The sequence below is a fragment of the Lactuca saligna genome, chromosome 2 (genome assembly GCF_052625555.1).
Source record: "Lactuca saligna cultivar CGN05327 chromosome 2, ASM5262555v1, whole genome shotgun sequence".
Classification (NCBI taxonomy): Eukaryota; Viridiplantae; Streptophyta; class Magnoliopsida; order Asterales; family Asteraceae; genus Lactuca; species Lactuca saligna.
The window spans coordinates 56015852-56087940 of NC_136418.1; the positions used below are offsets into that span (position 1 = coordinate 56015852).

The following is a 72089-nucleotide window of genomic DNA, read 5'->3' on the forward strand; positions in this document are numbered from 1 at the left end:
GGAGTGTGGGTAGGGCCCGAGTCTCCTAGACAGCGGAGTGTGGGCGGGGACCAAATCTGTGACAACCCGAAATTTTCATTCGGTCAAACCCTAAAAGTCAATCACTTCATATTATAAGTCAATTTCATTTCTATTTGATTTTAACAAATTTAAAGTTCGTATGACTATTATAATAAATATTCTTTAAACAAACGGGTGAAAGGATGTGCCGTCTCGAGTCTTGAAATTTCAAAACCGCGAATACCACGTGGCTTAGAAGTTCACGGCCAAACTTTTATGTTTGGGCATCAAATTACTCCCAAAAACCTTAAACTCATGCTTATGCATGAGTTTACTCCCCAAAATACTTCATTTCTAACTTTCAACCTAAAGAGTAAACTCCAAAACACTCTCAACTATCATCCCGGTTTTCGCCCGATTTCCCAAAAACGTAAGTGTTTCTCGACTTGATTAGTTGATATAACATAACATCTAGTGATTATACATCCTTTAATCCATCCATTTATGTGTTTTGACTAGTTTTCCAAAACACCAAGAACACACACTAGTGTTCTTGGACTTTTAGTTCATTTCAAGCTCCCGCAAAGTAAGTACTTCTATCCTAGAGTCATTTAAAGCTTGATATACATATTAATATCAAATAAAAGTCCCAAGAACACCAACAACAAGGTGTTCACAGTTTTGGGAGGCTCCCAAAACCGTAAACACCAAGAATAGGGCCAAAGTGGTGCCTTAGGGTGCCTAGATGCTTCATAATGCCTTAGGGACTTGTCTAGATCCATCATTGATGTGTTTATCACCTAAAAGAACAAGAAAACAATCATTTATATGTGTTTACGGTTTGGGGATCTCCCAAAACCATAAACACCTCAAAAAGGTGTATAAATGTCCCATATTTGTTCCTTATGCCTAGAATCTAACCTAGACTATTACCATGCTGAGCTAAGGACTTGAAAACACCCCAAATACCATAAAACTTATGAGTTTACGGTAAACTCAAAGGAAACTGGTAAAGGGACCATAAACTCCATTTAGGAGTGAAATGGTGCCCTAGTTCCTTCCATGGTCACATACATCAAGTAGAAAGGCTTCTAGGGACTCTTAAAGCTTCAAACAACAAATGGTCACAAAAGGGGTGAGCTTACGACTGTAAACCCAAGGGTTTATGACGTAAACCCTTTTCTAGTGACCATAAGACCGTAAACTCCCTAAAGGAGTGTTCCTTGAACCCCAAGCACACTAGCCTTTCCCTACAACACTTGGTTGCAACCCTTGTGATCTTTAACACTTGAAACAAAGTGTTACCATGTTCTAGAGTGTCTTAACTTATATTATTAGAGATAAAGTGACTAATTAGTTATATATATATATATATATATATATATATATATATATATATATATATATATATTGATTATATGATAACTAGGCTCGTTGCGTGTGTACAAGTCTCCACTTGTCACCTAGCATCGTATCCGACACTTCAACCCAATCCACTCACTACAGGTGAGTTCATACCCCTAAATTAACCTTTTAAATATTTTCAAATGTTTATAAATACTTTAATGGGGGGGGGGGGGAATACAAGTAGAAAACAACATGATATAGAATCAATCACATGTGATTTATAACTGTGTTTTCATCCAACTGATTTCACATGCTTCAAAATGTGATGTATGAAATGGTTTTTATCTTAAAAATACCTTGTTATCAAATGTATTATTTTTGAAATGTTTATTAAAATGGCATCAAGTCATTGTTAATTATTGTTCAAAACTCCTAAATGTCTTACAAAACCATTTTCATCTTCTTGAACAAAACTATATCTATACACTTATGTTCTTATATATGTATTGATATGATAGCTTTCATCTTTCATTCAGTTTCCCACACTCTTGTGTAGCAAGGGTGTATAAACCTGCTTGGACAATCAATTACCTTCCAGGTAACTATTATAGGGATAGTTAGGAGATACAAAACATTATTCCTATTACAATGAATTACACCAGAGTTAGTTCATTCATGAGTCTATACTATACATTACATGTTACATGAATACGTCTACATCGATACACTTACATGAATACATTTACATATATACATTTATTTGTATACACTTACATGGGTACTTGTACCTGGATTCACTATGATGAGTTACTAGTACATTATGTGTAAATTGTTCTGCCTATCCTAGTTCAAAAGGATAACTTGATGGGACTAACCATTCTGGAACCCACCTGTTAGCAATAGAGGTAATGAACATCTACATATGCCTACGGTTAATACTTATATTAGGAGTACCTTTACGGGACTAACCATTCCTTAAACCTACTGCTAGCTACAGAGGAAAATGAACAATCTATGGATGTTCAAGGTTATACATTTCGGCAGTCGCGATGTCGCGTTTATCCTAATGCAAAAGGATAATACTTTTATGGTTATATTTTCCCTATTACTTTTATTTTGTTTTACATTCACATAAACGAGGAGGTAGACTATATATTGTTAATAGTAGTCATAAAAGGGAAAACCATCTTTGTTACAGCAAAACGTACAGGTCTTGGTAGAAGACTACTTTCAAAACATTTGGGTCTTCGTGGAAGACTTTTCTTATACTGATAGGAAATATGGGATTTTCTAGGGTTTTTCATACTTATATCAATTGTTTCATTCAAAGATTTACATGGCATTCATAACAGCTTTCCAAAATAAGACAATGACACTTAAATACTTATGAATTCACCAGCTTTATGTTGATACTCGCTTTCAAAATAACTTGTATTCTCAGGTCACACGTAAACAGGTACGATGGCCAGGTTTTGAGAAGACGGAGCACAGACAAGACTCGTCTTTTATTTTGATTTCATATTTTGGTGTCTTATTACTTTTAAAGAACACGCATGTATTAAATATTTACTTTTAATGCAATGGATGATGTTGTTGCTTCTTTACTACTTTGCATTGTTGTGATACTGTACATGACGTCCTCCACCCCTGAACGTTTTCACCATTTTTGGTTTTGGGGTGTGACAAAATCTCCTAGACAACGGAGTGTGGGCGGGGCCTGAATCTCCTAGACAGTGGAGTGTGGGCAGGGCCCAAATATCCATGAGAGTGTACGGGGACCGCATCTCATAATTGCATGTTATTTGTATAGTATGTGGTAGTTTGGGGTAGCTCACTAAGCTTCGTGCTTACAATTTTCAGTTTTGGTTTCAGGTACTTTTGCTAGCAAAGGGAATGGCTCAGGATGATCGCATGACACACACCATCGCTTCTAGCCTGGGATATTTTACTCTGATATTTGACAAGATATTTTGATACTTGATAGTTGTTATGACATTTTTGGAGATACATGGTTTATGATGTTTACTTGATGATGATATTTATGTTTTAAATAATGAATTAAAAACGAAATTTTTAGACTGTATTTTTGGAATGTTTCAGCAATATTACAAAACATATATTTTCAAGATACCAGAGACCCCTATATATACTAAAAAATTGAGTGCTCTACATGACTATTGCATGCATGAGTATTAGGGTGCTCAAAAATAACCGAATCCGAACATCTGAATCTGAATATCCAATTATTCGATTCGAAATTATCTGAAAATTTGGATATCTGTAATTTCGGATTCGGATTCAGATTCAGATAGATATTTCGTATATCCGATATCTGGAATTTTTTGTTTTTTATTATTTAATAATTTTTATATTTAATATTTAATTGCCGTTACATGAATTATTACAGTTATATATGAATATTTTGCTTGCGTTAGTTACAATTGTTATTCGTTTTTTGTTGTCTACATCACTAACACTACGACTAACCTCCTAGAGAGAGTCAAAGAAGGAGCTAACTGCTCGGATTCTTTTTTCAATTCTTAATATTTAATATACTTAATGATCCATACTATAAATCCACTAACATTATATAAGGTTCCTATGTCTTTAATTGTATTGTAACATAACCTAACGAAAGAAGGCGCTAAATATTACATCAATTTGTTTCGTATTTTTTAAAAATTATTTTTGTTGTTTGAATGTTTTTATATAATGAATAAAATGTTTTATGGTAATACCATGTGTTTTAAAAGATTATAATAAAGTAAAACTACAGTTACAATGTCAAGTCCTGCAGTGTCTTAAAAAAAATACAATTACAATGTCAAGTCTTGTAGGGTCTTCATTAACCGTTGGGTATATCCAAAACATCTTTAAAGTTATTATCGAAACACTTAACCAAATCACATTATCTTCACAAGTTGTGATTTCAAATATATTGAACTGCATGGATCAACAAAATATGCATGAGCATGATTAAATTCTTCATAGATGTGGATGATAAGATGAAGAAAATACGGAAGCGAGTAGTGCAAAACTTTGCCCTAAGGCCTTGGAAGATGAATGATGAACACAAAGAACATATACTTGAGTCTTCAACAAGAATTGGTTAAGCTTATTCCCTAAGGCTTTTTAAGTGTTTGAAGGTTGCCAAAATCCAGAGAAATCGTAGGGGAAAAGTATGGAATCGCTGAGGGAGTGTCTTTATCTATAAGGGAGTTAAAAACTGATTTTCGTGTTCAGAACATCGTCGTCATCCTAGGACCTCTCAAACATGTCTTGAGCGTTTTTTCATGGAACACAACGTCCCATAAATTAATGAATACTCCCCAAAAATGTTGCGTTCCATTCCTTCATCCGAAGATGACCTAGAAACCCATGCTTATCTGATGCTGATTTACATCATGAAAATGTCCAAACTCGAAACATTTTTTTTTTCCGCTTGATTTGTTTGATTAGACCCATGATCAGTGATCGATGCAAAAAGTTTAAGTAGTGGTGGCACCAAAAAAAAAAAAATTCGAACAAATATAAAATAGTAGTGGCACTTATATTTTAACACGTTATACCTATTGAAAAAAAATGTTACACTAACGACCATAATCAGAGTGGTGGCCCGGGCACTACATAGATCTGCCAATACATGTGATATTACCTTGGGTTGATATGTACGTCCTCATACAACCCTTGTGGATATGTTTTAAACAATTCATCAAAGTAAAACATTCACAGACAAACATATTTTAATTCAACCAACTAAAAGTAATTTATTAACCAAAAATGGACCGACCAATGAATATCTTCTATGTATATTATACAAAATACAATAAAAGCTTTTAAGGTTAATATCACAGTAAAGAGTGGTTCTTGATGCTAAATAAACGATAGCAAGTTATTTTCCAGGGGCCAACAGGTAATACCTGTATAAATTAGGGACCGCTAAGCAATTGGCTTTAACTTTTAATCGTTCTGTAGGTTAAAGAACTGCAGGTGGGTTTTTCAATCAGCGCGCCGGAGAAACAGAGGCCAAAGCAAAGTCGCAAATGGAATCAACCAAAGACGCAGCAACGATACTGGACGTGAGGTCGGTGGTTGAAGCAATTTCTACTGATGACGATAATGCCCCTGTGTACCAGGTCGAAAGCCTCTGTATGCGCTGCCATGAAAATGTATACTCTTTCTCTCCTTCTACCCCTTCTCCTCCACACACACACACACACACTTATACATACATATGTGATTATCTCAACTCGGACAATAAGAAGCTACAGGCTAATTAGGGCTTGAAATATGATGTTTTTTCTAATTTAAGAATTGTATGAAATTTACACTTCCTGAATAAACGTATGGCATAGGTGTGATGTTCCTGTTAGGTTTTCATTTGGAGGCGCTAGGTTTTAGTGCAAATTATTCAGAGGTTGATGTCGTTTGTTTTTATGAAAGAGAAGTGTTGCAAGTGCACGACTTTTAGTTGTTTCAGTTTGACACAATTTTTCAGTTATTTATGGCTGTTACAATTTATAAAGTTAATACTTTCTTGTACTCCTGTCCCAAAAAAATTCAATTTGACACATATCTTAGTTATCAGTACCTAAAATACCACATCATAACACAAAATCCATAAAACTTGTGTAATGCAATTAATCTAGTAAATGTATCTTAGCTGTCGGTTATTAGCAACAATTCAATTTGCAAAAGAAAAAATCTTTTCACAAAAGGAAAAGTTGCATACAGTTTGATCATTAGTATAACAATACCCAAGTTGAATTCATTTGTGAAAAATGTCTATTAGTGCTGGTATGTTTTATTTGGCAACTGGATGAAAGAATTTATAGCAATGTTGACACTAAGTTAACTCACTAGCATTTGATATTACAAGCTGTATTGTCTCTCAGTTTATGGCGAATTCATGCATGTATGTATCTGGTTTTGCATAAAGATTGAGACTCTGACATTGTTTATATCAACAGGGGACAACAAGATTTTTGTTGACATTGATTCCACACTTTAGAAAGGTAAAGTTAACTTTGAGTACTCCTAAGTAGTTACTCTTCAGTTATATTAATTTGTTTGCTGCAAATTTGGCATGAAAAAGTAGGAAATCGATCTATTTGTGGATAATTTTAAAAATGAACTTTAGTTCCTTGTTTCTTTTTTCCCATTAAGTGATGTTTGAATAAATGATGTTTTTCAAAACACCTGAGAAAATGACAACACACTTGGGAAAACGAAAGGATAAACTGAAGGAGGGCAAATTAGTAAAAAGTTAAAGCTAAGTTTTTGTTTTCAATGCAGATCTTGTTGTCAGCCTTTGAGTGTTCTCATTGTGGTGAGAGGTAAGTTGTTTCAACTTTTTCTCTTAAAGCATGTGATACTTGTAACAATAATAAATTTAAAATGTTTATTTATTTTTTTCATTAGGAATAATGAAGTGCAGTTTGCTGGTGAAATACAGCCTCGAGGGTCTCGTTACTGTGTAGAATTTAAATCGGGTGATCAAAAGGTTGAGGAAATAGAATTGAATGCATAAGGAATCAAATCCATTTTACTTTGCACTCAAATTTTGTTTTTTTATTAAAATAGACCTTAAGAAAGTGAACTACATTACCTGTTTTTGGTAAAAAGAATATATGTTCCCTGCAATTTTCCTTTTTTTTTTCACAAACATATATGGGAATTTCATTTATTATAAAATTATACTTATGTTTTTCTTTGGCCAAATACAGATGCTTAATCGACAAGTAGTGAAGTCTGAAACTGCTACAATTAAGGTACTTCACTGTGTTCAGTTTTACTTGAAAGATTCAAATTTTGTATATACTTTGTAATCATTTTTCTTATTGATATTATTATTAGGTATGCCATAGTGTGTTATTATATTACCACACAAAAAAACAACTTTTATCTTATTGTAAGGAACTCTTATGCTTCAAATTCTGTTAAATTAACTTCTATTTTGGAGACTAACTTGTATTTTATTTGTTAAAACTGCAAATGCTTATAGCAAATGAAAATAACTTTTTTCTAATTTACTATTTGTGTTTCTGATTTCTCCATTAATAATGAAGCTTTATGCAGGTGCATCTTGGTTAATGGTTTACACATTATTGTTAATGTTTTTAGCAAGTAAAAAAACAGCTTTGATTTTATATTCTTCTGGTTGAATATATATATATATATAAAGGAAACTGCATTCTTTTACCCCTTAAGTTTGATTTAGATTAATGATGAAAGAATGTTGCACTTATGCTTTTCCCAAAGTATGTTGACTTCCTTTTTTTTATGTTTGTAGATTCCTCAGCTGGAGTTTGAGATTCCTCCAGAAGCACAACGTGGATCTTTATCAACCGTATGTTATATATCTAGTGTTCATGACTACATTTATTTGGAACATAAAAAAAATTAGTTATTCATATTTACATGGTCTTTTGTTAGTGTTATTAATATATGATTAATGATACTTAACAATTGGATGTTACACATCATGTCAATGGGACAAAATTTGCAATTTTTCTCCTGCTCAAAGAGGTGAGTCAGAGAGAATCACCCTCGATCTCTTCTCTGTGGAAAAGACGTTAATGCCCTTCTCACCCTCACCATTAAAATAGCCCTAGAAAGCTTTCTAGAGGTATCTGTGATAATGAGCATGAGAGGGAATTCATGTCTTTTTCACTGACAAGAGATTGAGAACGAGTCCACGCCTCACCTTTTTGGAGGGCATTTACGTCTTTTGCACATATGAGAGAGAGATGAAGAACGAGTCCCTGTTCCACCATCTTTCAAAAGGGTATTTATGTCTTTTGGGTCTTGGAGTTGGAGGCTACTGACACATTTAGGCTTATATCTGTTTCAGGTGGAAGGGATATTACTAAGAGCTTCTGAAGAATTGCAAGCCCTTCAAGAAGAGAGAAAGGTAAGTAGTCTTCTTATGATATCACATGTTGTAATTTCATGTGGTCTGACTTTCTTATGTTATTTTATTTATTTATTTATTTTTCTTCAGAAAGTGGATCCTGAAACTGCTGAGGCAATAGACAAGTTTACACTGAGATTAAAAGAGTGTGCAACAGGAAATTTGTCTTTTACCTTCATTCTTGATGATCCAGCTGGCAACAGTTTTGTAGAAAATCCGTAAGTTTCTCTTTTTAATCTACAGAAATATTTGTATAAACTCATGGAATTCAGTTTCATTCCTTTCTGATTTCTTTACATGACTGAAATACCCTTTTTAGATCATATTGTTAACATTGTCATATGCTGGTTTGTTCTTTTATATTTTTCTAAGAATTTGTTCTTGTGTGTGGATAAAATAAATGCATGTTACTGATGTGTAGACTTTATATCTTTACCTAGAAACAGTTTCTGTGAACAAGAAATTAATAAAAGGGTAATTTTACGTATTTTTACAAGTGTTCCTTTAAGTTTTATAAAGAATATAAGAAAGGGTAGTTCTGTAGTTTGTAACTATTTACATTCCAAATCCTTTTAAGTTTTAATAGATTTACAAACCATACAAAATTGTACCTCTATTTATTTGTTTATAATAGAATCCTACTTTCAATTGTTCCTATTACAACATTATACTTACATTCTTTTTTTTTTCTTCTTATTAACATATTTGCCCTTTAACAAATGAACCCAATCATAATTATTTTGATTTTATTTTTTCTAATTACATCACTGTACTTTAAAAATAGGGATTATGAGACAAACTCCCTTAACTTTGCAATTTTTTTTACCCTTTTGCTGATTTTAGGTTCATTAAAACCGGATGTTTGCAACTTTTTGTTTCAATTTTACCCTCTGGTTTATTAAAGCCCTTACATTTGGAATAAATGTTTGGTTTTACCCTTACATTTTCAGTTTTACTGGATAAATTTGCAAAAAGGGCAAAATTGAAGAAAAAAGTTGGAAATTTGAGGCATTAATGGACCTAATAAGTAAAACAAACAAAAACTTGCAAATGTAAGGGTTTTTATGGCATTTGCCCTTAAAAATACCCCCAATTGTAGCAGTAAAAGTTTCTTTATATTAGGATAACATGCTATAATTTAGAATATATATATATATATATATATATATATATATATATATATATATATATATATATATATATATATATATTGCTATTTAGGGTTAATCTCATAAAAGACCTTATATTTTATGTTTTTTGGGATTAAACTTCAACTTTATTTTATTTTTTTTCTGAAAAAGACCTTGCATTTAGAAGGTCGAGGGTTTATTTGGAAGCATTTAGAATGTGAGGGTTTTTTCGAGAAAAACTAAAAAAGTTGAGGGTTTATATGGAAGCATTTAGAAGGTTGAGGGTTTTTTTGGAAAAAAAATACAAAGTTGTGGGCTTTTTTAGAAAAAATGAAAAAAATACAAGGTCTTTTTCGATTTTCAGGGAAAAAATAAAGTTGAGGTTTAATCCGGAAAAAAACACAAAATATAAGGTCTTTCTTGAGATTAACCCTAAGTTTTATAAAGGGCAGTTCTGTCATATTTGTTATTATTTACGTTCCAAATCCTTTTAATAGAGATTCACAAACCAAAATTGTACTTCTATTTATATAAAATCATACTTTCATTTGTTTCTATTACAGCATTGCACTTACATATTTTTTTCTTCTTATTAAAACATTACCCTAGAAAAATCTACCCAATTAATCAACCATTATTATTATTTCAATTTTTGTTTTTTCTAACTAGAGCACTGTCCTTTAAAAAAAGTATCCCAATTATAACATTAAAAGTTTCTTTATAGTGGGATAATTGCTATAACTCTTTTAGAAGTGAAAGTACATTGGTATTTATTTCATTTAACTTATTTTTTTCTTTTTTATTTAATTTTGGCAACAGGTTTGCTCCATCTCCAGATCCATCATTAAGAATTGAGTTTTATGATAGAAGTCACGAGCAACAAGCAACATTAGGATACCTGTTTGATCCTTCACTATCTGCAGAAGTTAACAATCAAACATCATTAAATAATATTCCTTCTGAAGGAGGTGTTGAGCCGCCACATGGGTCAGTTGGGGCAGTGGCCGGGCGGCGGGCAATTGCCCAGGGCAGTACTGTGGAATTTGCTGAAGCTCTCTTTCGATATACTGCTCCAGAAGAGGTACTTCTTTTAACCTTTAATTTGTATAAATTAGGGCTAATCTCATAAACGACCTTTTTTTTTTTTTTTTTTTTTTTTCCGGATTAAACCTTAACTTTATATTTTGTTGACAGGTGATGACTTTTCCATCAACATGTGGTGCTTGTGCTGTAAGCTGCGAGACTCGGATGTATCTCACCAGTATCCTTTGTTTTTTTTTTTTACTTCCATTTATTTGTTTTTTACAGCATCTTACTTTCTTTTCTTTCTATTACATTACAACACTGTACTTTCAATTTTTTTTTTCTTTTCTTATCAAGGCATTGTACTTTCAGTCAATACAAAATTTCATATAACAGTGGGGAACAAAAGGTATAAATTTTCACAACAATGGACCATAAATTGAAAGTTGAAATACTCTTTTTCAAGCATATTTCTTTCAAAATTTTGTTCCACTTGACTTTTATTTAGAAATCCCTTATTTTCAAGAAGTTATTGTCATGGCATCTACTTGTGATGGTTGTGGCTATCGGAATTCTGAGGTTTGTTTTGTAGACATTTCATTTCAATTCATTTCATTTCATTTTTTATACTTCTTTCTCTCACCCCTCCCTTTTTTTGATTTATAGTAAAAGAATTTGTGCATTAAATTTCAACGTTATATATATATATATATATATATATATATATATATATATATATATATATATATAGGTTCAGGTTCATTTGAGACCATTATAATTTTGTGAGACCGTGAGACCAAATCTAAAAATAATTTTAAAATGCAAAATAAATGGAAAAATCCAAAAATTCTTTTTTTAAATATTATTTTTGGAACTTGAATTAACTAAAAAAAGTAAATAAAAAATTAAAAAAAATCCCGTTTTTTTTTGAAAAATACGTGAAATTTTCAAAATAGAATATTACACTGACATATTCTAAAAAATAATTTTAAAATGCAAAATAAATGGAAAAATCTAAAAATTCTTTTTTTAAATACTATTTTCGGAACTTGAATTAACTAAGAAAATAAAAAAAATTCTATTTTTTTTGAAAAATACGTGAAATATTCTAAATAGAATATTACACTGTACATATTCTAAAAATAATTTTAAAATGCAAAATAAATGGAAAAATCAAAAAATTCTTTTTTTAAATATTATTTTCGGAACTTGAATTAACTAAAAAAAAAATAAAAAAATGCGTCTCACGGTCTCACAAAATTAGGCCGTCTCACATGAACCTAACCCTATATATATATATATATATATATATATATATATATATATATATATATATATATATATATATATATATATATATATATATATTCTCACATCACATAGTTTTTCCATTTTCTAATAGTTGAAACCTGGTGGTGCTATTCCTCCTAAAGGAAAGAAAATTTCTGTTACTGTGAAAAACATAGTCGACTTGAGCCGTGATGTCATAAAGGTATGTCCACTTGTAAATTTCAACATACGGATAAATGCAAGAAATAGCAACCTACTTTAATTAATTTGTGTATTATATTTATAGCATCTTACTTTCATTTCTTTCTATTCCATCAATCTACTTTTTATATTTTTCTTATTAACACAAATTACGTTCATAAATTTACTAATTATAAAACGTTATAATTTTAATTTTGGTGTGTCAGTCGGATACTGCAAGTGTAGAAATTCCAGAAATTGATTTGGAGTTGACAAGTGGCACATTGGGAGGTATTGTGACAACTATTGAAGGTTTAATTACAAAAATAAGTGAAGGTAATTTATAATTAATTTCTCTCTCTCTCTCTCTCTCTCTCTCTCTCTCTCACCATTTTACTTTTTATATAAGCCACTGAACTATTATTATCATAATAATCATAAAATAATAATAGTTCAATGGCTAAACCCTAAACCCTAAATTGATCAAAATGTGTTTGTGTATTGCAGCTTTAGAGAGAGTGCATGGGTTTACATTTGGAGATAGTTTGGAGGAGGGTAGAAAAGACAAATGGCAGGATTTCAGAGCAAGGCTTATTAAGGTATCCATTCACACTATTCCAAGCTTCTTTAAATCGTCTACTTAAATAAATGTGGGCATCTCTTGTTTGTGCAAAAAGACGTAAATACCCTTCTCATGAGACAAAAATAGACATCTATCTTTGTTCCAATCAAATGCATCTACAACATGTTCTGTAATATCATGCATAACAAGTGGGGCCCAAAAGAACTGTAGATGCTTTATCAAGTATAGATTTTCCATATTGTTTAAAATTTGAATTTTTATTTATATATTTATTTATTTTGTAATTTGTATGTTGTGTTGTCTAGCTTTTAAGTTTGGAAGAGCCGTGGACCTTAATCATGGATGATGCCTTGTCAAATTCTTTCATTGCTCCGGCTTCTGATGATATTAAAGATGACCATCAATTAACAAGTAAGTTTTTATTTATTTATTTATTTATTATTATAGGATAAGAAAACATCATACAATAAGAAAAAAGGGCTATTTTCGTAAAAGACAAAATGTTAAAGTCTTGTATGATAAGATTTGTTGGTGTTTTATGTTATGCAGTTGAGGAATATGAGAGGAGTTGGGAGCAAAATGAGGAGTTGGGTTTGAACGATATGGACACATCTTCAGCTGATGCGGCTTATAATGCCACGTCATAAGATACCATTTCTAATTAAGGAGAAAACATTTTTGTTATTTTTTTATTTTTAGTGTTTAATTTGTACCATTTTGTATCAATTATGATTTGTGGTTCCCTAGTGAGTGAGCACCCATCACTTTGTATTTATGCTTCTTTTCTGTGGTAGTTTCAAATATGCTTAATATTGTTTTCTCAAAAAGATTTTGATATAGTTTTAGGCCTCTCTTATGCTAGAAATATTAGAACTTGATTTTTTTTGTATTGTGTTTGACATGTACTCAATAGTACAATGAAACGAAAATTATTATCATTAGGTGACCATATTATCTTTCAATCCTTTGTGCAAAAGCTACAAAATTATGAAGCCATGTTTTGCCCTTTTGCCCATGAGAGTCTTAATTTAAACGTTAATATTCTATAAAAAAGGATTTTGTTGGATAGAGTGGTATTACTTTTCTTTATCAATTTGTTATGTAAAATCTACATTTGTCATATAGACGTTCTATATGTTTAGCATTTTATATAATTTATTATTACTAGTTGTAGATAGAAAATACAACACATCATTATTTTCAAGTTGAGCGCACTTCAATTTTAAGTATTCAATCTCCTCTGTTACCTTATCAAGCATAAGAAACATCATATCAGTCATTCTATTTTCCAAAAGATGAACACGTCTCCAGAAAATGAAAATAGACTAAACGAAAAAGTTGTATTTGTTAAATATTTAATTATTCACTTCAATTAAATAAGAAAAAAACTTTATTTTTGGTTCTTGACTTCATCTTTTTTTCAGGTCCTGTGCTCAAATGTAGTAATGTTGGTTCTTATTTGATGTTTCGTTACAATTTTAGTACTTGGAGTGAGAGACATAACTCTGAGATGTTAACTTTTATGAAATTGATCATTTTAACCATTGAACCCAAATTATAGTTTTCTCAAAGATATATATATATATATATATATATATATATATATATATATATATATATATATATATATATATATATATATATATATATAATTGCATTATTATTATTATTATTATTATTTTATTTTTTAAATGTTAAACACTAATATGATACATGAATCAATCAAAATGTGATGAATGTGGGGAAAGAGTTCATTAATCAAAACGAAACACTTGGAATTTTGGTATAAAAAGTAATCCATTAACAAATTTAGTGTAATTTGACAAGTTACTATTAATTATACTAAATTTAGTGTGATAACATGATCTTAATTTTCAAATTTAAATTTGAGAGCTATTTGATGCTGATTGAATTAGATCTGATTGAATAACAACTGACTATTAAATAACCTTTAAATTAAAATAACAGTAAAATACATATCAAATAAGTCGTTAGTGTTTTAAAGTGCACATAATACACTGGAATCTCATAGATTATAAACCATAGCCACGTTTGTAACAATACTCGTTACACACATGCTAATAAAAAATAAATATTTAGTTTGTACACAAAATTTAAACCTCAAAAAGGCTATAACAAGGTTCGACTTATTTACTATTCACATTGACCAATGCTTTTAAATGTGGTGACTCAATATCTTCCAAAACACTTGTACTTTTTTTGTCTCTAATAAACAAATTAATTTTTGACTATTAAATAATTTCAAGAAGGATATATTTAAATTAAACGTTTTTAATTACAAAATTAACATTACCTTTGTAGGCCCTTGAGCAGCCATGAGATTAGGGGTGTGCAAAAAACCGAAACCAAACCAAAAACCAAAAAAACCGAAAAACAAAACCATGTGAAAAACCAATGGTTTGGTTTTTGTTTTAGAAAAACCTATTTTTTAGGTTCGGTTTGGTTTTTCTATATCTAAAAACCAAACAAACAGAATTGAACCGAAATATACAAAATGACATCATTCTATATATACATATCACACCATTAGTAAAGTAATCTATAAAATAATAATAATAATAAATTAATATTCTATAGTGTAGGTGAATAACGTATATGATAGGACAGGTTAGAGGGTTAAATGTCTAAAAAAAGTTTCAAATCATATACATCTTATATTGATTGTGAGAGTCAAAAGTAAAGATATTTTTGATACAAAGAAAATAGTTAACTTTACAATCCCACGATGATTATTTTACAAATGAAAAGATAATTTGCACGCATATAAAAAATAGGCACTAATTTTTTTATTTATTTAACAGTAAGTTCCATTTGTTTAAGTGGACGGGAAATATTGCATATTTGTATTGGAATATATATTAAACAAGAATGAACTTTTAAAATCCATTGAGCTAAGTTTAATAATTTGTTAATGAAAAAACCTAAAAACAAGAATTAACGCAAACAAAAAAAAAAAAAAAAACCAAAAAACCAAGATATAAACCCAAAAAATTGAAAAAATCAAAACCGAAAAAACCGACGATTTGGTTTTTCCAAAATAAAAAATTCAATTTTTTGGTTCGGTTTTGATTTTGGCAAACAATCGAACCATACTCTCCCCTACATAAGATCATAAAACACACGCATGAAGATTTCTTCTTCAACCTACAAAAATATTAAGATGATTCATATTCTTTTAATCTATTTAAAAAGTAAATTACAAAATACAAAATGGTCCAGGTGGTATAATGGAAATTAAATGTGTATTGATATGTTCCTAAGTTTTTTTTTTTTTTTTTTTTTTTTTTTTTTTTTTTTTTTTTTTTTTGTTTCCTCTAAAGTTTGGTCCATTACAATTGGATTCTTATATTTTTTTAAAATGCTGATTTCATCCTTTTAGTAGTTTATGTTAAAAATTAAGAATTGGAATCTAAAGGGATTTTAGAAGGAATAATAATTCCAAAAAATTAAGAATTGGAATATAAATTACTTAAATAAATTATTAGTTTAAATAACGTATTTATTGTATAAATTTTATAGTTATTAATAAAAAAATATAATAAAAATATTTTAATTACTTTTAGAAAAGGTAAAATAAAATGAGAAACATGGCACATAGGAAGACTTTATTATCTTTTCAAAAAACATTGATCATTTTTTGTAAGAGTGGGTAGAGAGGTAGTCATGTAGACTATCTTATCTTAGTGTAACGATTGACTTATTTAGATATATTCTCTACTTATTTTAGTTGTCTTTAGACTAATCTTTTCTAGATATATTTTAGAAACCCTTTAGAAACATCATAGAAGCCAATGAAGAGTATTTTTTGAAACATTTTAGAAAATGTCTCTTACTTCCTAATAGCTATTGTTGGTTATGTTTAAATGGTTTTTTAAATGGTTCATCTATGAGAATCTTGCAATTGAATTAAATATGGAAGATAGGACATAAAATAAATAGAAAAAACATGCTCTAGTTTGTCGACTATAATTCCCCTTTCCCAAGATTTGTTGATTTCTACTTCATCTTAAGTTTTCAGTAGAAAGAATCTACTTGACATGATGCAATTCTTTACATAAATGTAATCAGATTAACAGAAAATAAAAATAAAGAATATATAACAGGAATCAAGAAACTAACAAGAAAATTAGTACACAAACTAGTAAAATTTTGTCATCGAGTTCTTGGCTTCTGCCATATAACATCTTCAAATCTGCAACAATAGAAGTGGGTAAGCCTCAATTCAAACCTGCAAAGGCAGAATATTTTCATGAGAGATGAAAAATGAAGAATTTGAACCTGAAAAAAAAAAAAAACGTTCATATTTTTAATTTTTGTCACCGTTTACGAAATCAAAAACCAAAATAGATGGGGAAAAAAAATGGGAAGATGCTAACAGGTTTACCCTTTAAACAATGCATGAAATTTTATCAAACAACTTTGGGGAAATTCAGAATAAACAAGTCTCTCAATCTTTCAGCAAATGGTAGGTAAAATACATCAAACCATTAATCCTTTCATAGAAGTCATCTTTTTTCCCTTTTGGAGGTTTTGAAAAAGAAAGAAACAAATTTGAGGTGTATGTAAATGTTAGTATGTATATTAGAATGTACCATAATTGAAGGGTTATTTCTACAACTTGTTTGGTTAAGTTCTTATAAATGATGTCTTCAACAGCTACAAGAAAATTCCACAATAATACAAAATTCTCTGCTTATTGTCATAGAAACATAAATACAGGGGAAAAGCCGCCATAAATAAAATAGAATTTACCATTGTAGAGAAGAGATGTATGAGGTGTGTGATGGTCTCCATCTGCATGTGTAGAGAAACTAACAGGAAGAGGATATCGTGTGGTATGGGTGACAGAAAAGGAGAGCTTTAAATAGTAATGTATTTGGAAAGCTACTGGTGTAGTGGGAAAGACAAACCTGGACGTGTGTATAATTAAGGAGAGAATGAGAAGGATGCAGTTGTCCCGATGACTCATCAAGGAAACAGTAGTGTGAGTGATTGACAGATTGTCCTTCACGCAATCCATGGACCATCCACTTTAAACCCGACCCAACGAGCAAAATTCAGCAAAAATCCAGAGAAATTCCCACAAAAAGACTTGCTAAATTGTTAATGCCTCAGCTCATCCACTTTTCCTTAGAATCTAGAGCAACGAGGGTATATTGGGGTGAACCAGAAAAGTTTGGGTAGAGCTGGATGTAAAAGTTGGCTAGGTAAGCGCCTTGTACTAAGAAGAGTAGTTATGAACCTTATAGACCATCCACATGGGGTGGTGAAAGGAGGGCTCCAATTGGTAGAAAACAACCCACAACCCCTTGAGGTTATCCTGCACTTGAAAAAAAAATAGAAAAAGGAATAAATATAGTGATAATTTGATTCTTCGTCACCGTAGTAAATAGGAGAGAAAATAGAATTTCTTTCTTCGTATTTACAAAACAAAAAAAAATAGGAGGAAGCTGTGATACGTTCACTAAAAAAAATCCGTTTGTATCGAATAATTTGTTAAAAAAATTAAATTAAATTTGAGCGAACGATAGGAATTGAACCCGCGCATGGTGGATTCACAATTCACTGCCTTGATCCACTTGGCTACATCCACCCCTCTACTATTATCTAGTATTTCTAGATTTTTCCATTAACAGAAAAAAAAAAGCATATTATTTCTTTCTTATTTTCTTTCTTATTTCTGTAATCAAAGAAATAATCATTTTTATCTATTTTAGATTGAAATTCAATTGTAAATCAAACTTCATAAATTCTCTTGTATAGATGAGAATTTGTCTTTTTCTTTGTCCATTTTCAGCGCTTTGACGAACTCTTCAAAAATTGGTGACAAGAATTTCTATAGCCGTGTATTAGGAGCGATGGTAGTAGGAAAGAAGCTAGACTCGTGTTCTTGAAATCGTCTTGTAGAGAGAAAAAAGAGGAAGACTGAAGTCGATGTAAAATATAGTATATGTAAAATCGAAGCTATGGAGAGAAGGGAGATAGAAGCGGTGGTGGACTACTACAGGTGTTAGAGTTAAAGCACTGGTTCTGATGATTAATTCAAGCTATGTTAAGACACATTGGTCTACAATAATAAATAAATAAAAGTAAAAAACACGTTGGTCTACAATAATAAATAAATAAAAGTACCTGTTTTTTTAGTTGATGAAGTTTTCATCAAAAGAGAGGATAGATAAGTGGAATTCCTTGTTGAAGAAGCTTTGGAACAATTGAGTCTAAATGAGGGATGACATAATACCACCTTTAAAGAAAAAACAAAAAAATACCTTTAAAAACACGCGCTGAGTGCACTCTAAAATCCCACAAAATTTGTTGAAAAATCCTTAGAATTCCTAAAAGAATCAAACATAATTCCTAAACCTCCCCATCAACCCCACTTTCGTTAGATTCTAGAGCCATGCTCTTATATATATATATATATATATATATATATATATATATATATATATATATATATATATATATATATATATATATATATATATATATATATATGGTAAAGTGAATTTATCTAACAACCTTATATAAGTTTAGGTACCTAACCACATCATATTACGTAATTTTGTATCATATTTGCATTGTAATCACCCAAAGTTCTTAAAATTCAACCTTATAATATGATTGCTTCCAAAATCTTTGGATTTTCACCATTATCTTCCTTCAAATGACGTTTTTCTATCGAAGACCCCCTGGTGGGCTTCATATACTACCGTTACAAATCAAATGATGTAGGAAGAATATAATGGTGAATGTCTGAAAATCTTGGAAGTAAATCAAGTTAAGGGTTGAAGTTTAAGAACCTTAGACGATTGTAATGAAAATATAATGCAAAACAATGTAATATAATGTGGTTAGGTACCTAAGCTTATATAAGCCTGTTAGATATAAGGGTGCAAACGAGCCAAACTACTCACGAGCTACTCGGGATCGGATCGTTAAAAGCTCGACTCGAAATCGATTTTAAACGAGGCCGAGCCAAGCTCGAGCTTAATATTAAGCTCGTTTATTAAACGAGCTCGAGCTCGAGCCTATGTCATTAAGCTCAATTAGGCTCGCGAGCCTAAACGAGCCTTTATATAATATAATTTATTATTATTTATATATATATTAAAATAAAAATATATTAGAGGAATTACGGATTTAGGGTATTAGTAAACGAGCTTCTTAACGAGCTTGAGCCGAGCTTAAGCTTATTTAGGCACGTCAGATAAAAAACGAGTCGATCCCGAGCCTGAGCCGAGCTTGGATAATTCTTTACGAGCTCGAGCTGAGCTCAGTACAAGAAAGCTCGAATCGAGCCGAGCTCGAGCCTCATATAACTTAAACGAGCCCGAGCCGAGCCGAGCCTGACCAGGCTTGGGCTCGGCTCAGCTCGTTTGCACCCCTAGTTAGATATATTCACTTTACCTATATATATATATATATATATATATATATATATATATATATATATATATATATATATATATATATATATATATATATATATATATATATATATATATATATATCATTTCGTTATCATTTCATTATTATATATAAAAACCTTATTTTTATCATCCCGCCAACACCACATTTTAAGAGTTGCTAAGGCGCCACGTCAACTACCCTCTAAACGACGCCATGGCTCATGGAAGTATCGATTCCCACCGCCTCATGTTCTCTTACGGCGGTTATTGTGTTTAATTTCACCCAAAACACCACACAACCACTCCCTTTTCTGCGTTTCCCTTTAGCTTCTCCATCGTCAAGACCTCCACTTTTCTCACCCCATAAGTTGGAACCGTCTTATGCCGATAACTTCAATGGGTGTGGCTTTTAGTTTGGAACCTATATATAGAGATCAAGATATCTCAAATGGTAGTTTGATATCGTGGTGCTTAAATGATTATCAAGAACCTTAAGATCTGAAAAGGAACCCTATAATCAATGAATTTCATATTTGATTTTTGATCTTCATCTTCCACATTTCCAACCACAAAACTCGCTAGGCCTCACAAAGGTCAGTAAGCAAACTTCATTTCTTTTCGACAATGATCGGTGGTTGTACTTCTGTCTTCTTTTTTATACTATTAAAATCATATTAGTTAATTTTTACATTTTTCTTTTTGATTTTTGGTTGCAGGTTATGAAAACACTAGGTTTTGTTGCTTAATGTTCTCTGATATCGGTCAAGGTGGGTTCAAAATGAATCCCTTTTTCTTTCACTATCAACAGAGCATGTATTTTTTCCCTCCACTTGTTCTTCCCTCCTTTTTTTTTTTTTTTGCCCATACCACAACACGCATCTCTTATTTTCCTCTTTCTCCACAATCGCTTTTCTTCGAATTATCTCCCTTACGAATTGTTCCATCTTCCCTCCCGTTAGTGGTAGACCAAGAACAATAGGCTTTCAGTGCTCTCATTTCATGTCTTTCCCCATGTTTCATAGCACCCCTGTTTTTTTGAAGATCTTGAGATAGATGCACAGGTACCATAATCCTATTATATTAACTAGCATGCATTTTGATATATTATATTTTGATTAATGGTGATCCATCACACCCTTTCAGAATGAGTTTGGTGTACATGTTTTTAATTTTGGATATAGGTTGGGAGTTGGGACCATCTACTGAAAGTGTGATGATTTTTGGGTGTACCCTAAAGGTAGTCGATGAAATGTGGTTACACGATAGTAGTTGTATAAGTAAATTTATGTCAATTAATGTTGTCATATCTACCTGAAAACATGAGTCATTTGCACCCTTCAGTTCCAGTTACGCACCAAGTTCATGATTATTTTGTATACATGTGTTTGCATATGGTTTGGAAATTATCCTGTCTTGCATTCAAGATGTTACAACTTCACGTTTTATTGGTGATTTTTGCCAACATAGTAACATGCAGTTATGTATTGGAATCAAATATGATCGCGTTTGGTTTGGGGAAGATGTATATAATTTGTGTTTATAAGATTAGAGAAAATCAATCTGTTAAAATCTTTGCTGGGTATGAGAAGGGAAGAAATACACAAGAAGATTTAAGAAAATACATGGTTTAGAAATGGAACTAATTGATGGTTTTTGTTTGGAATATGTCTTATATTGTTATTTTAGAAATATCATAATATAATTATTTGTCAGAATGTGTAATTTCGGTGGATTATGGGTAAGTTTTTATATTAATCCATCACATTCATAAGTTTTTGCAAAAAGAGATGATATATAAAACTTGACTGTTCATTTTTATTGTGATGTTTACAATCATAGCATAAAATATGTGGATACTAGTAATTAAAAAAAGAATAAACTCATGTGCATAAATTGAGATTTGAATTGTAAAAGTTAATTTCATTTATGGTAATAAGTGAAAACTCATAACCACATACACATGATTATATTTTTGAGTTTATAAAGAGTTTTTCAAAAAATATACAAGATTTATAAATGAGTAAATGTGTTTTTCAATAAAAATAAACTTAAAATCTGTTTAGATTACTTTATCTTTTATGGATTTACCGTTTGTGGTAATTATTTCATTTTGTTTTATATGAAATTTTAAGATATTAAATAAGTTTATACTTTATGTAATATGTTAACAGGAAGCGTGCTCAATAACAATGCAACGGAAATGGTGACATAAATTGTGAGATACGCCGTTAGGTATGCTTTTGTTATCAAGTATATATAAAATCCTCGTCGTTTTATAAGTTTTTATAATGACTAAATATGCATTATTTCAAGTAGCAATAACTTTAAAAAGTTCAGTTTTTTTTTTACTTCATGATACATTACAAACTTGGCTATGCTGCCCCTCCTCAACAACCTTACTTGGAAGAGACAACTGTAGATGTTGAGTAATCTATTTTTCCTTATTTTTCTGTATTTTTTTAATTTTTTTCATTAATATAGAGTATAAATATTTTGTGAAATGTTTTCTTTCTTCCTATGGGTATTTTTGATATGGGTCCTTGACTTTGAATGGGCATAATGCAACCAAATAGCAACAAACTTTTATTTATTTGTTTATTGTAGAAATTTACTTTAATTTCTTTCTATTACCACATTGTATTTATTTTCTTTTCTTATTAACAAATTGTACTTTGAGAACCCAATTACAAGATTGTACTTTTATTTATTTAATTTGGACATTGTACTTTGAAATTTTATTAAAATATAGCAGTGAATGTATTGATTTTTAAATACAATGCTTTTATAGGAAAAAATAAAAGTATAATGCTATAATAAGCAATGAAATGCAAACATTTTGCTATTTTCTGCATTTAATCCTAAGCAAAATCACGTGCATCTTGAAAATATGTTTTCTTGTGATGTTACGAGTAGTTTTTTCCAATGTAGAGTCATTTCATTACAATTAAAACAATAGATGATGGAGGCATACCTATGTACCTGAGATAATCTATTTTAAACCAACTTTAGAAAGGGTATTTCAGGTATAATCCCAATGGCCATTAGGCAAACATTTATGTGTTCCACTTTATATGCTATTTTCATATCAAAGCAACGCCACTAAAGAAAATGAAATTCATATCAAAGCAACGCCACTAAAGAAATTTACTTTGTTTCATTTTCTTGAGTGTTAAATTTGATATTTTATTTGTTGAAGTAACATGTTGGTCCATTATTTTTTTTTACCATACGAGGCATCCTAACACATCTCCCCTTTTGTACTTCATCAAGAGAGCTTCCAATAATATCATTGTTCCTTTATTTTTATCAAAATAATCAAGTATGAAAAACTATCAATGAAAGTTCATTGCTATTTGTTGCATTTAACATGCATTGTGTTTGTTTGAGACTTTGAATATGGTTTATCAGGGTAATCTTATGATTTTTCCAGGAAATACCAAAAATACCATTCATTCATGGACGTGCTTAGCACGAATCTCAAAATTTTCTAGTATATATATATATATATATATATATATATATATATATATATATATATATATATATATATATATATATATATATATATATATATATAAATAAACATTAAGTGGTCTTCAAATCGAATCATTTTTCTCTCGTATTGATTGAAAAACATTTACCTAACATCTTAACAAAAAGTAGTTTACGATTCAATTCATCTCATTAAGTTGTCGACAGTTATGATTGAATGTTTTGTGTGATAATGATCGTACATGTCCCATCAAATAATGTCAATTCATAATCCACTAACACATTTACAACTTCAGTCTCTTAACTATTGTTACTTTGACATTTTGAAGACATATCTCCACATCATTTAAGAACATATTTAATGGTTAATCTGACTTATTATTTACCATATAATTTTTTTCAGTAACTTTCATTTAATAAAAAAGTTTTAGTAAATACATTTTCTTTAACATCTTAAAAAGTTTTTTCCCCATTTTAACTAATTTATCATTTATTTATATTAAAAATTTATTAAACCATTTGTATAGTTTATAATTTATCATTCGTTTTCTTTCCGAAACTATAAAAAAATTATTAAACTATAAAAACGATAAAATATTATGTAACCACGATGTTTTATAATATTTGATATTTTTTAATTGTCACAGTTTTGACAACTATTTTTAAATTATATAACTTTTTTTATAAAATATATTTATTTTTGTTTTTTTATTAAATAAATTGGTTAATAAATAAAAAAGAACATCTAAATATCATTGAGATATAAAATATAATGTTATTTAATATAGGGATCAAATGTGACAAACACATGAAAAGTATTAAACAGTTAATATATGATAATTGTTTGGAGCGACTTTAGGAGAAAAATTATTTTCTAATGGTAAAAATATTTTCAAAAACTTTTTAAAATAGTAAAAAACTTAAAAAAAACTACCATAGAAATACTCAAACTCGCCCATCTTGTCTGCACAGAATGTCGACATGCTTTTTGTAATAAAAAACTTAAAAATAATTTTGTTTGGAAAGGATGAATAATAATATAATATATAAAAAGAGCCACATGTAGCAAGGAGCTAGATGAGGCAAACAACAAGGTTTACCAAAAGAATTTTACAAAATAAGGAAATGGGAACAACACAAATCACTCCACGTACATTAATTTTACTTTGATTTCCCCTATCCTTGCACCAAGTGTACAACAACGAGTTTACACCACAATAGTATGAGATTGTACTATCTTGGGCAATTTCCCAAAATTAACACAAGAATAATGTAGCAATAACTTATGGTCTCATATGGCGTATATAGAAGGTGAAAAATGATAAAATCAGATATAATAAAACCTTTTATTCATATTTATTGTTTATTATACATTACATATATGATCAATAATTTGATTTTAATGGACAAACTTCATTTCGTTTCTAAACAATTAACCATTATCCTAATATTTTCATAAATAAATCATGCAACTAGTTGTTGTTGTTTTTTTTATTTATTTATTTATTTAAATAAGCCAATAACAGGGTAAAACATATATCCATTACTTTCTCGTAATTGTTCCCTTTCTCTAAACTCTCACTTATATTTTTCACGTTTGGTGTGTGAGAGATACAAAGACTCCTAGGCACTCTCATTTCTAAGTAGCTTAGGTAGTGTTTGTTTGGAGATAACTAGATTAAACAAAACTGAATTGATGTTTGATACCATTAGAATACGATCGAACAAAATGTTACAATTATCAAATTACCTTGAAGTTTGCATTACTTTTTTGTTATCATAAAATAATTGTAAATAAATAAACATCACATATAAAATATTACTAATTATAATGTATATTTGTATATGAAAAAGTTAAAACATAATTTAGATGTATATTTTTATTACATATCTAAATAAATATACTAAAGCGAACAAAAACAAAGACTTCAAGACATCCCCATGTGTTTCCATCATTTCTTTCCACTCATCATATCCATGTCCACCTCCATTATTAACCCACACGCAGGAGATCCGAATCTGCTATATAAGTTTTCTTTGTCAATTTAATCGATGTCTTTAACCACGTTACCCTTCGATACCTCCTTTCAAGCATCACCACCTATCTCCGACGTTTGTTGCTACACTGTAGAGGCTATTTCCGGCGACTAAATCGCGACTCTTTCTACTCATCAGAATAAAGAAATGAGGAAAAAATCCAATTCCCATTCCACCATTAGTCCTCCTTCAACCTTAAACCTTTCTTTATTCTTCGCTTCTATGATCGTATCTCATCTTCCTTAATCTTCTCGGTTTTCCATCAGGTAAGTATCGGGTTCGCTACTCTTTATTCTCTTGATCTAAACTTATGTTCTACATATCCTATTGAATGATGATGTTTGTTTTGAATTTATCAATCTATCGTTACACTCGCACACAAGTAATTTTGATTGTATTTTGATCGAATCTAGGAAAATAAGTTCATCTTCCTCGTTTTTGGTTTGATTGTTGGTTGTTTGTTATTTGTAAGTTTCACTCGTAAACTTTGGCACCTACTGAAACTGTTCACAGATCTTATTATATAGTGCATTTCAATGCAACGTTAGAATGTATTTTTTGAGTTTTAAGAACACAACCCTTTTTTATATGAAAACTTGTTCGATTTAGCCTCTTAGGATGAATCACCAAATATTGCTAGCTCTTGATAGTTTTATGCATAATCTGATGGGTGTTTGATCAATGTGGGTTAGCTGTAGTGGAAATGAGTTGAAAAACAGTTTATTATTTTGCCAAAAGTTGTAATATTTTTTTCAACCATTATAGTCTTTTAGACAAATGATGCCATAATCATGGTTTTTCACTTTTTCTACAGGTCGACTTATGCATTTGAGAAAGGTCATAAGTTCGATCCGACTTCAAAACTGCCCTTCTTTAGCAGCTTGAAAGGGTAAGCATTCTCACTCTTTAATGGTGTTTTTCCCTCACTTTTATGTTTTTAGCATTTCAATCAATGAAGAATCCTATTTCATTTTGATCAAGAACATGATGCTGATAAGGCTGTTGACAGGTGAGTCTTTTAAGATGCATCATTTACATTATGTTTATTCTCAGTTTCTGTACTTATTCCCATTTTACTTACCTCTAAAGAACCCTACAATTTACAATATAGTAAATCTGTTATATTTAAATGATCAAAACCATTTTAAAGGCATGACCCATGGTTGTGGCCTTGAGACCTATTATGTAGAAATAAAAAGGAAGATGGTGATTAATAGAATACAAAAGCATAGAAAAAGGATTTCGTATTGCATGTTAAAAGTTAAAACTAAGGGAAAATAACTTAAAAGCCCAACGAAGTTTCCAAACCATTCAAAAAACTCCAATAATGTTTTGTCTGTTCAAAAAAACTCAACGAACTTAACCTTTTGTCTAAAAAGTCCATCAAAGTTTCAAACCGTCTAGAAAATTCCAATATTGTTTTGTTTAAGTTCGTTGGGTTTTTTTTTTTTGAACAGCCAAAACATGATTGGAGTTTTTTAAACGTTTTAGAAACTTCGTTGGTCTAACAAGTCATTTTTCCGATACGGTAATAAACCACGTCATCTGTTTCTATTATTTGACTTTCGAGAAAGTGTAACTTAGTTGTGCTTTTTAGATAAAATGTTATGTTTGTTGGGTTTTTTTGAACACACAAAATATGATTCGGGTTTTTTAAACGGTTTGAAAACTTCGTTGGGTTTGTAAGTCATTTTCCCTTAAAACTAATAAAGGATAAATTCACTTTCTAACACAGAAAGTCTATTTTTTTTTTGTGGTGGGGGGGGGGGGGGGGGGGGGGGGGATTAAAGATAAAACAATTATATGGTGTCTAAGAAGCAAAATAACAGGGGGGGGGGGGGGGTTCTATAATTTGGTACAAACATGGGCTTTCTTGAAGCTACATGCAACATACTTGCAGATTGACTTGCCTAAAATGCCATGCGGTGACCAAACTTCCACATAAATTAAATGTAATCTCTAATCCTTGCAAAATAAAACATATTAGCATCACCTTGCATAAATTGGTTTTTTTGATAATTAGGATGAGGAGGGCATCCACGTCTTTTCCAGAGACAGGTACCACCTCTTTCCGCAAGACATGAAATTGTAGTTGTCTTATTAACAATCACTGACATGGAGATATGGTTGCAAAAAGTCTAGAGATTGACATGCATACAATTTTCCTTCACTGATGGGGAATCCTTGATGAAAAATGTGTGTAGTGAAGTTCATTAACAATTCTAGAAAATGAATTTAAATACAATAATAATGATTGGTTTTCAGGCGCGTAGGCTTCACAAGCATATCAAGAAAAATGAATGGAAAAAAGTAGGATTGTAAACAAATCGAACGAGTAGTGGGTTTGTGTTTGTTTATGTTTGTTTAGTTGATAAACGATCATAAATGAACATAAACAACCACAAAAATGAATGAACTTATAAGAACACAATTGAATATTAAAGAACATAAACGAATAAACAAACAAACTTAAACGAACATAAACAAACAAACTAAAACCAGCACAAATAAACTTAAACGAACTAACACATACAAACACGTGTAGTATAATATATGTATAATAAAATAAATGAACAAATAGAAACAAACGAATGAACATAAATGAACATAAAAGAACAAACGTTCACGTACATAAACAAACGAACGAGAGCATTGTTCGTGTCGTTCGTTTAGCTAAATGAATGAGATATCTTGTTCATGTTCGTTCGTTTATTAAAAAAACAAATATAAACGAACTTCCCGCCGAACCGTTCACGAATTGTGAAATTAAATGTTCCGTTTGTTTACAGCCATAGAAAAACAGATTCAATGTTCCAAATTGTAATGGTGAAGATTCATAGGGAAAAGCCAAAACTATAGACTCTTACAAGAATTTGAATTGCTATTTTAAATTGTTGGATAATAGTAGCGGTGACAACATAGCTTTCTTGACTTTCAAAATCTTATTTGACATAATAAGATCTTACAAAATCTCATATTGTGGATGCTATTAGACGATGAAGGGACCAAAACATGAAAAAATTCGATATAGGGATTAAAGTTACAACCTGGTTTCTATAGGGAGAAAAATAAAGAAAGTCAAAATTAGAGAGCAAAATTGTAAGTCATATATGTGTCTCGCACCTACTCAGTAACCATTCACTAAGTCTAAATTAAAAGAGAGTTAGTAAACCCTCACAAATTACTTATTAGATTAAAAAATGCCAACCTTTCTTTAAACCTTAAGCATTATTTCTTTCTTCTTTTATTCGAATGACATATTTGTTTGGGTAATAATTACTTTTGCAGACAATTGTCTAGACATTGTTTGGCTGACAATTGCAGAGAATTATGATTTTAAGAACATCCCCGGTTTCGCCTTTACAAAAGGCATTTCACGTTCTCTTGTATTACTAACTAGAGTTGAGGGTCTTTTATAGGATAAAGGTGATTGTGGTTTCAATGGGTACGATAATTGGTGGTGTCACATGTGATTACATCAGTGGTGAAATGGGGTGCCATGACAAATCCTATAAACAACCCGCTACGAATATTGTTCTCAAATATCAATATAATCACCAAGGGGCTAGCAATAATATTATGTCGACCTCTCTATGGGCTTCAACTATCCAATGCTTATGGAGACGACAATAGGTTCCAGCCCACATAGTTGTCCAAAGACGGGTTGCATTGATGATTCAGTGTTGTCCGTTAAAGCTTACTTTGAGTTGGGAGAAGGATGTAAAAACTTTTGCACACTAATTTTAAACTCTTCATGCCAATTAAAAAATGTGTTCGAATCGGCATGTTCGAGAAATTACTACACCAAGATTGACGAGCATTTTATGTGTCGTATACTATCCAACTATACAATAACAATTTGCCATGGCTTTATCCACTATTCAATTTAGCGAAATCAACTAAAGTAATTTCCCCCCTTTTCTATTTAACATTTAACATTGGGGTTTTCTTATTGTGAAAGTAGCAAATATGTAGGAATTTAGTACATTGAAAGACGTGTAATCTAGAAAGATATGGGTAGTGAATCCAAAACACCCATTATTTCGACTTTTGGTGACCATGCCCTCTCCCTGCACGTCTATATAGGAGAGTTAATCATGACTGCAACGAGGAGATTATTCATGTACCTTACCAATATAAGAATTGAAAGAGGCGGCAACATGTCAAAAGTTAGTGAAACTTTCGGAGATTATGATTACTTGCGGGTTGTAAACAAAACTGACCAAAGGATTATGTGGCGAGTTTTAATCATCAACCAAACATTTTGACACTACATATAAAACTTGATTATGATCTCACAATGGGGCATTTGTGAAACTTACTTGTTGGTGCCTTTGTTTTGATTTGGGAACTGAACTTACAAAGCCTAATTAGTCGAAAACTCATGATTCGGTTATTTCTGAATGTGTTACAATTAAATAAATATCCTAGTTAACCGTTATAATATTAGTTACATATACAACGAGGAGAGATCCTTCAGTTTCCCTAGCATTAACGTTGTTCAACCGATGTTGGTTTTGACCATGGGTGACTAACTTTAAGATGACAACAACTCTTTAGGTTTGACACATGAATTTTGTTACAATCATAATTCTGGGTGCGTGGAATATTCTTGAATGCCTCTATATAAGAGCCAATATGATAAATTTTTTCTGATGGTGTTGTAATTTCTCTAGTGGCTTGATTAGAAGCCCATACGATTCTAGTCCTGACCTTACTAAAACATATTTATTCAAGTTTCGACTGCAAATCTGGGTTCTGGCAAGTCCTACTTGATGAAGAATCGCAGCTACTCACTGCTTTTACATGTCCTGATGGGCTCTTTCAATGGAAGGTACTACCCTTTGGGATTAAACAAGCTCCTAGTATTTTTCAAAGACACATGCAGAAAAGGTTTCTGTACTGTATACGTTGATGACATCATGTTCTTCAGCAAAAATGAACAAGAACACTATGCTCATGTTACCCGGGTTCTCAGAACCATTTTAAAATACTGAATAATACTTTCACAAAAGAAAGCTCATCTTTTCAAAACAAAAATCATTTTTTTGGGTTTAGAAATAAATGAAGGCACTCATTGTCCTCAAAAACATATTCTTGAACATTTACATGATTTTCCAAATGTTTTAGAAGATAAAAAACAATTGCAAAGATTTCTTGGTGTCTTAACTTATACTGAAACATATATTGAAAAACTTGCAGCCTTGAGAAAGCCCTTACAGGCAAAATTAAAAAAAAATGTTATTTGGAATTGGTCAAACACTGATACATATTACATCAAAAAGATAAAGAAAATTTTAATCAATTTTCCAAAGCTTTATCTTCCGAACATTGAAGATAGTTTAATTATTGAAACTGATGCTTCTGATGAATTTTGGGGAGGAATTTTAAAAGCCAAAAATTCCAAAAACGAAGAACGAATTTGCAGGTACACCTCTAGCAGTTTCAAAGCAGCCGAGAAAAACTATCATAGCAATGAAAAAGAATTACTCGCTGTAAAAAGAGTTATTACAAAATTCTCTGTACATTTAACATCGGTAAAGTTCCTGGTCCGTACAGATAATAAAAATTTTACTTATTTTCTCCGAACTAAGATTGCGGGAGACAACAAATTAGGCCGACTAATACGTTGGCAAGAGTGGTTCTCTCGATATACTTTTACTATAGAATATCTTGCAGGAGATAAAAATCTGATGGTAGACTGTCTCACCCGTGACTTCAGGTATGTCTTACATCATCCATGATCTTACTTTCTTCTCTCGATCCCTATAAAAAGGATATGATCCCCATGACATATTCCTTACAAACTTCACTCACAAAAATAGAGGGGAGGATAAAAGAGTTTAAAAATTTACAAAATGGAAGACCTCAAATACTTGAGGATGAAGAAACAAATGCTCCTCATAGAGCTATCAGCAATCGAACAAAAAATCAACTTGTATGAACAAGTAACAACAGTCACCGATGTACCGGAAAGCGAAAGCTTTGAAACAAAGGCTATTCCAGTGCAAACGACACCTTGTAAAGAAACAACAAATCCGTTGAAAGCTGATGCTTTGCTAAAAAGCATAACAAAGGAGACAACTACTCCTCTTCCACATGGAAAAACTAGCTTGTTGGTTAATTCCAACCCTTGTACTGAAGGAATCAGTAAAATGACAATTTTGTCACCTATTAACAAATCTGTGCAAGAGCTCAAACCAGATTAAAAAAAGGCTCATAACAAAGAAGCTGAAAGATTGTATGTAATCTACAAAGGGACACACGCCGGAATACATATAGACTGGGGAATTACAGAGACCTTCTGCAAAGTCGATAAAGTAACATGCAAGAAGTTCAGAAATGAAACAAGTGCACAACTTAGTTTTGCCACCTTCAATTACGAAGCCAACCAAACTAAAAAACCTCTTCTAAAGCCGAAAGTCCACAAGATCAAAGAAGAGCATAGAGATCAAAGATTTGACATCCCAAATGACGTCGAATATGAAGTCAACAACCCTGCAATCTCCTTTGAAGATTTCAGAACAATATGGAGTAAAGCTAGAGCGGCATGCCCAGAAGATCTTATCCACGAAAGATTTTTCACAATAGATAAGAAACCCAAAAGTTTGTACAACTTCCTAGAAGGAGCAGATCCAAGATTAATCCAACAATCCTTTTTAGTAGGATTAATAGAAAATATCTATCCAAGCTGTAATTTGCAAGAACTAAAATTCTTCCCAACCAGTATGATAGAAACCATTAAGAATTTCCAAAAGAAAGTTCTTGAAGCAAAAGATGATCCAATTTACATCAGAGTCATCTCCTCTCTTCCAGAATGGATTCAAGAAGCAACACTTGCCCCTTATCACTATCTAGAAATTGGTTTAGCAAAAGCTAAAAAAAGACATCGAACAATCTCGACCCACAGAAAACAAAGATCTCCCGTTCGAAGAAATCCTTCATTAAAATCGTATCAACGGCCTTAGAAGAATTTCTGAAAAGATCATTGAGATAATCTCAGGATCAAAGAAAAAAGTTAATTATGCAAATTCACACTGTATAATCACCTGCTGGAGCTATGTTAACACCAGTAACGAGGACCTTGAATGAGAATCCAAATTCGGAGAACAGTTCATGAACAACAACTTTGATGTATCTACCACTACAAGACAAATCTTTTGTAGGCATGCGGAGCAGTTGTTTGAAGACCATCATTGCAACTACTGCAAAAGCAGTGATTCCACGACAAAGGAGGGTCCATCCTCTGAAGATGACAAATCTTCATCATCTTAAAGAAAGATGCTTCACGTGGCCCCAACCACTCAAGAAAATAATGCCTCCTACATTATTAAAAAAGATGTTCTACATCAAAACGATGATAAAATCTTCGATCTAAAAGCAGCTAGCTTTTCCAACTGTCCACAATAATGTAATCATAAGTGGATAGAAACGTCATGCCTGGCGTAATAAGCAATTATCAGACCCTCTCAATGTGTTTATAAATTAAGAGTTATGTTTTCATTAGGGGACATCACAACTACGAGTGTAAGAATAACACTCTCTATCCTGTAAATTTTCAAATTAATGTCTTGTGAGTAAAATCTCCCTAAGAAGGGAGAAGGTGTAAAATATTGTAAGAGTACTCCCTATCTGGGAAATCTTTTATCAATAAATCGATGTTTTGTTATACTTGTGTTCATACAAAATAGAGTCATGAAAGCTGTAAGTGACAGAGTGTCAGGTCGACGATGGTCAACAGTATCGCAAGCATGAAACCAATAGGGAAAGCAACCTTTGGTGTGTGTGGTTGCTTTCCCTGTTGGTTTCATGCTTGCGGTACTGTTGACCATTGTCGACCTGACACTCTGTAACTTACAGGTTTCATGACTCTATTTTTGTATGAACACTGAAGTATAACAAAACATCGATTTATTGATAAAAGAGTTCCCAAAAAGGGAGTACTCTTACAATATTTTACATCTTCTCCCTTCTAGAGAGTGTTTTTTTTGCACTCGTACTTGTGATGTCCCCTAATGAAAACATAACCCTTAATTTATAAACACATTGAGAGGGTCTGATAATTGCTTATTACGTCAGGCATTATGTTTCTATCCACTTACGATTACATTATTGTGGACAGTTGGAAAAGCTAGCTGCTTTTAGATCGAAGATTTCGTTTTGATGTCAGAGCATCTTTTTTAATAATGTAGGAGGCATTATTTTCTTGAGTGGTTGGGGCCGCGTGAAGCATCTTTCTTTAAGATGATGAAGATTTGTCATCTTCACAGGATGGACCCTCCTTTTTCGTGGAATCACTGCTTTTGCAGTAGTTGCAATGATGGTCTTCAAACAACTGCTCCGCATGCCTACAAAAGATTTGTCTTGTAGTGGTAGATGCATTAAAAGTTGTTGTTCATGAACTGTTCTCCGAATTTGGATGCTCATTCAAGGTCTTCGTTACTGGTGTTGCCATAGCTCCAGCTGGTGATTATACAGTGTGAATTTGTATAATTAACTTTTTTCTTTGATCCTAAGATTATCTCAATGATCTTTTCAGAAATTCTTCTAAGGCCGTTGATACGATTTTGATGAAGGATTTCTTCGAACGGGAGATCTTTGTTTTCCGTGGGTCAAGATTGTTCGATGTGTTTTTTAGCTTTTGCTAAGCCAATTTCTAGATAGTGATAAGGGCAAGTGTTGCTTCTTGAATCTATTCTGGAAGAGAGGAGATGACTCTGATGTAAATTGGATCATCTTTTGCTTCGAGAACTTTCTTTCGAAAATTCTTAATGGTTTATATCATACTGGTTGGGAAGAATTTTAGTTCTTGCAAATTGCAGCTTGGATAGATATTGTCTATTAATCCTGCCGAAAAGGCTTGTTGGATTAATCTTGGATCTGCTCCTTCTAGGAAGTTGTACAAACTTTTGGTTTTCTTATCTGTGGTGAAAAATATTTCGTGGATAAGATCTTCTAGGCATGCCGCTCTAGCTTTACTCCATATTGTTCTGAAATCTTCAAAGGAGATTGCAGGGTTGTTGACTTCATATTCGACGTCATTTGGGATGTCAAATCTTTGATCTATGTGCTCTTCTTTGATCTTATGGACTTTCGGCTTTAGAAGAGGTTTTTTAGTTTGATTGGCTTCGTCATTTAAGGTGGCAAAACTAAGTCGTGCACTTGTTTCATTTCTGAACTTCTTGCATGTTACTTTATCGACTTTGCAGAAGGTCTCTGTAATTCCCTAGTCTATATGTATTCCGACGTGTGGTGCTTTGTAGATTACATAGAATCTTTCAGCTTCTTTGTTATGAGCCTTTTTGTAATCTGGTTTGAGCTCTTGCACAGATTTGTTAGTAGGTGACAAAATAGTCAATTTACTGATTCCTTCAGTACAAGGGTTGGAATTAACCAACAAGCTAGTTTTTCCATGTGAAAGAGGAGTAGCTGTCTCCTTTATTATGCTTTTTAGCAAAGCATCATCTTTCAACGGATTTGTTGTTTCTTTACCAGGTGCTGTTTGCACTGGAATATCCATTGTTTCTAAGCTTTCGCTTTCTGGTACATCGATGACCGTTGTTACTTGTTCATACAAGTTGATTTTTGGTTCGATTGCTGATAGCTCTATGAGGAGCATTTGTTTCTTCATCCTCAAGGATTTGAGGTCTTCCATTTTGTAAAATTTTAAACTCTTTTATCCTCCCCCTCTTTTTTTTGTGAGTGAAGTTTGTAAGGAATATGTTGTGGGGATCATATCCTTTTTATAGGGCTCGAGAGAAGAAAGTAAGATCATGGATGATGTAAGACATACCTGAAGTCATGGGTGAGCAGTCTACCAACACATTTTTATCTCCTGCAAGATATTCTACAGTAAAAGTATATCGAGAGAACCACTCTTGCCAACGTATTAGTCGGCCTAATTTGTTGACTCCTGCAATCTTAGTTCGGAGAAAATAAGTAAATTTTTTATTATTTGTACAGACTAGGAATTTTACCGGTGTTAAATATACAGAGAATTTTGTAATAACTCTTTTTACAGCGAGTAATTCTTTTTCATTGCTATGATAGTTTTTCTCGGCTGCTTTGAAACTGCTAGAGGTGTACCTGCAAGTTTGTTCTTCGTTTTTGGAATTTTTGGCTTTTAAAACTCCTCCCCAAAATTCATCAGAAGTATCAGTTTCAATAATTAAACTATCTTCAATGTTCGGAAGATAAAACTTTGGAAAATTGATTAAAATTTTCTTTATCTTTTTGATGTAATATGTATCAGTGTTTGACCAATTCCAAATAACATTTTTTTTTAAATTTTGCCTGTAAGGGCTTTCTCAAGGCTGCAAGTTTTTCAATATATGTTTCAGTATAAGTTAAGACACCAAGAAATCTTTGCAATTGTTTTTTATCTTCTAAAACATTTGGAAAATCATGTAAATGTTCAAGAATATGTTTTTGAGGACAATGAGTGCCTTCATTTATTTCTAAACCCAAAAAAATGATTTTTGTTTTGAAAAGATGAGCTTTCTTTTGTGAAAGTATTATTCAGTATTTTAAAATGGTTCTGAGAACCCGGGTAACATGAGCATAGTGTTCTTGTTCATTTTTGCTGAAGACCATGATGTCATCAACGTATACAGTACATAAACTTTCAAGACCTCGAAGGGTGTACTGCATGTGTCTTTGAAAAATACTAGGAGCTTGTTTAAGCCCAAAGGGTAGTACCTTCCATTGAAAGAGCCCATCAGGACATGTAAAATCAGTGAGTAGTTGCTATTCTTCATCAAGTAGGACTCTCCAGAACCCAGATTTGCAGTCGAAACTTGAATAAATATTTTTTCCCCATAGTAGAGTTAAGATTTCATGGATATTAGGGAGATTATGGGAATCTCCAATGGTTGCATCATTGATTGACTAGTAGTTGACAACCATGTGTTTCTTTCCTCTTCTTTTCTCTGCGTCTTTGTTAACAAGAAAAGCAGGGGACATATGAGGAGATTTTGATTCTTTGATTAATCTCATATCAAGTAATTCTTTGATTCGTTTGGAGAGTTCTTCTCTATCTTGAATAGAATAAACCATAGGTTTTTCTCTGACAATTGTTTTAGGATTAATGAGCTTGATTGAAGCCTTCATCCATCCTTTGGTTTTTTCTGGATCAATAGGATTTTCAGAACAAACTTTTCAATAAGATCTTCTATCTGTTTGAAAATGGTGGTTTGAACAGAAACAATCCTTTCTCCAATAATTCCTTCTTAGGTTATATTGGTACCCATAATTTGTTTTTCTTTAGAACCCTTTTTCTGGGTTTCAAGAAAACCTTGTTTTCCTTTACAAAAAGCTTCAGTAACCTTTTTTACAATTACCATATCGTTGTCAATATGAAAGACAATTCTATCTATCCATTGTATGAATGGTCCATAGACTTGACAGAAGTTGTTGACAATTACAACATCAATTCCTGAGTCTTGTTGATAAATAATGGGAACGTTGAAATGTTCACCTGCAAGTTCGAGATTAACGTTTCTGCAAACTTTATTAATTTTTATGGTGTCACTATTTGCAATAGTAGCGATAATTTCTTTGGGAGCATTTTCCCATAGTTCGTCTAGAATGATGAACTTGCTTGCAAGACATAAGGATGCACCTGTGTCTACCCTAAATTTCTTATATCCTTTGAAGTTAAGGTAGAGTTTGGATTAGTGAGATTCATGAGAGAATCATTATTTTTCTGGAGGTTTGCAAAAAAATGGTTAACCTCTCCCTTCTTAAAAGGTGGAGTATGTTTAAGGCTATTTTGAGTCATCAATAGTTGATTCATCTTCTTCTGAGGATGACGAGGAATTAGTATCAACATGTAAAATGAAAACATGTTGTATACCATCGTATTCTTCTTCAAGAGCTTCATAGCCTCTATTATTAGCAGTTTGTAATACCTTGACCTTGTCAGGGTACTTTTTCCTATTTGGACATTCATTAGCGTAATGTCCTTCATTGCAGATCCAACATTTGCATTTTTTTCTTTCCTTGTGGGCAGGAAGTATTCTTTTTAGGTGTTTCTTTCGAAGATTTTTTGAAGTATTTTCCTGGAGAAAATCTTCTCTTTTTCTTCTTCGAAAAAGATTTGTATTTCTTTTTATCTTTATACTTCTTCTTAGTATAGGTTTTCCTTCTGATATCAAAATCTTTGAAATCAGACAGAATGTTTCAACAATCTTTGCTTATAGTTTTAAGTTTTTGTTGTTTATATCTGTCTTGACATATTCTGTCAATTTCTTCTTTTGCAATTTTTGTTGCATAAGAAAAACTGGTTTGCTAAATTTCCCCAATGGTTTCTTTTTTCCATCTTTCAGTACAGATTTATCCAATGATTGGTATTTTCATAAGATAAGCAGATATCCATTGTGAATATTCACTTCTCTGTGGAATATCATAAAGATATGATTCATATCTACATGTGTATTTGTCAAGGAGACAAATATCATGTAACTGGAGTTTTGTCATTAAGACTCTTGCTATGTCGACTTTCTTATTTATAGTGAAGTCTTTATTGGATACATAATCTAGTCCTAATAAGGTAGTGTAAATGACATTTATAAGACTATCAAAAAGGTCTAATCCATGTAATTCCTCACTCCAATTATTATTTCTAAGGAATTTTTGCACAATTCCATCAGTCTTATGTTCTAAAAGTAGGAGAACATTTTTTTCATTTCCAAATTCGTTTGGGTTTGTTTGTAAGATTAGTGAAATCTCAGTAACCCATTTTTCTATAACTCTTTCTCTAAGTTTTAAGTCTTGGATACAATCAATATTGAGTACATTGATCATATTAGGTCCTTTACCTCTATTTGGAATACCATTGTGGATAGGCATTTTGAACTCATACTTCTTTTTCTTCTTTCTCTCGCCTCTGTTTGTAGCCATATATGAAGATTTTGCTTCCATTTCTTCGTTGCTATCTGAGTATTCGAACTTGACAGCGTTTATGTTAGGATTATCTTCCTGTTGTAATACAGTATCAGGTTCATTTACTTTGGCTATTTTAAAGTATTGATAAAAAAAAAGTTGTGGCTCTTTTTGATATAGTTCTTCGCATTCTTCAGTTCCAAGGATAAAAGTTGAATGAGTTTTTGGTCAGGTTTATCATAGTCTTCATACTGAAGATTAAAGAAACATTTCTCGATTTTCTCGGAGACTTTTTCTTTCATTTGTTCTCCTTCCTAAAGATCTCAATCTTCTGGGAGTCTTTTGAGCTACCTAAGTCTGGATTTCCAATACTAGGATTGGGAGGTGAGTATTTCTTAAGACCTGAATATTTTCTAGGTTTGGTTTTTTTCTCTATGATGGAAATATTCTTGATGTGTTCAAGAATGTCTTTATTACAAGGGCAAGAATCAATCTTTTCAGATAACTCTTCAGTAATGTCTGCAATAATTTTTGCGAATGCAACTTCTAACTGGGTAGTGGTTACATATTTATTGTCTGCTAAGTCAAAGTTTATAATCAGCCCAACTATTTTTTCTTCAAGGAGGTTGATCGATCTATTGAGCTCGGCTAGAGAGGTCATCCTATCAGTTGTTTTAACTGGTATTGTATATTAGTGATCTTAAGGTTGGTTTCCTTAAGAGTGCCTTCAATATTTTCCCTTTTGGCAACTTCTTCCACAAACTGATTATTTTTTAAAGAGTTTTCTAGGAGGATAGAATGTTTATCAATAGATTGGGTTAATTTAATAGTTAACCTATTTCGTTTTTCGATTGTTTTGGATAATTTTTCAAAATCTTTTTTGGCAAAATCATTTTTAAGCGAAGCTAAATCACTTTTAAATTGATTAAAAGGTTTTTTATTTTTTGAAATATCTGTAGAAATATCTTTTGAAACACCAAGGTAATGGCTTATTTTTGAAGTCTTTAAAAGACATCTTACAATGATCTGGTTGAGATTATTGCAATGATTTACAATTGTTTGAATACCAACTTTTCCAGAAGTAGAGAAAACGTATTCTTTATTTTCAGTATTGTCGTCAAGAGTTTTAATTTTGACTGTTTTGCCTTTTTTTATAAACATGAGGAAAATCTATTTTATTACTCATTTATGATCTCAGTGATTTTTTTGATATTCTGACGTAGACTATCAATTTTTAAAGACATGTTTCTTATTAAGTTACTATCTTTTCTTTCTGAGCTTTCTCCTATGTGGAGTGAATCCATAGAAATTCCAGGTCTAAGAGTTTCTCCTAGAGCTCTTTATTTCTAGCTATGTTTAAACCTAAGAGTTTTCTTGAGGATTTATGTCACATAATTGCTTATCTTTAACATGGCCTATTTCTGAGAAGATGTCGTCAAGTTCGATGTACTCGTCTTTCTTGTAGTCTATGTTATGGTGACTATTGGTCAGGGCATATCCTATGAGATAGGTTATAGTAAATGGTTTATCACCTGGACTCATAAGGTCACTTCTCTCAAAGTGATGTATAAAAGATAAGGTTTTATCTATATTTGCATATTTCAAATCCAGAGCAAACTTTGGATAGACTGCAAAACATAAACTTTTGATAAGCAAGGTTTCCTTTAGCAGTACCTAAGATGTAGTCCTGTCGGTCAGTGATTCTGTTATCAATTAAGGCCATTTTTATGTGAGAATTTATTCCTGCTTGGAATTGGGATTTTATCAAAAATTTTACAGCTTCGATATGGACCATTCTTATTTTTGATCTAATCTCAAATGAAATACTTTTCAAGTTATTGTTTATTTGCTCCTTAGTCAAAAGGGGTAGAAAAACAGCTCCTATTGTGTCTTTTATGTCTAAAGACATTTCTTTAGTACTAACAAAGTAGAAAATTTTATTTTTCCTCTTGAGAGGGTTTAAAATACTAAGTTTAGAAGGAACATTTTTGAAAATATTTTCTTTCTTTATTTTTATATCTATTTTCTTAACTCGAGAGAGAAGGTATTGTTTTATTAAAAGGTTTGCATGAAAGTGATCTTCATCTTCAACATAAGTTAAGATTTGTTTTTCTTCTGAATTATTTTCTTCAGAATTGTTGAAAATTTCTTTATTCATTTTAAGAATTGTTAACAAGTTAAAATCCTTTTTCTAAGTTCTGAAACTGAGTTTAAAGCTCTATCAAGGTGTGAAGGAGATACTTACGTATAGTAACCATTGTTGGTATATATTCGTGAGTGTGTTTATTTTGTGCTTGTAGAATTCTGAAATTTATATGCATTAAATTTTTCATATTATTGAAGATTATTTCTTTATGATGAGAAATTTCAACCTCGATATTATGAATTCCTTCAAAAACTTCACTGTAAAGTGTTTTATTATAATGTAATGCCATTTTTAACAAGGCTCTGATACCAGTTAACAAGGGAGAGGTTAACCATTTTTTTTGCAAACCTCCAGAAAAATAATGATTCTCTCATGAATCTCACTAATCCAAACTCTATTTATGTTTATGCTTTCCTTAACTTCAAAAGATATAATAAATTTAGTGTAGACACAGGTGCATCCTTATGTCGTGCAAGCAAGTTCATCATTCCAGCTCACTATGGGAAAATGCTCCCAAAGAAATTATCGCTACTATTGCAAATGGTGACACCATAAAAATTAATAAAGTTTGCAGAAACATTAATCTCGAACTTGCAGGTGAACATTTCAACGTTCCCATTATTTATCAACAAGACTCGGGAATTTATGTTGTAATTGGCAACAACTTCTGTCAAGTCTATGGACCATTCATGCAATGGATAGATAGAATTGCCTTTCATCTTAACAACTATATGGTAAATGTAAAAAAGGTTACTGAAGCTTTTAGTAAAGGAAAACCATGTTTTCTTGAAACCCAGAAAAAGGGTTCTAAAGAAAAACAAATTTCGGGTACCAATATAACCCGAGAAGGAATTATTGGAGAAATGATTGTTTCTGTCCAAACCACCATTTTAAAACAGATAGAAGATCTTCTAGAAAAAGTTTGTTCTGAAAAATTCAATAGCCAAAAATTCAAAATAAATACTTATAGATGAGACAAAAATCTGAAAAATTACAGAACTTATTCAAGTACAAAATTTTGATGCCACATAAATTTTCATACAGTTTGGTCACTGTTTGGTATTTTATTCATATTTTTCTTTTAATTAGGGCATAAATTTACAAAACTAGATCTTAGGGCTCAAGAGCACAAACCAATATTTTTCTCTGCTTGGGAAACATTGTAAGAACCTGTGAAAATTAAATTGCGAATTTTTGCAACTATTTTCTATTTATTTAAAAAATTTCCTATTATTTAGACCTAAACTGCAAATAAATAACAAATGGGCTTCAAAATTTCCTATAAATTTTCAAGACACTCATAACCTCTGTTAGAACTAGAAATAATTTGTTACAATTTTTGGAGTTCATTTTCATGCCTTTATAGATTTTTGAACACAAGGCACCATGAATTCGATAATACCGATAATGAATCGTACACACTTTGGGCATTTTTACGACACCACTAGTTGGATAGGTAGTTATTCGATAATAGATTAGTGAATTGTATCTTATCAGAAACTATTTGTTCCATAGGGAACTAGTAGAAATCAATCTCTACAACACCGAACTGCAAAGCTCGAACCGCAAACTCTCCCCAGTGAGTATTCACAGCCCCCTTTTTACTGTTTTCATGTTTTGGGGTGGAAAACATGCTACTATTTTATGAGCTATCCGTACTATATTAATGAATTTGGAATGATCTTGTTTTATGAACTTAATGAACTTGGAATGATCTTGTTTTATGAACTTAATGAACTCGAAATGATCTTGTCTTATGAACTTAATGAACTTGGAACGGTATGGTTTTATGAACTTAATGAATTTGGAACGATATTGTTATATGAACTTGATGAACTTGGAATGATACTATTTTATGAACTTTCTGTTTGGAACTTGTGCTATGAACTTTATATGATGAACTCTTGATATGAACTTTGTGATATGAATTTGTTATGAACTTTGTATGTTAAGTCCCCGAGAACCGAACTACAACCTATTAACTTGTATTTCGAGCCGATGGTCCTAGGATAGCGCTATTTGGGGTAGACAACCCCCACTCACCGAGAACCGTGAGTGCATATTTCCATGAACTGACATCATGGCAACCATGGACATGATGGAATGGGGGCAAGAACAGTCGTTAGGATTGGTTGTGAACGGTTGCTTTGGCATTAAACACTCATTTAAGGTTTGAAATTTTGTGAACAAATCTATATTTTCTTACTGAAATGATGTACATATATAAACCTGTGAACTCACAAACTATTTTATAGTTGACCCTCGTTTTTCCATGCTTTTCAGGGAACGGTCAGTGATCTAAATTAGACATCAACAAGAATTTGCACCTGATGTTTCTTTTGTTATGTATATTAACTTTGTACTAGGGAACTAAAATGTAATTTTTCTTCGAACATGATGTAAACTTAAAATTCTTAATAATTATGGTCGGTAATCCTATGTACCTTTACTTATGAGACCTTAGCCTGTCACCTTTCGTGTTTCCGCGTTAACGGGGTGTGATAGGTTTGGTCTCAGAGCCAAAGGTTATAGAGAATATCGGTTTTCCCTTCCCTTGGAAAAGCCTAAACTATAACCAACGAGTTAATAATCATATCATCTACTATAACTAAATCGGGCAGTGTACTACTGGACCCTAATTACACATAGACTGATCACCTATGTATAGTTAAGGAAGAGCAAGTACAAACCGGAAGTGGTTACAGTGAGTGGTATGAATAACCTAAGATCTTCTTAGACACTTAACAAAAATAGAAACCCTTAGTATACGTATCCATCAAGTTACATTAGGCTACTGAGATGCTTCTAAATAGAAGGATTCCTTACGTGAAGTTTAGTTAGGTTGAACTCTATGTCTCGTGCTCACGGATCGGGCGACGCATGAGGATACATTACCGGATGCCCATTAGTAACCCATCCAGTATTGAGCCGTAAAAGGAACCCTCTATGGGATCGGAGTCCTGAGAGGAGGTTAGTAGTCAGTAACCTACGTAGGAGACCTGTGCACTAGTCAGCTATTTCATCTACTTCTTAGGTCGGCATCTTCATCATCCTGTACCGCATACCTGACCGATGAGCTAGGTAAAATCATAAGTCTCCCTAGGATGCTATAAGGACGTAGCTCCAGTTGTCTTGTAGTGCGCTGCTAGCATAAGAATAAGTATCTCCTAAATTTAGAAACCCCTCGAGATACGTGGAATATAACGTAATGCATAACATGAAAATGCCTTGTGAGCTTCCGGAGCTAAATATGATATATATATATATACATATATATATATATATATATATATATATATATATATATATATATATATATATATATATATATATATGGGAAAAGTGAATATACCCATAAGGGTATATAAGCTTAGGTACCCAAACTCACTATCCTATGTCATTTTGTATCATATATATATACATTGTAATTGTCCAATGTTCTTATATTTAAACTTCTAACTTGATGTACTTCCAAAAGTTTTATAATTTCACATTTATCTTCCTCTCATATAATTTTCATTTTAAACTATAATATATATAACCTAATAGGTGTTCGGCAAAAAATGTGATATAAGAGGAAGATAATAGTGAAATTTTGAAAATCTTGGAAGTAAATCAAGTTAGGATTCATGTTTAAGAACATTATAATGAATATATCAAACAAAATGACATGTTATGATGGGTTTGGGTACGTAAACTTATATACCCTTAAGGGTATATTCACTTTTCCCTATATATATATATATATATATATATATATATATATTTAAAATGACATACAAGAACATCTCTTATTTCCACGAGCTTTTACCTCAACCCCTAAGGTGTTGGATTAGTGTCTAAGTCCATAACTATTTTGGTATGTACTTGACCCGATGGTGCATGGTCCTTTTGGGTTGCCTTCACCAAAGCAACTTGATAGGATGAATTATGGAGAGTAAGGATTAAATATGATTTATTAATATATTATGGGAATAATATATTAAAGGAGAAATCATATTGTTTAATTAATATTAGTTAATAATTAATTGGTAATTAGTTTTGTGACTAAAAGAGATTAATTAAACTTAAGGGACTGGAATTGTAATTATAGGATAATTGCAATTTGGGCCATGGATTGCCTAGTATTAAAGGATGGACGAATTCTAATGGGAAACCTATAAGGAAATCATCCATGGGCTTGATAAAAGGAGTCTATGGGTTGCTTAGGGCTTAAGCATCCAAATTAGGGTTTCCTTGTTAGATAACCCTAATAGCCTAACTATATAAAGACCCCTTAAGGCTCAAAAACATGGCTAATGTTCTTGTAAGGGTTTACACACGTTTTTGGCAGCCTCCAACCTCTCTCCTCTTCATCCTCTTGCTTATGGTGTTTGTGAACCATTAGAGGAGTGACACTTGTGACTCTAAGCCTTCCAAAGTCAATTCAAGGAGGAATTAGGATTGTTATTGCTACATAACAATCAAGGTATGATCTTAAACCTAATTACATATTAATATGATTACTTGTATGCTAGAATTAGGGTTTATAGTCTTGGATTCAAAGCATGTACAATAGAGAAACCTAGATCCAAGCATTAGGGTTTGTATGAGCACATAGGATGTCTTATGACCAAAACCCATCAGTGGTATCAGAGCCTAGCTTGGTTTCAATTGTATTGATGCATTGTATAACTGAAAAAATTCGATTTTTTGGATTGTGGAGGCTGGACTCGCCAAGTCCATGGCTGAACTCGCCGAGTCCATGCCTGACTCGACGAGTCAACTCGTCAGATAATGCTTATCTCGGGATTTCTTGCTGTTTTTGCATATGGATAGTTACCTTATCATGTTAGATCAATATAAATCCGATTTTATGATATATATGACTATATTCTTGATCTAATTAAAGATAATTAATCAATTAATAAGATAATTGTTTCCTTATAAGATAATTGATTAATTATTTTGAGTAAATTGATAAATTGTTTTGCAAGAAATCATTAAACAAATCAAATATGGATAATTATGTAACTAAATGTTAGTTTAGATTATTTGTTGTTTGATCCCTGTTGTTATGAAAAGTTTCATATTTTCTCCTTTAGGTTTTATAGTTTAAATTTGAACCCAAAAGGTTTTGAAGTTTTGAAATTTAAATAGTTAAAACCCTAATGTTTTGAAATGTTTCAAAACTTGCCATCAAGTTTTGGAATTTAAAACTTGATTAAAAGTTTAATTAAGAATGTTAAATTCTAAAACCCTAGTAATGTTTTGAAAAGTTCAAATCACACCCTTATGGTTTTATTAATTAATTAAGGAGTATAATTAAAAGAGATTTAATAAATCCATAAAGGTTTAGGTTAACCATTTAATTGAATTAAAAGTGTAATTGTTAAAGTTAACCATATAGTATTTTAAAAGTATAAAATACACCCTATACTATATATAAGATTAAAAGTCTAACATTATATATATGTATGAGTAAAAGTCAGTCTTACCGTTAGTAGGCCTCATTCACGAAGCTGGTCTATAAGGGGTGTTTAAGGAAATTGCCTATAAAATGACGATTGAATGGGTATCCACTCTTACCCACCGCACTCTTGACTGGTGGAGGGTCGTTAGCCGAACGGGTAGGATAGGACGAAACCTTCCATTATAAGTATAATGAAATACAAAGTAACTAAATGTTTTTCAAATTCCCAATCTTAGTTACTTAGGCAAAAGTGAATTGATGCAATTCCATGAAATTACACTTTGTGCCCTTGCGAAGACGTTAGTGGAGCGTGTGTGGTTTACCGGCACACTAAATGGTTCTGAGCAAAGGTAGCAAAGGGTGACTCAATGTTTGTTATAGTTCGGTGGAGCGTGTGTGGTTTACCGGCACATCGAATAGGTGATTGTAACATGTGAGGGCACCATGTAGTTTGCATGGTTATTCACACCCGCTTTGTGATCCTCGGCATCCCAGTCACAAACTAGAGGGGCATATCGAGATTTAAACATGCCATTGAAATGTTCAATGAATCTCAAAGGATCTAGGAGTTTTCATAGATTTAAAACTTAAATTTCTTTTTCGTTTTTCATGGTGGAAATTAGTGAATCGTCATTCACTTACCTTCAAATGTTCTGCAATTTGGGTTACGGCATCCCTCTCCCGAGTTGTAGGATATTGTGTTGGGTTCTAGCCTTGGAATTTCATTTGGGTGATTTACCAAGGACTCAATCAATCAACTAACTTGAATTCGTTTTTCTCCCGATGTCAAAGTTCGACAACTATGGTTTTCTCAAATCCCGTGGAACAAGTATTCCACATGAAGATGATATTCCACGATTCAATCGAGGAACAAGAAATCATGCTTCACTTCCTCCTCCTCCTCCTCCAATTATTCTCCCTAACCCACAAGATTGTAAAATTGAAAGGTTCAATATCACTCAAGCCCTTTTGGCAAGTAAACATAAAGAGGGCAAGTCGGTGTGTGCACACGTCTTAGGGATGAAGTCACACATTGATAGATTAAGAATGATGGGATCCGTTGTCGGTGAAGCGATGGCTGTTGATTGGGTTCTTCGGTCACTTCCTAACTCATATAGTGAGTTCGTAAGAGAGTACTATATGATGAACCGCGACGTGACCCTTATAGATCTCACCTATATGCTTATTGCTGCTGAATCAGCAATGGTTTGGCGCAATAGAAAAGCAAAGTTGATATGTGAATCTGCCTTCAAGACCTCTATCGATATAGACAATGGCAATGAAAGACATGCAATGATCGAAAAGTTTGATCATAAGAGAAAGGCGATGTCTGAGGTAGTTCCATGTGTTGTTCCAAAGGAGTCAGTTTGCTTTTATTGCCAAGAGAAGGGGCATTGGAGACGAAGTTGCCCTATTTACCTAAGAGATCTAAGAGATGGGAGAGTCAAAAGTATGACTACGCTTTAGGTAAGAATCCACTATCTAACTCCATTAAGTTCCTATTCATTGATTCTTAATACATGATGTGATAAGATTGCATTTGAATGTTTTGAAGGATCGGTGAAAAGAAAGGAAGCTTGATAAGAGAGCAAGATGAATCTAATCACAAGAGATGGATCTCGATCTCATGGACTTGAAGATTGGATTTTGAGCTTAGATAGTTATGATAGAGTTGTTAGAAATTTTCTTTTTACATAGTTTTCAATAGATTTTGCATTGCAAGGACAAATGTTTTTCCGCTGCTTTTATAAATAAAACAAATTTTGTTTAACTTATTTATTTGTTTACTTTCTTGCAATGAAATCGTTATGTGAAAATTGATGTTTGCATATTTCTACAACGAATGGATATGATTCTTAGTTATGTTATTTATGGAAATGTCAAGAATTTACCAAATAGGGAGAGTTTCTCATCGCCCAAGTTTCAATTGACAGAAACTTGGAATCACGCAACTTGGTTGCATGATGACTGAGAAATTGCATATTTGGAAATTAGACTAATTCATTGACAAAGTGTCAAGTGAAGGACTAGGAGATCGAGTACACAAAGTTGTGTGTTGATCGAGTTCACCATAAGAGTAACAAAGATATTCGTCATGATTTACTAAAGGCTTAGTAAATATGATTACACTTACAAGATTAAGTGTAATTTTGAATTGATTAAAGGGTTTAGATCAATAGCAAAACGAATAAGAAGAATCAAGTAGGCAGAAAGATAAGAGTTTCTCCATTCTAAGAAGAAGGGAGAGTACCTTTTATGCTTTATGATAGGTCTTAATGATTAAGAACCATATCTCAATTGATCCTCTAAGTGAGTCTTAGTACAATTGTATGTTTAAGAAGAGGAATCAAGGATTGAAGAAATGGTTAAATCAAGAAGTATATCATACTTCGTTCCAATAACAAGTCTTAAAGTTAAGATTCTGACAATGAGTGAATAGTATTAAGAAGGTTTATAACATTCATCATGTAACGACCCAATTTTTACGTCCGAAAATTTCATTTTTAAGATATTAATTTAGAAAACATTAATAAATAAAAACATTGTTTAAATAAAAAGAAACGTTGTTTGTTCACACCATAACACATTGCAACCATGTTCTCAAAAGCCAAACCGTACATCCCATCAAAATATCAGAGTACAATCCCAGTAAATCTCATAAATGCGGAAACCGAAGAGTGTGTGTATGACGTGCCGCTACCGCGCCGGCTCCTTCCCCTTCGATGCAGAGGTACCTGAAAACAAAACTGTAAACGTAAGCACAAAGCTTAGTGAGTTCCCCCAACGTACCGCATACCATACAAACACATAACATATATACTGCCAGGCTATTCTGGGGTGCCTGACTACCCGGTATGGCCATTCTGGGGTGCCGACCTACCCATACGGCCATTCTGGGGTGCCGTCTTACCCGTGTCAAGCCATTCTGGGGTGCTGACTACCCATCGGTCCTAACAACCGATCCTCGGGGACTATTTCACCCCTACTACTACGATCACATATAACATAACAAGCCAGCATGCATACATATCATCACATACTGTCAGACGTATCTGGGGTGTCTGACTACCCTTCGGTCCGAACAACCAAACTCTACTACTATCACATACAGCATATCATGCTAGCATATAACATGTCAGGTAATAGCGAACTTAGATGATATCACAAAGACAATCATTTATCATACAACTCCTACTGGTGGGTCGGCATTGTGGCCTTAGACCCACCGCTACTGGAAGATAACTCACCTCAAAGTAGCTGCTGAACTGATCGGGAACTAACTGGCTGCTGCTGCTCCGGGAGTCCTCCGGCTGCAATTTCCACGACATACTCAATCAAACACTGCTAACTGTCCTTTAGGTAAAATGACCATTTTACCCCTGGATTAGCTCTAAGCCAAAGCTGGAGTCAACTTTCAGTTGACCCGACTCGCCGAGTGGATCACCACTCGCCGAGTCCCTAGCAAACCGATGTCCTGGGTCCCTGGTTCTACTCGTCGAGTCAGGCTATGACTCGACGAGTTCACCTTCTAACTGTCATTCAACACCTTCGCCCTACTCGCCAAGTTGTATGAACAACTCGTCGAGTTCATCTTCATCCGATGAACACTTTATGCTAAGACTCGCCGAGTTGTATGAACAACTCGCCGAGTCTGTTCTTGAGCTATGAAGATTGCCTTGGACTCGCCGAGTCAGGGCATTGACTCGCCGAGTCCTAACATGGGTGAGTTCAGCTCCCAACTCACCGAGTCACCCCCTGTGACTCAAGGCACAACTCGATACATGAAGAAGGGACCAAATCGGTGACTCGCGACCAGACTCGCCGAGTCACCTATGCGACTCGCCGAGTCGTCGCCATGCACTCCTTAAATATACCGATTTGCTCGGTTCTAGTCCATGCCATTCATAGATCTGGACTTCTAGGACACGAATCACACGTAAAGTTTCCAACTTTACGTGTGGATATTCACCAATATGGATTATAAGGCTCAAAATGTCTCAAAAGGGGAGATCTAGGGCTAACAAGCCTCATGGGGCCAAAAAGCTAACAGATCTGAGCTCCTGGAGCTCAATCTTGCATAGATCCAAAGGCCAAACGCCTTATTACGACATATAATGAACATGCAAACTTGGGGAATTGACCAAGAAGGACCAAATGAAGTTTTAAGCATAGAATCAAGGGGAAAACGGGTTATACCTCAAAGGAAATGTTGAAATGACACAAGGATGGCTGATCTCCTTCTCCTCTTCTTGATCTACTCCTCTTACTCTTCAAAACCTTCAAGAACACACCAAGAACACCTCAAACTCTCAAGGAAACAAGGGAAAACGATGTAGGGGGAGTTCTGGGGGTGAATGGGGACGAGTTGGGGCGGAATGAGAGTTTAAATAGGGTGCAAACCCTTGAAACTTAGGGTTTCATCCCGCAGCGGTGACTCGCCGAGTCCAGGATATGGACTCGTCGAGTCGCCTACTTAAAACGTGTCCTGAGTCTCGTCCCTACTCGGCGAGTCGGACCCTATGACTCGCCGAGTCTAAGGCTAAATTAGGGCAATGCTCAAATAAAATTCACATACCGGAAACCAGGTGCTACACATCAATTGTGGAAAGTTGTGATGTCTTGGATAAGACAAAGACCAACTAAGACCAAAATTAGGAAGTGTTTTGTTTTGATAAAAGCTACACTAACTCTTGAATATTTGGTTGTCAACAAATGTTTATTGACAAGAGAATCTTATATGTCAAGGAGTCAGTGGGAGTCTTAATAGTCTTGAAAAGTTTCAAGAACAAATCAAATAAACCTTATCGATCATCACTAGCACACGAGTTGAGGTTTACAACCTATCGTGAAGACATTATTTTGTTTCTGTGCCAATCCAATCAAGTTAATTATGCATGTGAGTCCTCATTTGAATGCATAAAAGGCAAGGACCTTGATCAATGGAAAGTACATTGATAGGAAAAGGTAAGCTGCTTAACTACTTGGAAAACGTGGTGGGCAGCTGTGTTGGATTAGTGTCTAAGTCCATAACTATTTTGGTATGTACTTGACCCGATGGTGCATGGTCCTTTTGGGTTGCCTTCACCAAAGCAACTTGATAGGATGATTTATGGAGAGTAAGGATTATATATGATTTATTAATATATTATGGGAATAATATATTAAAGGAGAAATCATATTGTTTAATTAATATTAGTCAATAATTAATTGGTAATTAGTTTTGTGACTAAAAGAGATTAATTAAACTTAAGGGACTGGAATTGTAATTATAAGATAATTATGATTTGGGCCATGGATTGCCTTATATTAAGGGATGGACGAATTCTAATGGGAAACCCATAAGGAAATCGTCCATGGGCTTAATAAAAGGAGTCTATGGGTTGCTTCGGGCTTAAGCATCCAAATTAGGGTTTCCTTGTTAGATAACCCTAATAGCCCAACTATATAAAGATCCCTTAAGGCTCAAAAACGTGGCTAAGCTTCTAAGAAGGGTTTACACACGTTTTTGGCAGCCTCCAACCTCTCTCCTCTTCATCCTCTTGCTTATGGTGTTTGTGAGCCATTAGAGGAGTGACACTTGTGACTCTAAGCATTCCAAAGTCAATACAAGGAGATTTGGGATTGTTATTGCTACATAACAATCAAGGTAACACTATAAACTTATTCTCATGTTAATATGATTATATGTATGCTAGAATTAGGGTTTATAGTCTTGGATTCAAAGCATGTACAATAGAGAAACCTAGATCCAAGCATTAGGGTTTGTATGAGCACATAGGATGTCTTATGACCAAAACCCAACAGTGGTATCAGATCCTAGATTGGTTTCAATTGTATTGATGCATATTTGATCGAAATAAGCACTGAAAATCGATTTTTTGAGTTTCTGAATGTTTGACTCGCCGAGTCAGCTGTACTCGACGAGTCCAGGTCCAGACTCGACGAGTCAAAGGGTCTGACAGCTCAGATTCGCGATTTTCTTCCTGTTTTGGTTTTGGATAATTACCATAAACTTGCTTTTGTGATAAAATCCGAATTTTTTCATTATTATGTGATTATCCTTACCAAAATAGAAGATAATTGTCAAAATTTAGATAATCACTTGTTTTATTAGATAAAGTTTGATTATTTGTAATTTAGATTTGAATTATCTTGTGAAATAGTTTCAATTTATCCCTTTAGGTTTTATAGTTTAAATTTGAACCCCAAAAGTTTTGTTGTTTTGAAATTTAAATAGTTAAAACCCTAAATGTTTTGAAATGTTTCAAAACTTGCCCTCAAGTTTTGGAATTTAAAGTTGATTAAAAGGTTAATTAGAAATGTTAAATTCTAAAACTCTAGTAATGTTTTGAAAAGTTCAAATCACACCCTTATGGTTTTATTAATTAATTAAGGAGTATAATTAAAAGAGGTTTAATAAATCCATAAAAGTTTAGGTTAACCTTTTAATTGAATTAAAAGTGTAATTGTTAAAGTTAACCATATAGTATTTTAAAAGTATAAAGTACACCCTATACTATATATAACATTAAAAGTCTAACATTATATATATGTATAAGTAAAAGTCAGTCTTACCGTTAGTAGGCCTCATTCACGAAGCTGGTCTATAAGGGGTGTTTAAGGAAATTGCCTATAAAATGGCGATTGAATGGGTATCCACTCTTACCCACCGCACTCTTGACTAGTGGAGGGTCGTTAGCCGAACGGGTAGGATAGGACGAAACCTTCCATTATAAGTATAATGAAATACAAAGTAACTAAATGTTTTTCAAATTCCCAATCTTAGTTACTTAGGCAAAAGTGAATTGATGCAATTCCACGAAATTACAATTTGTGCCCTTGCGAAGACGTTAGTGGAGCGTGTGTGGTTTACCGGTGCACTAAATGGTTCTAAGCAAAGGTAGCAAAGGGTGACTCAATGTTTGTCATAGTTCGGTGGAGCGTGTGTGGTTTACCGGCACATCGAATAGGTGATTGTAACATGTGAGGGCACCATGTAGTTTGCATGGTTATTCACACCCGCTTTGTGATCCTCGGCATCCCAGTCACAAACTAGAGGGGCATATCGAGATTTAAACATGCCATTGAAATGTTCAATGAATCTCAAAGGATCTAGTAGTTTTCATATATTTAAAACTTAAATTTCTTTTTCGTTTTTCATGGTGGAAATTAGTGAATCGTCATTCACTTACCTTCAAATGTTCTGCATTTGGGTTACGGCATCCCTCTCCCGAGTTGTAGGATATTGTGTTGGGTCCTAGCCTTGGAATTTCATTTGGGTGATTTACCAAGGACTCAATCAATCAACTAACTTGAATTCGTTTTTCTCCCGATGTCAAAGTTCGACAACTATGGTCTTCTCAATCCCGTGGAACAAGCATTCCACATGAAGATGATATTCCACGATTCGATCGAGGAACAAGAAATCATGCTTCACTTCCTCCTCCTCCTCCTCCAATTATCCGTTGTCGGTGAAGAGATGGCTGTTGATTGGGTTCTTCAATCACTTCCTAACTCGTATAGTGAGTTCGTAAGAGAGTACTATATGATGAGCTACGACGTGACCCTTATAGATCTCACCTATATGCTTATTGCTGCTAAATCAGCAATGGTTTGGTGCAATAGAAAAGCAAAGTTGATTGGTGAATCTGCCTTCAAGACCTCTATGGATATAGACAATGGCAATGAAAGACATGCAATGATCGAAAAGTTTGATCATAAGAGAAAGGCGATGTCTGAAGTAGTTCCATGTGTTGTTCCAAAAGAGTCAATTTGCTTTTATTGCCAAGAGAAGGGGCATTGGAGATGAAGTTGCCCTATTTACCTAAGAGATCTAAGAGATGGGAGAGTCAAAAGTATGACTACGCTTTAGGTAAGAATCCACTATCTAACTCCATTAAGTTCCTATTCATTGATTCTTAATACATGATGTGATAAGATTGCATTTGAATGTTTTGAAGGATCGGTGAAAAGAAAAGGAAGCTTGATAAGAGAGCAAGATGAATCTAATCACAAGAGATGGATCTTGATCGCATGGACTTGAAGATTGGATTTTGAGCTTAGATAGTTATGATAGAGTTGTTAGAAATTTTCCTTTTACATAGTTTTCAATGGATTTTGCATTGTAAGGACAAATGTTTTTCCGCTGCTTTTATAAATAAAATAATTTTTTGACTTATTTATTTATTTGTTCACTTCCTTGCAATGAAATTGTTATGAAAATTGATGTTTGCATATTTCTACAACGAATGGATATGATTCTTAGTTATGTTATTTATGGAAGGGTCAAGATTTTACCAAATAGGGAGAGTTTCTCATCGCCCAAGTTTCAATTGGACCGAAACTTGGAATCATGCAACTTGGTTGCACGATGAATGAGAAATTTCATATTTGGAAATTAGACAAATTCGTTGACAAAGTGTCAAGTGAAGGGCTAGGAGATCGAGTACACAAAGTTGTGTGTTGATCAAGTTCACCATAAGAGTAACAAATATATTCGTCATGATTTACTAAAGGCTTAGTAAATATGATCACACTTACAAGATTAAGTGTAATTTTGAATTGATTAAAGGGTTTAGATCAATAGCAAAACGAATAAGAAGAATCAAGTAGGCAGAAAGATAAGAGTTTCTCCATTCTAAGAAGAAGGGAGAGTGACTTTTATGCTTTATGATAGGTCTTAATGATTAAGAACCATATCTCAATTGATCCTCTAAGTGAGTCTTAGTACAATTGTATGTTTAAGAAGAGGAATCAAAGATTGAAGAAATGGTCAAATCAAGAAGTCAATCATACTTCGTTTCAATAACAAGTCTTAAAGTTAAGATTGTGACATGTGAGTGAAAAGTATTAAAGGTTTATAACATTCGTCAAATGTGGAAAGTTGTGATGTCTTGGATAAGACAAAAGACCAACTAGGACCAATTTGTGAAGAGTTTTGAGAAAAACTACACTAACTCTTGAATATTTGTTTGTCAAGAAATGTTTATTGACAAAAGAATCTTATATGTCAAGGAGTCAGTGGGAGTCTTAATGGTCTTGAAAGGGTTCAAGAACAAATCAAATAAACCTTATTGATCATCACTAGCACACGAGTTGAGGTTTACAACCTATCGTGAAGACATTATTTTGTTTCTGTGCCAATCCAATCGAGTTAATTATGCATGTGAGTCCTATGAGTTCTTATTTGAATGCATAAAAGGCAAGGACCTTGATCAATGGAAAGTACATTGATAGGAAAAGGTGAGCTACTTAACTACTTGGAAGACGTGGTGGGCAGCTGTGCTACCATAAGGCAAGAAATCAAGATTAAGAAAGTTTGATCCATATGAGTTTGAATTTGTCGTAAACTTTGGTTTTTAACAAATTCACATGGATAGGAACACATACACCGTCTAAATCTAAGTGTCATAAGATTTCCTCCTTCATGAAAATGATTGTGAGAAAATGCTTTCACTAAGAAAGATTTTAAAAGATAGTGATTGTAAAATTGCATTCTCAAATTCGATCATGGTTACGGCATCCCTTTCCATAATTTGAATTGTGAGGTTTGGCAATTAGTCTTAATTTTTAAGACACACATATGAACTATCTAAGGCAAAAGTGTATAAGTTCAAGAAGTCTTGATAAAAGATTATCAAAGCACTAAGTATTAAAAACATGGACTTATGAAATTCAATAAGTATTGTTTTTCTGAAAGTTAAGATGTTTATGAATACATGTCGAAGCTAGTGGGAGCATAAGTGTTATGTTTTATAATAATCATCATGATAGTGGGAGCATAAATGTTATGATTGTATGATTATTAAGGCACGTATTGCATAGTTGGCAATATTAATTATAGAAAACAAGTCATACTTTGCAAAGTTGTAAGAGTTGAAAGGTTGTTTTGCTATAATTAAGGGAGAGAATATTATGCTTCATTTCAAATCTAAAGGATTAGGTTGCGAAATGTTGATAAATTTAGTCAAAGGTACATAGTGTGTTCTTAAAATTTCGATTGTGATTACGGCATTCCTCTTCGCAATTCGAATTTTGAGAACATAGCAAATAAAACATTGTGCATCATGTCCCTTACGCTTCGGGTATAGGATCGATTGCAAATGCTTTAATGTTTGACCATTCTAAAATTTTCCAAATGTCTAGTGCATTTAGAGGGAAAAGGGACTAGAATTGGTTTTGACTAAAATAATTAAACAACTATCAAAGGACAATCCAAAGTTCGACGAGGATTGGTCGCTTGTGAGTAGTTGGAAGTATAGTATTGGAAATTATGGAAGTGTTTCCATATTGGATGGACAATATCGACATCATTACGAATAGATAAGATTCTATTAAGAATGAGTTGTCATATGGAAAATATGGAAGTGTGTCCATGTTGGGAAGTAAATATTGAAAAATCTATATCTAGATTAGAAACTTTTATGCAAAAGGATGTTCAAAGGAATGTACTTTGAGAGAGAGACATCATATCTAAGGAATTGTCTTGTAACAATCTCCGATAGAGGACTTTGTAATATCATTGGCAATAGTCTTTGTGACTTTGGTGCAGTGACATTACGAAAGGATCGTTGCATAAAGTGTTAGAATCTAATATATTCTATAAGTAACAAGAATTTGATATACTTACACTTAAGAAAATGGATTTGGAGTTGTAAAATGAGAATGATTGGAAATGTGTTCAATTTGTCTATTTCACAAAAGTAAGAACCATAGGTAAACATTGTGTGCATGCTAGGAGCATGGGACAAGTGTTGGAATTCAAATGCGAAGTTGATTACCCGAAACGACAAATAATGAGTAATCGATATGGTGATAAATAAAACGTGTTTTGTTTATACTCAAAGGTTTGAGGCCATATGGGATTAGTATTATTCTTGTGTTTCACCTTGCATGTTTTGACTTCCAGAATAATTGAGTTTATTAAGAATAATCGAATTATTCAAACGGGCCACAGTCGTTCATATGTTGGAAGTAGATATGAATGAAGACTGTCGTGAATTGGTGTGTGGATTGTCTAGAAGAGTATTAGACATAAGCAAATGTTTGCTGCAACGTTCATGAGTGCTTATGAATATGATTTGAGCATTGGATTAAACCCACGCTCACTTGGATCACTCCATGAATTGTATTACGAGTGATTGGTGAGACGATAACATCTTATATTCTTGAAACCGAGATGTGTGAGTTGTATCTTGCGAATCGGTTGCACATTGATAATATGTAAACGCACCAGTAACTTGGTGTTATAAAACATATTGTTGTGTGTAATTCGGTGAGTGAGTGCAAGCGAGCATTGTATCAAAGTTTATCCGTTCCTCTTATCCAAAGTAGGATAAAAGCGATATCTTTGGGCCCCTCGATGGTTTAGTGATGACATACGTAAATGCTCGGCCGGGCTAGGGCTAATTTGATTTGTTCAATTAGTCTGTTGTCATAAATCAGAAATCGAGAAGTAGTACAAAGAGAATGATTTGAAATCATATCTCATACGATATCTAGAATGGAGGAATATATGATCCCTTATCTAAGGACATGCGTATCTGATATGATCAGAGTTGACAGCGGCTTTGGAAAGCTACGATTGCAGATCGGGATCTGAAGTCATACGCAGAATAGTTGTTAGACTTATCCAAGTGGGAGACTGTTGGATTAGTGTCTAAGTCCATAACTATTTTGGTATGTACTTGACCCGATGGTGCATGGTCCTTTTGGGTTGCCTTCACCAAAGCAACATGATAGGATGATTTATGGAGAGTAAGGATTATATATGATTTATTAATATATTATGGGAATAATATATTAAAGGAGAAATCATACTGTTTAATTAATATTAGTCAATAATTAATTGGTAATTAGTTTTGTGACTAAAAGAGATTAATTAAACTTAAGGGACTGGAATTGTAATTATAAGATAATTATGATTTGGGCCATGGATTGCCTTATATTAAGGCATGGACGAATTCTAATGGGAAACCCATAAGGAAATCGTCCATGGGCTTAATAAAAGGAGTCTATGGGTTGCTTAGGGCTTAAGCATCCAAATTAGGGTTTCCTTGTTAGATAACCCTAATAGCCCAACTATATAAAGATCCCTTCAGGCTCAAAAACGTGGCTAAGCTTCTAAGAAGGGTTTACACACGTTTTTGGCAGCCTCCAACCTCTCTCCTCTTCATCCTCTTGCTTATGGTGTTTGTGAGCCATTAGAGGAGTGACACTTGTGACTCTAAGCATTCCAAAGTCAATACAAGGAGATTTGGGATTGTTATTGCTACATAACAATCAAGGTAACACTATAAACTTATTCTCATGTTAATATGATTATATGTATGCTAGAATTAGGGTTTATAGTCTTGGATTCAAAGCATGTACAATAGAGAAACCTAGATCCAAGCATTAGGGTTTGTATGAGCACATAGGATGTCTTATGACCAAAACCCAACAAGCTGTGCTACCATAAGGCAAGAAATCAAGATTAAGAAAGTTTGATCCATATGAGTTTGAATTTGTCGTAAACTTTGGTTTTAACAAATTCACATGGATAGGAACACATACACCGTTTAAATCTAAGTGTCATAAGATTTCCTCCTTCATGAAAATGATTGTGAGAAAATGCTTTCACTAAGAAAGATTTTAAAAGATAGTGATTGTAAAATTGCATTCTCGAATTCGATCATGGTTACGGCATCCCTTTCCATAATTTGAATTGTGAGGTTTGGCAGTTAGTCTTAATTGTTAAGACACACATATGAACTATCTAAAGGCAAAGGTGTATAAGTTCAAGAAGCCTTGATAAAAGATTATCAAAGCACTAAGTATTAGAAACATGAACTTAAGAAATTCAATAAGTATTGTTTTTCTGAAAGTTAAGATGTTTATGAATACATGTCGAAGCTAGTGGGAGCATAAGTGTTATGTTTTATAATAATCATCATGATAGTGGGAGCATAAATGTTATGATTGTATGATTATTAAGGCAAGTATTGCATAGTTGGCAATATTAATTATAGAAAACAAGAGTCATACTTTGCAAAGTTGTAAGAGTTGAAAGGTTGTTTTGCTATAATTAAGGGAGAGAATATTATGCTTCATTTCAAATCTAAAGGATTAGGTTGTGAAATGTTAATAAACTTAGTCAAGGGTACATAGTGTGTTCTTAAAGTTTCGATTATGATTACGGCATTCCTCTTCACAATTCGAATTTTGAGAACATAGAAAATAAAACATTGTGTGTCGTGTCCCATACGCTTCGGGTATAGGATCGATTGCAAATGCTTTAATGTTTGACTATTCTAAAATTTTCCAAATGTCCAGCGCATTTAGAGGGAAAATGGACTAGAATTGGTTCTGACTAAAATAATTAAACAACTATCAAAGGATGATTCGAAGTTCGACGAGAATTGGTCGCTTGTGAGTAGTTGGAAGTATAGTATTGGAAAATATGGAAATGTTTCCATATTGGATGGACAATATCGACATCATTACGAATAGATAATATTCTATTAAGAATGAGTTGTCATATGGAAAATATGGAAGCGTGTCCATATTGGGAAGTAAATATTGAAAATCTATGACTAGATTAGAAACCTTTATGCAAAAGGATGTTCAAAGGAATGTACTTTGAGAGAGAGACATCATATCTAAGGAATTATCTTGTAACAATCTCCGATAGAGGACTTTGTAATATCATTGGCAATAGTCTTTGAGACTTTGGTGCAGTGACATTACAAAAGGATCGTTGCATAAAGTGTTAGAATCTAGTATATTCTATAAGTAACAAGAATTTGGTATTCTTACACTTAAGAAAATGGATTTGGAGTTGTAAAATGAGAAGGATTGGAAACGTGTTCAATTTGTCTATTTCACAAAAGTAAGAACCATAGGTAAACATTGTGTGCATGCTAGGAGCATGGGACAAGTGTTGGAATTCAAGTAAGAAGTTGATTACCCGAAACGACAAATAATGAGTAATCGATATGGTGATAAATAAAACGTGTTTTGTTTATACTCAAAGGTTTGAGGCCATATAGGATTAGTATTATTCTTGTGTTTTACCTTGCATGTTTTGACTTCCAGAATAATTGAGTTTATTAAAAATAATCGAATTATTCAAACGGGCCATAGTCGTTCATATGTTGGAAGTAGATATGAATGAAGACTATCGTGAATTGGTGTGTGGATTGTCTAAAAGAGTATTAGACATAAGCAAATGTTTGCTGCAACGTTCATGAGTGCTTATGAATATGATTTGAGCATTGGATTAAACCCACACTCACTTGGATCACTATCTTGAGTGACTAGTGAGACGATAACATATTATATTCTTGAAACCGAGATGTGTGAGTTGTATATTGCTAATCGGTTGCACATTGATAATATGTAAACGCACTAGTAACTTGGTGTTATAAAACATATTGTTGTGTGTAATTTGGTTAGTGAGTGCAAGCAAGCATTGTATCAAAGTTTATCCGTTCCTTTTATTCAAAGAATAAAAGAGATATCTTTGGGCCCCTCGATGGTTTAGTGATGACATACGTAAATGCTCGGCCGGGCTAGGGCTAATTTGATTTGTTCAATTAGTCTGTCGTCATAAATCGGAAATCGAGATATAGTACAAAGAGAATGATTTGAAATCATATCTCATACGATATCTAGAATGGAGGAATATATGATCCCTTATCTAAGGACACCTGTATCTGATGTGATCAGAGTTGACAGCGGCTTTGGAAAGCTACGATTGCAGATCCGGATCTGAAGTCATACGCATAATAGTTGTTAGACTTATCCAAGTGGGAGACTGTTGGATTAGTGTCTAAGTCCATAACTATTTTGGTATGTACTTGACCCGATGGTGCATGGTCCTTTTGGGTTGCCTTCACCAAAGCAACTTGATAGGATGAATTATGGAGAGTAAGGATTAAATATGATTTATTAATATATTATGGGAATAATATATTAAAGGAGAAATCATATTGTTTAATTAATATTAGTCAATAATTAATTGGTAATTAGTTTTGTGACTAAAAGAGATTAATTAAACTTAAGGGACTGGAATTGTAATTATAGGATAATTGCAATTTGGGCCATGGATTGCCTTGTATTAAAGGATGGACGAATTCTAATGGGAAACCTATAAGGAAATCGTCCATGGGCTTGATAAAAGGAGTCTATGGGTTGCTTAGGGCTTAAGCATCCAAATTAGGGTTTCCTTGTTAGATAACCCTAATAGACCAACTATATAAAGACCCCTTAAGGCTCAAAAACGTGGCTAATGTTCTTGTAAGGGTTTACACACGTTTTTGGCAGCCTCCAACCTCTCTCCTCTTCATCCTCTTGCTTATGGTGTTTGTGAACCATTAGAGGAGTGACACTTGTGACTCTAAGCCTTTCAAAGTCAATTCAAGGAGGAATTAGGATTGTTATTGCTACATAACAATCAAGGTATGATCTTAAACCTGATTACATATTAATATGATTACTTGTATGCTAGAATTAGGGTTTATAGTCTTGGATTCAAAGCATGTACAATAGAGAAACCTAGATCCAAGCATTAGGGTTTGTATGAGCACATAGGATGTCTTATGACCAAAACCCATCATAAGGTCGGATCCCTTCCAACAGTGTTCCAGTTCAAAGGGTGTAATGTGGAGGGAAATCGACCCAATACGACATCATTTGAGATCTGGAAGAGATTTTACCTCTCGAACGTCATTAATGAGAACTGCGTTACGTTGGAAGGTACCACCATGGCATAGTCTTCTTATCCCATTTTGGGGACATATCTGAAACTCGCTTGACACCTATACAACCACATTTGGAACATGTATGACCAGTATGATTTGTTATTCTAAACAACCTTAGAAATAGCCTTCATGTACCATGGCAGCTAATCGACACCATCCCAATGTTGTCTCCTTGGATTATACATAAAGTGACCTGGCACTCCCAATGTAAAGGGAATGTTTGGCCTAGTACATATTGTCGTATACATTCTGTTGCCAACTAATAATTTGAAAAAGGCCTTGGTCACTCCTCCTAGGTCGTTCTCTCTATTTAGATATTGATTCTTTAAAAGTCATAAGTGACTTCTTAAACGTATATGTCTGGGCTCTCCTATCCATAAGAACTTCTTAGGAATTTTCAGACATAATTCTTTCGAGCGACATTTAGAATAACATCAACTATATTTCTCTCTATGCCCGTTCCTAATATTTTCATAGAAATCCTTAGGTCTTTCTCCTCAACCAATCTAGAGAACTTTTTTTCCAACCTGTTAATTCCCAACATGTAGACCCAAAAAGCAACATGTTAGATATCTTGCCTTTGACCCAAAAATAATTCCAGAGGATTTATCTAGACTTTCCGTGCCTAGACAGGTTGAATTCAGAATTGACCTAATTTATGGAGACACACCTATAACTAAAGCATCATACCACTTAGCACTCTTCCAAAATAAAAGTTGTCTGGTCAACTCCAGAAACCCCTCGAAAAAGGTTTCATTCGTCTAAATTCTTCATGGGATGCAATGACGTTATCCGTTAAAGAGAAAGATGGATCGATCGATTGTACATTGGTTAGAAAGAACAGAATAAGTTAACGATCAAACAATGATAATATCCTCCCCAAATCAACGATCTGTTTGACTAATTAGAAAATGCTCGTACTTCTCTAGGATCACCCAACCCCTAAATGCAATGACACAAAAGTTAGGAAGCTCTTTTGGATGAAAACAATAAGAAGATGTATCCAAATTGGTAGAACACAAGTAATACAACATGTCGGCCCTGATTGTACCAAAGTACATTTACAACGCCACAAAATATTGTGACACATCGCACCAATCCTACGATTGTGCATTGATGCAAAAGGAAGAGGTTATTGCGTACACTTTGAGGAAATCAATGGAACACGAGTAGAAGTATACCACACATGACCTAGAGTTAGGAATGTTAGTATTTTCCCTTAAAATATAGAGAAAATACTTATATGAAACCAAAGGCACTATCTATACTGGCCACAAAGGCCTTCAACATATCCTAGAAAGAGGATGCTCAAACATGAGGAAAATGAAATGAGTAGATTGCAAAGGCAGTATAGCTCATTGGAAGATTTCAGACTCGAGTGAATCACTTGACTCCTCCTATTGATACAAATGAGACTTCAAGCATTGCTAATAGGTACTCACTATTCGAAACCGTATCCTTGGCTTCATTCCTGCTCATTCCATTAGCATTGGATTTCCAATTCAGTATTCACATATGCTCAGTAAGGGCATAATAATCATCTTTTCCATTTTAACAATTTTCTCATTTAGGTTTTCCACTTTTCCTAAATATTATTTCTCGAGTTTGAGCATGTCATTTCAGAACCTTTCGGTCATAATATGTTTATATTACATTACCAGGACATCGATTTCAAAACATCTCTTATTTCAGTCATTTATGCCACTTCTCGTATTATAAATCATAAAAATTTCCAAAACTAAAAAAAAAATAAAACTTTGTTATTTTTTTTCTTTTCTTTCATAGATTTACTACCATTATGCTCTTAACTATTTTTCATTCACACGTGAAGTGTATATTATCTCTTTTTCTGAGTATCTTTATAAGTCAAGCTTAAATTTTAAATGATGAACACGGATTTTTTTTGACATTATACATTTTAATTCATGACACAAGCCTGTTGTTTCTTTCCCTTGATGCAATTTTCGTTGTAATAAGCAAAACAAAGTATCAAACTTTGGTTCATTTTCAAGATATTCACTTTCCGATTTAAGAACAACTTAATTAGTTTCCTTATGAAATTTCTAGCATTGTTCTCGTCAAACTATAAGTGCTTACTTCCATTGATGTTCTTGCATCCTTATCAACCCTTTATGACTCATTCTCTCTATGTAGTAAAGTATTCTTACTCCATCCATTAAGATCAACTTCGTCATTGGCACGTACTTCAGAACTAGAAGCTTCGTCCATATAGAGCATACCCTTTTATGATCTCTAGAAACCACTAAATTTATTTATGTTGCTTTACATGGCTAACCACCATAAATAGCTTGGTGATCCTCACCGTCGAGTTTATATACCTTTATCGACATTCTCTTAAGGAATGGAAAGAACTTGACTTCCTGCAAGTTCTAAATTTGTACCAAAGGTTGCTTTGGGGACAACATCCCCAATGAGAATGATACCTTAGCTCATATTGTGTGCTACTCAAACTATCCCATTGTAGTTCTTTGGATTCTTTATGAAACTAACATAATGACTAGAAGGAAGCGACACCCCATGTCCTATTAGTTAGAACTCTATTGAGGCATTACTACAATAAACAAGAGCATCATCATGAGAATTGTTTGCAACATTCATCTCTTTCGTACTCTTACATCAGAAGCTCTGTTCATCGTTAGGTTCCAACATGAGATGTCTTTCCCATTGTTCAGTTAACATCTCCTCCCGACTTGGATGTTTCCATTGGAACTCTATCTATACATGTCCTTATCAAGGATGCAATCATGAATGTTGTAATTATTTAGCTATCCAACCCTAATGGAGTTGCTAACTATTACCCCGGTACTAGACAAACTATCAAGTAAATGATAATAGTGGCAATAACAAGACTACGTCTTTTAACCCAATGGCAACAAAGGCCAGTCTTGAGGTAAATGAGTTGTGTTTATTCTCACGAATTGTCACAAAGCTACCCTTTCACATTCATGTTCCATAGCCAACGAATAAAATGCACAATGTTTTCAGTAGAGGATGTTTCAAGCGTTTTGGACAATGCTCATATAAAATTGTGGCTTTTCTCCATACTGGCAAGGATGTATTCACATCCTTCACCATTAATTATTTTAGGACTCTAAGTGCTTGTTAGTCCAGATGGTGCCGGTCCTTTTGGGATTCATATGAGGTATTCAAACCACCAGGATGGTAGATATAATTTATTTTAATGGAGTTTGAGAATGACTGCTAAAGGAAACGATCCGATTTGGATAGAGGTGGATCTATTGGTGTAATCTGCATACTTCCTTCCCATTCAAGAAGATTACCGAATGGAAAATCTTGCTTGGATTTACATAGATGAGATCATAGTATGTCATGGGGTACCTATTTTCATTATTTTGGATAGGGAGTCTCCTTGTGTCACAAATATGGTAGTCACTTTAGAAAGCCTTTGTACACAATTAAACATAAGTACTACCTACCATATTCAGATGTGGAGAAGCGAATGAACTATCCACACTTTGGAAAACATGCTCAAGCCCATATGATCAGTTTAGGAGGTATTTGGAACACCCAATTATGATTATTTGAGTTTTCCTATAACAACAACTATCACGCCAATGTCAAATGTGCTCCCCTACGAAGCACTATACAGGCTTAAGTGTGCATCACCACCTTGTTGGCTGGAAATTGGCGATACCAATTAATGAGGCTTGATATAGCTTAAGAAACCACCAATAAAATCATTGTAATACATGATAGACTGGAAGGTGGTTGTGATCATAAGAAGAGCTATGCTGACAAGCAAAGAAACCCTTGGTATTTCAACTGGGAGATAAAGTACTCTAAAAAAAGTACCGCCATGGAAAAGAATTATACGCTTTGGAAAAAGAGAAAACTAATTCCTCGCTATGTAAGAGCCTTCGAGATTATTGAAATGACCAGCCCAGTGACATATAAGCTCAAGATACAAGAAGAACTTAGTGCGATACATGACATATTCCTTGTGTCGAACCTAAAAAAAAGTGCTTGGCGGAGGAATCCCTTAACGTACCTCTCGAGGACCTCCAAATTAATAATGGCCTAAAATTCATGGATGAACGCATAGAAATCATCAATCGGGAAGTTAAGCAAATTAGAATCCCACTTGTGAAAGTTCATTGGAATTCTAAGCACGTACCTGAGTTACATGGGAACGGGAGGATTTCATGAAGAACAAATATCCTCAACTATTTTCTACGTATGAACCAATGGTACTACTAGTTGAATTTCGGGACGAAATTCCCACTACTGGGAGAGACTGTGACAACTGTCAAAACTCAGATTAGGACTCATCTAGAACCTTACCATTTCCTTGTGTGCACTTAACTTTTCTTTAGAGTTACAAGTTGAACTAGGTTCGCGACTTAATAGATCCTCCGAAACAGTTAGTGTACCTTAGCTTGTATGGAACAATCACATTGACATGTGAATGAACCAACTATCTGGTAAAGTGCCAAAGTTCAACCTTAAATCTAAACACAAAACTATGTTCGGTAGATCACAACTCAAGGGTATGCTATCAACCCAAAATTCCCATATTGGAACAATCAAATGCTTAACAAGGTTAAGTATTCTAAGCAAATATGAACAAAATTAAATCATAATAATCACTATTACAAATTTCAGACAATGTTCATGCAATTCAAAGTTTCATTTATGAATCAAAAGTACAATTCAAGGATTGTCTAATCCTATGTTCTTATATTATGAACCCTTATTCCGTTTACATGAACTATATATTTGATTTCTTTTAGAAAATTTAAATCACAAAATAATTAATTCCTACAATTATAAATTAAAATGCAAGTCTATGAATTTATTTAAAAAAAATACTTGAATGAAAACCAAGAAATAAACTCTTGGAAGTTTATATAATATATCTAGAACTTTTATAAAAACTAAAGATAATTGTTATAAAATTTGAAATGGGGCCATATTTATAAATTTCACCACTTTTCAACAAGCCTTTAATCCCTTTTCTCCTCCCAAAATTCATTCATAGGCTCTTCCATTCCTTCTCTCTCTCTCTCTCTCTCTCTCTCTCTCTCACACACACACACACACACACATTATTACTCATTTATGCAAAATCCCGAGGTCACATTTTGCATGTCAATGTGAGAGGGAAAAACCGACCTTAGAGGGATTATTTGTGGGAGAGATTTTTCCAAATCAGTTTTTAGATGTTAACCAACATTTCTGGAGTTTTGTGGCCGATTTTAATGAAGTATAGACCCAAAGACATGACAAGAGAGATGGTCTATCCAGAGAGACCGAATCTCAATTTCTCTCTAGAAACCTCACTTTCTCTCACTAAAAATCAGCCCCTCAACCACGAACTTTCAGCCTTATTTTGGGTGTTCTTTAAGCTTCATATCAAAGCGTAGGTTCTTTTCATACACCTCTTGAAGATCCATAATAAATTTTACAAGTTCTACTCACTTTCTCCTTCAAATTTTCGATTTCTAAGGCATGTTCTTGCAAAGAACCTTGGTTTTATCTTGATGATTATACATCACCACCAAAAACATGTAGCATGTTCTGTAAATGGTGTTGATCCATGATCAAACCAAAGTCAAGAGCAAAGGTGAGCACATGCAAGCCTTATCTAGCACCAAAAACCGATTTTTCAAAAGTTTAGTCTTATCTAGCTTGGTTGGATGTAAGATCAAATGGTTAGAAACAAGTATTTCTACAGAATATCTTTAATATGGTGTTTTTATATCTCAATCTAAGCAAAATAAAATGATATCATTAGGTAAAATAGAAGTTTGAACTATGTTTTCATGAGTTTTACTCTTCAACATTCTCTAAGATTTGTTTACTCAACTTTTAAAGGGCATACCTCACTCATTTCTTGACCAAATCACGATATTCTTTTTCTGAGGACTAGCTCCAAGAGTTAAATTTCTAACCCAATTGAGCTTACTGTAAAACATTAGAAATATGATTTTTGACGATTTTTACAAAACAGTTGCGCAAACAACACTTTTTCTGTGATCACTAGTTTTGCATAACATGATTAAGACCCTTAAACCCCACAATAAATCTCGAGAAAATTATTTTTGAAACTTAATACATCTTTCTTAGAAGATCTAAAGTTTCATGAACAAAAACATTATATAAGTTTGTATAAAAATTGTTGAACTTTCAGCTATATTTGGAACTCATGCACTAGTTAGTGCTACATTTCTAAACTTGTTGGGGTTGAATACCCCATTTAGCTCCAAAATATTTTTTAACCAAATTAGTTTATGTAAGCTCATGATTTCAAGAGATGATTTGTAAAACACCAAGTGCAAGAACATAATCTTTGTTTTTCTACAAAAATAAGGATTTAATGGCCAATAATTCAAAATAAATACTTACATATGAGATAAAAATCCGAAAAATTACAAAACTTATTCAAGTACAAAATGTTGATTCCACATAAATTTTCATACAGTTTGGTCACTGTTTGGTATTTTATTCATATTTTTCATTTAATTAGGGCATGGATTTACAAAACCGGGTCTTCGGGCTCAATAGCACAAACCAATATTTTTCTCTTCTTGGGGAACATTGTAAGAACCTGTGGAAATTAAATTGGGAATTTTTGCAACTATTTTCTATTTATTTAGAATTTTCCTATCATTTAGACATAAATTGCAAATAAATAACTAATAGCCTTAAAAAATTCCTATAAAATTTCAGACACTTATAACCTCTGTTATAACTAGAATATAATTTGTTACAATTTTTGGAGTTCATTTACATGTATTTAAAGATTTTTGAACACAAGACACCATGAATTCGATAATATCGATAATGAATCGTACACACTTTGGGCACTTTTACGACACCACTAGTTGGACAGGTAGTTATTAGATAATGGATTGGTTAATTGTATCTCACCATAAACTATTTGTTCCGTAGGGAACTAGTAGAAATCGATCTCTACAACACCGAACTATGAAGCTCAAACCGCAAATTCTCCCTAGTAAGTATTCACAACCACATTTTTATTGTTTTCATGTTTTGGGGTGGAAAGCATACTATTGTTTTATGAGCTATTTGTACTATATTAATGAACTTGGAATGATCTTGTTTTATGAACTTAATGAACTTGGAATGATCTTATTTGTAACACCCATAATCAGAAAGACCAAGAAAGGAAAGGAAAACACTAAGTCAAAGGGGTCAACTCGTCGAGTCCATGGTGGAACTCGACGAGTCCAAGCGGGATTCGGGTCGAAGAGTAAGTGACTGACTCGACGAGTCGGAAAGTGGACTCAGCGAGTCCAGTCTGGATGGGGAAACCCTAAGTTCGGGACTTGGTGCCCTATTTAAATGTCTCATTCTCTTCCCTAGGGTTCATATACAGTCTCTCTCACCTAGAATACCGAACCCTAGCCACCATATCTATTTTGGAGCAAGATCTAGCCTTAGTGAAGTGAATTGAAGCTTGGAAGAGAAGGAGGTTCATAGTGGTGCAAGAGGAAGCCTTGGATACATAGTTGGTGTGACTTTTCAGATCCTTTGAGGTAATAAGCTGACCTTATTGCATTCAGATCTATCTTATGGTTGAGATTTGGGCATTTTGAGTATGGAGGAGGTTTATTTCGAGTTTGGAGTAGATATGAGGTTGCTACCTCAGATCTAAGCTATTAAGGATCCAGAAATCCATAAAGTTTATGCCAATAAGTTGTTGGTGAAGTCCCTTTGTCACAAACCCTAGCCCTAGAGTGTTTTAAGCCCATATCTCTTTGGTTTCACGTAAAGGTTGCAACTTTACGTGAGGAATAGACTTGGGAAGAGTGGATCTATGAGTTGGAGCCCCTGCATGGCTTGAAAAGCCACTGTATGGATTAAGAATTGAAGCGACTTGGCGAGTCACATGGGTGGACTCGGCGAGTTGGATGAAGATGGGCATGGACTCGACGAGTTGGAAGAACAACTCGGCGAGTCTGTTGAAGATTGTCATGGACTCGACGAATATGTTCTTGGACTCGGTGAGTCAGGTCGCGAAACACTAACCCCTTCTGGTTAAGGCTTGGATCAGTGAGTTGAATGGTGACCCAGTGAGTTGGACATGATGGGACTCAGAGACCGTTGAACTCGACGAGTCTTGGGGTGACTCGGCGAGTTGGTTCGCATTATGAGAGTTCTGAGTATATGTACTCGATGAGTCAAAGGACTGACTCGACGAGTAGAGTCAGCCAGAAAGATTGACTTTAACCAGAGTTGACTTAGTTTGGCTTCTAGAGTTTAGTTTGGAACTAAGTGATATATGTATTGATATTGATAGCTCGGGGAGCTAGTGGAGCAGCGGTTCAGAGAATTGTCGGTCAGCAGCAAGAGGGTTATCAGCAAGTTCAGCAGTGCAGGTGAGTTTCCCTTTGTGTGAATGGGTCTACGACTACAATGTCGGCCCATGTAGTTATGAGTAGGAAGACTCGGGGGTTAGCCCTAGGCATTGTTTGCTAGTATGATATTCCGGACCAAGGTCCGATGTCGGGCGGGTACCCACGGAATGGTTTGCATGATAGAGTATACTTGTTGGCTGTGTAATGCATGTATGTGCCTGGTAGGAAGGTGAGTGTGGGCGAGGTGTCGTATCTCACCAATAGCAGAGTATGGACGGTGTTCCATATCTCATTAGTAGCAGAGCGTGGGCGAGGCTCGAGATAGGTATGGAGTGAGTGTGGGCGTGGTCCCGTATCTCACTTACCGTAGGAGCTTGGACGGGGTTCCATGACCCACTAGTGACAGGACAGGGGCGAGACCCAAGACAGGCGGGGCCTAAGGACAAGAATGCAGTATGGTATGTTCAGTTATGTGTTATATGTTATTTTGTACTATATGTGGTTAGCGGGCGGGGCCCAGAGACAAACGGGGCCTAAAAGAAATAGATATGTATCAGAGCGGGGCTCAAAGCCAGGCAGGGCCGTCGTAGCGGGGGGGGGGGGGGGGAGGTAGGGTACGAGGCCTGAAATAGCGGGCGTGGCCCAGTATATGTTGTATGTGTTTGTGTCGGGTATGTGGTAGGTTGGGGAACTCACTAAGCTTCGTTCTTACGGTTTTTAGTTTTGGTTTCAGGTACTTCCGGTAGCAGAGGGAAGAGCTCGGGGTGATCGCATGGCACACACCATTGATTAGTCAGCCTGGGATGTTTTACTCTGATAATGAAATATGTTTTGGAATTAATACTCTGAATTTATGTTATGACTAATGATATGTTTTTATGAATATGAATTTGATAATGATTTAAAGAAAAAATTTTGGTACGGATTTTTGGGACGTTACAAGTTGGTATCAGAGCCTTGGTTTGAGGGATTCGGACATACCCTCGGGTGTGTCTGAACTCAAACTAAGGGATTGGTCTAAAAGTTTTCAAAAATGAAAAGACAGTTTTGTAAAAAGAGTTTTTAGAAATGAAACAGTTTTAGAAAAGTGAAAAGAATTCAGAAATAAAAAGAACTTTGATAAGAGAAAAGGGTGTGGTGCATGCAATCAGCCGAGCTCAAGTAAGCTCCCCAAAATACCCATACAAGTTTATGTTCTGTTTATCAGTTAGTAGAGCAGCATACTCGATTAGGACTAAGAATCTAGGGAGGATGCCTTATGTGCCTGTTATATGTGCTTTGAGCTGCATGATAGTGTTGATTAGATAGTAGTAAGATATCCTATTTAGGTTATGCCAGAGTTTATGAGCTTATGTCGCATGTGTTGGGTTTTGAGCAATCTAACACTTCCTAAGTGTGCATGAAACCCTAATAAACCTTGGATCTATGTTTGTCTAAATACATGCAAAATAATAATTTTCCAAGGTTCATAACCTATCTAACATTGCATGGGGTACTTTTAAACATAAAAGAATTAGATGAGATTACATACCTTTTTGATGAGTTTGATTCCTAAGGAGTTTGAGGGCCAAGCACCAATAGTGTGAATGCCTCAAATGGAATCACAAATCACCACAAACACTTGGAAAACTTTGAGAGAGTGTATACACACTATAATTTCGGCCACACACAAACACACACACTAGTAGCTATTTGATGCAACAAAAGCATGCTTATATAGTGTACATGATTAGGGTGAAATCCTAATAACCCATGACCTTTCCTTTTCCAAGGATCCATGGGTTAAAATCTCCATGGATCATCCATGGACTTCCATACAAGCCTAGCCCATTAACAAATGGGTGTTAGCCCACACCATATAAAACCAAAGCCCACAATCTAATTAGTCTCCCTTTTAATCTCTAAATTAATTTAAGACTAAGACTAATTAAATAACATGACTTCATATTAATATATTATAACTTATAATATATTAATAACCATATGTGTATAACTCTCATAAAATTATCCATAATAGTTCGGGTGAAGTGCAACCCAAATGGACCATGCCGGGTCGGGTCAAGTATATACCAAAT

The 72089-nt window shown here is 33.5% G+C and overlaps 1 protein-coding gene and 3 long non-coding RNA genes across 5 annotated transcripts; all 4 read left to right on the forward strand.

The window, feature by feature from the left end:
• The first annotated feature begins 5326 nt into the window (after window positions 1-5326).
• Window positions 5327-13305, forward strand: LOC145030983 (uncharacterized). Its single transcript, XM_078979418.1, has 16 exons — window positions 5327-5516; window positions 6318-6362; window positions 6643-6683; window positions 6769-6850; window positions 7074-7118; window positions 7640-7696; window positions 8201-8260; window positions 8351-8478; window positions 10210-10471; window positions 10585-10651; window positions 10922-10992; window positions 11816-11905; window positions 12111-12219; window positions 12391-12482; window positions 12772-12877; window positions 13016-13305. The coding sequence occupies exons 1-16, from the start codon at window positions 5391-5393 to the stop codon at window positions 13111-13113; spliced, it is 1479 nt and encodes a 492-aa protein (XP_078835544.1). The 5' UTR covers window positions 5327-5390; the 3' UTR covers window positions 13114-13305.
• Window positions 13306-20072: 6767 nt separating this feature from the next.
• LOC145028889 (uncharacterized) lies at window positions 20073-22517 on the forward strand. 2 transcript variants are annotated; one of them, XR_013676239.1, is made up of 4 exons: window positions 20073-20492; window positions 20616-20960; window positions 21081-21136; window positions 22071-22517. It is a non-coding gene; the product is annotated as an uncharacterized LOC145028889 (long non-coding RNA). The 2 variants fall into 2 exon arrangements; XR_013676238.1 differs by having other exon boundaries at window positions 20616-21136.
• Window positions 22518-25329: 2812 nt separating this feature from the next.
• Window positions 25330-43008, forward strand: LOC145030985 (uncharacterized). The gene is made up of 4 exons (XR_013676808.1): window positions 25330-25694; window positions 26243-26437; window positions 41972-42626; window positions 42740-43008. It is a non-coding gene; the product is annotated as an uncharacterized LOC145030985 (long non-coding RNA).
• LOC145030986 (uncharacterized) lies at window positions 27292-29293 on the forward strand. The gene is made up of 2 exons (XR_013676809.1): window positions 27292-27380; window positions 27452-29293. It is a non-coding gene; the product is annotated as an uncharacterized LOC145030986 (long non-coding RNA).
• Window positions 43009-72089: the final 29081 nt, after the last annotated feature.

Excerpts from the sequence above, each read along its gene's own strand:
- LOC145030983 (XM_078979418.1), top strand. The coding sequence starts at position 5,391 with ATGGAATCAACCAAAGACGCAGCAACGATACTGGACGTGAGGTCGGTG. Across the intron at positions 7,119-7,639 it reads CTGAAACTGCTACAATTAAG|ATTCCTCAGCTGGAGTTTGA; the intron begins GTACTTCACTGT and ends TTATGTTTGTAG. Across the intron at positions 10,993-11,815 it reads GTGGCTATCGGAATTCTGAG|TTGAAACCTGGTGGTGCTAT; the intron begins GTTTGTTTTGTA and ends ATTTTCTAATAG.